The 71,128-nt window shown below is 48.8% G+C and overlaps 1 protein-coding gene across 1 annotated transcript; it reads left to right on the top strand.

The window, feature by feature from the left end:
* The first annotated feature begins 39,118 nt into the window (after nt 1-39,118).
* Nucleotides 39,119-65,600, top strand: WNT4 (Wnt family member 4). The gene is made up of 5 exons (XM_077837139.1): nt 39,119-39,195; nt 58,754-58,989; nt 63,616-63,747; nt 64,706-64,848; nt 65,133-65,600. The coding sequence occupies exons 1-5, from the start codon at nt 39,119-39,121 to the stop codon at nt 65,598-65,600; spliced, it is 1,056 nt and encodes a 351-aa protein (XP_077693265.1).
* Nucleotides 65,601-71,128: the final 5,528 nt, after the last annotated feature.

Here is a 71,128-nt window from a genome sequence, read left to right as displayed (position 1 = left end):
TTTTGAAACCCTACACAGAAAACCCTTTTCCTCACAGGACCCAGCCACCTCCTCCACCAGTACAGGTACTGGGCCACGAGGAATACATGGTTCATGAAATCCTGGACTCTACATGTAAACGTGGCAAGCTCTGGTATCTTATTGACTAGGAGGGGTGCGATGCTGAGGAGTTCATCTGGGAACCTGTACACACCCCTGCAATTGTACAAGCATTCCAGAGGAATCACCTCAAAAAGCCTAGTCCCACATCACTCTGAGGGCACCCCGTGCAGAGGAAATGATGTTAGGAACCACATGTTATGAACCCTCATCCACAGGGCTCTTGGGAGCCCGCGAGTTCCCACCTGCCACCCAGTGACCTGCTACAAGCTACCAGAATAGAAGCTGAACTTTGACAGAGGATGCCAGTCCTGGGGTCTGATTGGAGGAATGCTGTGGGGGTCTTAATTGGTCCCCAGCTTTTATTTAAACCAAACACAGGAACAGTAAGTTGTCCTTGCAACTGGGTACCCCTGCTTAGAGCTGCGTTCCGTATTATACCTGCTCCTACTGCCTGACTCCAATCTCCTGGTAACCTGACCCTGCCTGCTTCTTGACACCTGACTCTCAGTTTTGCCCTCTGGCCTGTCTCGGACTCAGACTTCCTGGCATCTGACTCCTGCTCTAACCACTAGGGAAGACCACCCACATCCAGGTCGTGACAGTAGGGGAATGAATCTGCTCCAGCCCTTTTCCTGGTTCACCTTACTGCCAGTGCAAGCTGGCTCCAGCCTCTCCCCACCCTGCCCACCTGTGCAGATTGGGGAGCAGCAGCATGGGAGTGTCAGTTCTCCCTCTCTGAAGGGTTTGGGGAAGTGGACAGCCAGCCAGGCTGCTCACCAAGCCCTTTACATGTAGACGTGTTACTTTAAAGTACTCTAATAATCCCCACAAAACGTGTTGATTCCAAGTGTTATTTGGTCAACACAAGTAAGTGACGAGCATCTCTCATATCTCGTGTCTGGAAATAAAACCAATCATCGCTTTTCTTTGAGAGGAACAGTAGAAATGGGGCATCCATTTTTAACCCTTTCCCATCCACACTGTGATGGGGATCAGTGAGAACATATATTCCTGACCCTTTAAAAGCCCTGCTGTCCTGCATTAAGGGAAGAGTTTTTCTTTTACAGGAACTCAGTGTTACTAAATGGAATTAACCCATAGGGCAGGAGGAATTTCAAAGGGTCAGGACTACCATAGCCATACATTACCCAGACCCATCTGCCTTTAGTATGATAAGGAGTGGCCTTGGTTTAAGATGACGGCGTATTTCCTTGGTGAATTCGAAACTAGACAAGATTTCTGATTGGTCCGCATCCAAGCTTCCTGCTTTCAGATTCCCAGATTCCTGGTCAAGTCTCCAAGGTCTACGAAATAGACAACAAGGAGTTGTGCTATCTGGATCCTCCACACAGGCTCCAGTCACACCGATGGGCAAGCGTGTGTTGGAGGAGGTCAGAGGAAACATGCTGGGACTGGAGGCCTGAGGAAGAATTCTGCCTGTGTGGGCCCACATGGTAGCTCTGCCACCTTGCTCCCTGCTCTGTGTCCGCCAGTTGTTGTGAAGGAGGTGGGGTTCCAAGCAATAATCCTGCCCTCAGATTGCCCCTTCCCCTCCTTCTTTCAGACAGTTAGTGCTCAATGGCCATTACAATGGACAGTGCCCTCCAGTGTGGTTCTGGCTGCTGTAGAGAAGACGCACAGAGAATGCACAGAGCTTGGGGATAGAGGGACAGAGCTGAGGGAAGATAAGAAGCTGGGACTGTCCCTTCCCAGACTTTCAGATGCTGGGGTTCGTCTAATGTTTGTATTTTACAAATACAGGTGTCTTGTGCGTTTGTTTCTTTCAATGTCACTGACACACCCTCACTCTCTTCCTCAATACGCCACCTCCTTTTTGCCCTTCTGATAACCCTGCGCAGTGAGCGGCTGCTTCAGTGCAGAGACTAACAAGGATGCCAACTGTTCTTGCAAAGTTCTTGGAGTCACTTTAGAGCCCATCTGTGTCTGACTGGTTCATACTGTCCCTTCCAGTGTGCATTACTTCATACCTGTGCAGTGGGGTGAGAGCTGGAAAACTTACCAGGGTGCCCTTGAGGAAGACGAGGAGGGGGGATCTAACGTGCCGTTAACCCTGGAACTGTGACAGCGCCTAGATGCCTAACCCAGGCTTCACAGATCTCAGTATGTTCCTGTGATTTTCTAGGTACCTAACAGTTAGGTGTTGCAACACTCAGCGTCACGGCACCCATGTCCCTTTGTGAACCCAGGCCTGACGGACTGGAAAAATTCCTCCACTGTGAGATGTGCCCAAATAACTGCTGAATCAGAAGCTCACAGTAGTGAGACCAGCTCATGCTCTTAAAGGAAGTTCTGTGTGACACCTGTAGGAATATTTCATAACTTGACAAAATGGTGCCATAAATGTATCTTGGGTTTTGTGTGTGTAGGTAGAGTCACATTAACACTGTGTGGTTTGTGTTAATTTTGGGGGGTTCTGCATTGATTATATGTGGGGGTGGGGCTAGCATTAATTGTAAGGGTGAATTGTACGCTGACTGTATGAATTGTATGGGGCGTCTTCATGAATTAGATTTGGGGACAGCCTGAGCCAGAGACCAGCCCTCTCCTAAATCCTTCTCCAGGCAGCCTTGCAAAGGGACCTCCCTCACTTACAGCTGGGCCCCACCCCTGTACCAAGCAGCTTGTGAAGGGACCCCCCCTAGCTGCCAGCTGGGCCCCAAGTAGGCAGAATGTGGAACATCTGGGGTTTGCTGTACTTTGTGCCCTGAGCAATACATTATAATGGGTTTTTCAAGGACGTTTCCTCACTGTATGAGTTAAACAAAGCAGCCTTGCGAGCTATTACAGATTTCCATACCCCTGACACACGCAGAGCCCTGAAGCATCTCACCACACAATGCCTTGTAGCCTAGAGGAAGGTGCACCAAAATGGAGGGCCTGACTTCTAGTCCCAGCTTCTCCAATGACTGTTAATATTTCTGTGTCCTTTATTATGAGCCAAAGTCTCCCACTATTAAGTGGGGATAACTGTCATTCGCCCATTTCACAGCTAAGGTCATTGAGAGCTCACTGCAGGCAGAGCTCGGCCTGGAGCTCTGCTCTCTGAGGTAACAGCCATTTTACCAGAGAGCTGTCAGAAGGATTGTGCCAAATTAGGTGTCCATGTAATGCACAGTGACAATGTGGCTTTGTGTTACCCTCCTGCAGCCAGCCCATGTTCGGAGATTAAGGGACTCTGACACTGTTTCCCTGCTCAGAGACTGGCTTCCTGAGCTCCAGTGCTGGAGGCTCAGGCTTTTTCATCCAGAGGTCCCAGGTTCAGTCACCTCAGATGACCCAGCCAGGGACACTGTTGTACTTGGCTGTGCTGGCTTTAACCACTTGACCACAATTAGCTCCCAGAGCTGGGAAGAGAAACCCAGACTCCTGATGCCCAGTGTCCCACGGCCATTGCATAAGTACTTGTGTAATCCACTGGCACTGTGTGTGGTGCCTCCCTGAATGGGTTGCTTCACCAGCAGGACACCAACATGCTGCCCTCACGCGTCCCTGACCCCAAGGTTATCCCTGGAGCAGACATCTGTGCTGCGGAGCTGAAGATTTTGGTTGATGGTCCGTAGTGCTGGTGGTGTGAGGAATGACAAGAATACATCTATGGGTGAAGTTAGTGTGAGGACCCCGGAGCGAGTGTACCTTGCAAACCATTGTATTTAAAAATGAATGTGGCTGGTGTGTTAATATTTAGGTTACTGCTGCATTTTAGTATTTGGTTAATGGGCGCTGTCCCTTGAAGAACCCAGGGTGGCAGATGGAGGGCATGTTTGAGACAGAGCGCAGTGGGTGGGAGATGTTGCCTGTGGCCAGGGAGGGAGAAGTGGGCCTGTGACAGCACCAGAAAGGGTAGAGTTTGATTTCATAAGCATATCTTTGCAGAAAGCAGCCTCACTCTCAGAGGTATAACATTAGTGCTCCAGGGCACTGCTCATCAGCTACAGAGCCTCTCATCTGTAGGTCACACCTGTGAACCCTGCCCAGTTCAGCAAGGGTTAAAAGCTGTTCCCATCTACTGGATGTTTGGAGTAGCACAGCACCCTCTAGTGCTGCGGGGTCAGCACTGACTCAGGAAGAGAGCACCTCCTACTGAGTAAACCACAGGGCTCCCTACAGAATAGCACCTCCTAGTACCATGATGGGGGGTTGGGCTCAGCACTGACTGACAGGGCCCCTCACCTCGCTCCCTGCAGCACCTACACGTCTCATCTTTATACTTTCCCAAGGAGTTCAGGAGAGTGCGGAGGAACACAGCCCAAGTTAGAGCCGCAGGCCACGCAAAGTACACTGGTTTCAGAGTGGCAGCCGTGTTAGTCTGTATTTGCAAAAAGAACAGGAGGACTTGTGGCGCCTTAGAGACTAAAAAATGTATTTGAGCATAAGCTTTCGTGAGCTACAGCTCACTTCATAGGATGCATTTCAGTGGAAAATACAGTGCGGAAATTTATATACACAGAGAACATGAAACAATGGGTGTTACCATACACACTGTAACGAGAGTGATCAGGTAAGGTGAGCTATGACCAGCGGGGGGGCGGGGGGGCGGGGAAACCTTTTGTAGTGATAATCAAGGTGGGACATTTCCAGCAGTTGACAAGAATGTCTGAGTAACAGTGGGGGGTGGAGGGAGGGAATAAACATGGGGAAAGAGTTTACTTTGTGTAATGACACAACCACTCCCAGTCTCTATTCAAGCCTAAATTAATTGTATCCAGTTTGCAAATTAATTCCAATTCAGCAGTCTCTTGTTGGAGTCTGTTTTTGAAGTTTTTTTGTTGAAGAATTGCCACTTTTAGGTCTGTAATCGAGTGACCAAAGAGATTGAAGTGTTCTCCGACTGGTTTTTGAATGTTATAATTCTTGACATCTGATTTGTGTCCATTTATTTTTTTGCGTAGAGGCTGTCCAGTTTGCCCAATGTACATGGCAGAGGGGCATTGCTGGCACATGATGGCATATATGACATTGCTAGATGTGCAGGTGAACGAGCCTCTGATAGTGTGGCTGAAGTGATTAGGCCCTGTGATGGTGTCCCCTGAATAGATATGTGGGCACAGTTGGCAACGGGCTTTGTTGCAAGGATAGGTTCCTATGTTACTGGTTCTGTTGTGTGGTATGTGGTTGTTGGTGAGTATTTGCTTCAGGTTGGGGGGCTGTCTGTAGGCAAGGACTGGCCTGTCTCCCAAGATCTGTAAGAGTGTAAGATCTGTAAGGTCGTCCTTCAGGATAGGTTGTAGATCCTTGATGATGCGCTGGAGAGGTTTTAGTTGGGGGCTGAAGGTGATGGCTAGTGGCGTTCTGTTATTTTCTTTGTTGGGCCTGTCCTGTAGTAGGTGACTTCTGGGTCACCTCAGGGTCAAACTCAAAGGAGTTTGAGGTGCAAGTGGTGTTCTCGTCCATCCTCCCCGTGGAAGGAAAAGGCCGGGGTAGAGACCATCGAATTGTGGAAGTCAACGAATGGCTACGCAGGTGGTGTTGGAGAGAAGGCTTTGGATTCTTTGACCATGGGATGGTGTTCCAAGAAGGAGTGCTAGGCAGAGACGGGCTCCACCTAACGAAGAGAGGGAAGAGCATCTTCGCAAGCAGGCTGGCTCACCTAGTGAGGAGGGCTTTAAACTAGGTTCACTGGGGGAAGGAGACCAAAGCCCTGAGGTAAGTGGGGAAGTGGGATACTGGGAGGAAGCACGAGCAGGAGTGTGCAACAGGGCAGGGCTCCTGCCTCATACTGAGAAAGCGGGGCGATCAGCGGCTTATCTCAAGTGCCTATACAAAAATGCAAGGAGCCTGGGAAACAAGCAGGGAGAACTGGAAGTCCTGGCACAGTCAAGGAATTATGATGTGATTGGAATAACAGAGACTTGGTGCGATAACTCACATGACTGGAGTACTGTCATGGATGGATATAAACTGTTCAGGAAGGACAGGAAGGGCAGAAAAGGTGGGGGAGTTGCACTGTACATAAGAGAGCAGTATGACTGCTCAGAGCTCAAGTATGAAACTGCAGAAAAACCTGAGAGTCTCTGGATTAAGTTTAGAAGTGTGAGCAACAAGGGTGATGTCGTGGTGGGAGTCTACTATAGACCACCGGACCAGAGGGATGAGGTGGACGAGGCTTTCTTCCGGCAATTCGCAGAAGTTACTAGATCGCAGGCCCTGGTTCTCATGGGAGACTTCAATCGTCCTGATATCTGCTGGAAGAGCAATACAGCTGTGCACAGGCAATCCAGGAAGTTTTTGGAAAATGTAGGGGACAATTTCCTGGTGCAAGTGCTGGAGGAACCAACTAGGGGCAGAGCTCTTCTTGACCTGCTGCTCACAAACCGGGAAGAATTAGTAGGGGAAGAAAAGTGGATGGGAACCTGGGAGGCAGTGACCATGAAATGGTCGAGTTCAGGATCCTAACACAAGGAAGAAAGGAGAGCAGCAGAATACAGACCCTGGATTTCAGAAAAGCAGACTTTGACTCCCTCAGGGAACTGATAGGCAAGATCCCCTGGGAGAATAAAATGAGGGGGAAAGGAGTCCAGGAGAGCTGGTTGTATTTTAAAGAATCCTTATTGAGGTTACAGGGACAAACCATCCCGATGTGTAGAAAGAATAGTAAATATGGCAGGCGACCAGCTTGGCTTAACAGTGAAATCCTTGCTGCTCTTAAATACAAAAAAGAAGTTTACAAGAAGTGGAAGATTGGACAAATGACCAGGGATGAGTATAAAAATATTGCTCGGGCTTGCTGGAGTGAAATCAGGAAGGCCAAATCACACTTGGAGTTGCAGCTAGCAAGAGATGTTAAGAGTAACAAGAAGGGTTTCTTCAGGTATGTTAGCAACAAGAAGAAAGTCAAGGAAAGTGTGGGCCCCTTACTGAAGGAGGGAGGCAACCTAGTGACAGAGGATGTGGAAAAAGCTAATGAAATCAATGCTTTTTTTGCCTCTGTTTCCACGAATAAGGTCAGCTCCCAGACTACTGCACTGGGCAGCACAGCATGGGGAGAAGGTGACCAGCCCTCTGTGGAGAAAGAAGTGGTTTGGGACTATTTAGAAAAGCTGGACTGGCACAAGTCCATGGGGCCGGATGCATTGCATCCGAGAGTGCTAAAGGAGTTGCCGGATGTGATTGAAGAGCCATTAGCCATTATCTTTGAAAACTCATGGCGATCGGGGGAGGTCCCGGATGACTGGAAAAAAGCTAATGTAGTGCCCATCTTTAAAAAAGGGAAGAAGGAGGATCCGGGGAATTACAGGCAGTCATCCTCACCTCAGTCCCTGGAAAAATCATGGAGCAGGTCCTCAAAGAATCAATTCTGAAACACTTAGAGGAGGGGAAAGTGATCAGGAACAGTCAGCATGGATTCACCAAGGGCAAGTCATGCCTGACTAATCTAATTGCCTTCTATGACGAGATAACTGGGTCTGTGGATGAAGGGAAAGCATGTTCCTTGACTTTAGCAAAGCTTTTGACACAGTCTCCCACAGTATTCTTGCCAGCAAGTTAAAGAAGTATGGGCTGGATGAATGGACTATAAGGTGGATAGAAAGCTGGCAAGATTGTCGGGCTCAACGGGTAGTGATCAATGACTCCATCTCTAGTTGGCAGCCGGTGTGGAGTGCCCCAAGGGTCAGTCCTGGGGCCGGTTTTGTTCAATATCTTCGTAAATGATCTGGTGGATGGTGTGGATTGCACCATCAGCAAGTTTGCAGATGACACTAAACTGGGAGGAGTGGTAGATACGCTGGAGGATAGGGATAGGGTACAGAGGGACCTAGCCAAATTGGAGGATTGGGGCAAAAGACATCTGATGAGGTTCAACAAGGACAAGTGCAGAGTCCTGCACTTAGGACAGAAGAATCCCATGCACCACTACAGACTAGGGACCGAATGGCTCTGCAGCGGTTCTGCAGAAAAGGACCTAGGGGTTACAGTGGACGACAAGTTGGATATGAGTCAACAATGTGCCCTTGTTGCCAAGAAGGCCAATGGCATTTTGGGATGTATAAGTAGGGGCATTGCCAGCAGATCGAGGGACGTGATTGTTCCCCTCTATTCGACATTGGTGAGGCCTCATCTTGAGTACTGTGTCCAGTTTTGGGCCCCACACTACAAGAAGGATGTGGAAAAATTGGAAAGAGTCCAGCGGAGGGCAACAAAAATTATTAGGGGACTGGAACACATGACTTATGAGGAGAGGCTGAGGAAACTGGGGATGTTTAGTCTTCAGAAGAGAAGAATGAGGGGAGATTTGATAGCTGCTTTCAACTACCTGAAAGGGGGTTCCAAAGAGGATGGCTCTGGTCTGTTCTCAGTGGTAGCAGAGGACAGAACAAAGAGTAATGGTCTCAAGTTGCAGTGGGAGACATTTAGGTTGAATATTAGGAAAAACTTTTTCACTAGGAGGGTGGTGAAACATTGGAATGTGTTACCTAGGGAGGTGATGGAATCTCCTTCCCTGGAAGTTTTTAAGGTCAGGCTTGACAAAGCCCTGGCTGGGATGATTTAGTTGGGGATTGGTCCTGCTTTGAGCAGGGGCTTGGACTAGATGACCCTCTGAGGTCCATTCCCAACCCTGATATTCTATGATTCTATGATACTCTTCTGGCTCTGTCAATCTGTTTCTTCACTTCAGCAGGTGGGTATTGTAGTAAGAATGCTTGATAGAGATCTTGTAGGTGTTTGGCTCTGTCTGAGGGGTTGGAACAAATGCGGTTGTATCGTAGAGCTTGGCTGTAGACAATGGATCGTGTGGTGTCATCTGGATGAAAGCTGGAGGCATGTAGGTAGGAATAGCGGTCAGTAGGTTTCCGGTATAGGGTGGTGTTTATGTGACCATCGCTTATTCGCACCATAGTGTCCAGGAAGTGGATTTCTTGTGTGGACTGGTCCAGGCTGAGGTTGATGGTGGGATGGAAATTGTTGAAATCATGGTGGAATTCCTCAAGGGCTTCTTTTCCATGGGTCCAGATGATGAAGATGTCATCAATGTAGCGCAAGTAGAGTAGGGGCATTAGGGGATGAGAGCTGAGGAAGCGTTGTTCTAAGTCAGCCATAAAAATGTTGCCATACTGTGGGGCCCTGCGGGTACCCATAGCAGTGCCGCTGATTTGAAGGTATACATTGTCCCCAAATGTGAAATAGTTATGGGTAAGGACAAAGTCACAAAGTTCAGCCACCAGGTTAGCCGTGACATTATCGGGGATGCTGTTCCTGACGGCTTGTAGTCCATCTTTGTGTGGAATGTTTGTGTAGAGGGCTTCTACATCCATAGTGGCCAGGATGGTGTTTTCAGGAAGATCACCGATGGATTGTAGTTTCCTAAGGAAGTCAGTGGTGTCTCGAAGGTAGCTGGGAGTGCTGGTAGCGTAGAGCCTGAGGAGGGAATCTACATAGCCAGACAAGCCTGCTGTCAGGGTGCCAATGCCTGAGATAATGGGGCATCCAGGATTTACAGGTTTATGGAAACTACTCTACTTGCGCTACATTAATGACATCTTCATCATCTGGACCCATGGAAAAGAAGTTCCTCAGACATTCTTGTCAACTGCTGGAAATGGCCCACCTTGATTATCACTATGCATCCAATGAAGTGAGCTGTAGCTCACGAAAGCTTATGCTCAAATAAATTTGTTAGTCTCTAAGGTGCCACAAGTCCTCCTTTTCTTTTTGCAAAGTACAAAGTTATCCTCAGAAATATTCTGAATGAGGCCTAAAGCATTTTCTGAGATGCAACTGTACCACTTGCTTTATTTTACCCTGATAAGGCTGGATAAAATCCATATCCTTCCAATCCTTCACTCCCGCACTGTACAGCTGCCCTTAGAAAAGCTCCAGACAAGAGCAACAGTAAATGCAGATCCCAGCATTGCCACCCATCTCAGTGTTAATCCCAGCTTGAAGTATGACACATATCCAGACAGGAAGGAAAGTGATAAGGAACAAAGAATAACCCCTCTGATTCCCCACTGTCCCGTGGCATGTGCTCATTCAAAGTTGTGCAGTGGGAGTAGAAATTCTACCCTGAGTGCGAGTGAACAATTCTAGGTGGCTTAGCATTTCATACCCATGCTGCACTCACTTTCCCGTGTGCGAACGGCAAGATATGAGGCATGGGAAACCAGCCCCAAGGCACACATCACCTAGGTCGGGGGCAGAGGGAGTCACAGAATCACAGAATCATAGAATATCAGGCTTGGAAGGGACCTCAGGAGGTCATCTAGTCCAACCCCCTGCTCAAAGCAGGACCAATCCCCAACTAAATCGTCCCAGCCAGGGCTTTCTCAAGCCCGACCTTAAAAACCTCTAAGGAAGGAGATTCCACCACCTCCCTAGGTAACGCATTCCAGTGTTTCACCGCCCTCCTAGTGAAAAAGTTTTTCCTAATATCCAACCTAAACCTCCCCCACTGCAACTTGAGACCATTACTCCTTGTTCTGTCATCTGCTACCACTGAGAACAGTCTAGATCGATCGTTTTTGGAACCCCCTTTCAGGTAGTTGAAAGCAGCTATCAAATCCCCCCTCATTCTTCTCTTCCGCAGACTAAACAATCCCAGTTCCCTCAGCCTCTCCTCATAAGTCATGTGTTCCAGACCCCTAATCATTTTTGTTGCCCTCCGCTGGACACTTTCCAATTTTTCCACATCCTTCTTGTAGTGTGGGGCCCAAAACTGGACACAGTACTCCAGATGAGACCTCACCGATGTCGAATGGAAGGGAACGATCATGTCCCTCAATTTGCTGGCAATGCCCCTACTTATACATCCCAAAATGCCATTGGCCTTCTTGGCAACAAGGGCACACTGTTGACTCATATCCAGCTTCTCATCCACTGTAACCCCTAGGTCCTTTTCTGCAGAACTGCTGCCTAGCCATTCGGTCCCTAGTCTGTAGCGGTGCATAGGATTCTTCCATCCTAAGTGCAGGACTCTGCACTTGTCCTTGTTGAACCTCATCAGATTTCTTTTGGCCCAGTCCTCTAATTTGTCTAGGTTCCTCTGTATCCTATCCCTACCCTCCAGCATAACTACCACTCCTCCCAGTTTAGTGTCATCTGCAAACTTGCTGAGGGTGCAATCCACGCCATCCTCCAGATCATTAATAAAGATGTAGAAAAAACCGGCCACTGGACTGAACCCTGGGGTACTCCGCTTGATACCGGCTGCCAGCTAGACATGGAGCCATTGATCACTACCCATTGAGCCCAATGATCTAGCCAGCTTTCTGTCCACCTTATAGTCCATCCATCCAGCCCATACTACTTTAATTTGCTGGCAAGAATACTGTGGGAGACCGTATCAAAAGCTTTGCTAAAGCCAAGGAATAACACATCCACTGCTTTCCCCTCATCCACAGAGCCAGTTATCTCATCATAGAAGGCAATTAGATTAGACAGGCATGACTTGCCCTTGGTGAATCCATGCTGGCTGTTCCTGATCACTTTCCTCTCCTCTAAGTGCTTCAGAATTGATTCCTTGAGGACCTGCTCCATGATTTTTCCAGGGACTGAGGTGAGGCTGACTGGCCTGTAGTTCCCCGGATCCTCCTTCTTCCCCTTTTTAAAGATGGGCACTACATTAGCATTTTTCCAGTCGTCCAGGACTTTCCCCAATCGCCATGAGTTTTCAAAGATAATGGCCAATGGCTCTGCAATCACATCCGCCAACTCCATTAGCACTCTTGGATGCAGCGCATCCGGCCCCATGGACTTGTGCTCGTCCAGCTTTTCTATATAGTCCCGAACCACTTCTTTTTCCACAGAGGGCTGGTCACCTCCTCCCCATGCTGTGCTGCCCAGTGCAGTAGTCTGGGAGCTGACCTTGTTCATGAAGACAGAGGCAAAAAAAGCATTGAGTACATTAGCTTTTTCCACGGAGTCCCCACGGAGAAGCTGTAGCGTCAGGCTGGAGCACAGGGAGGACGTGTTCATCCATAGAGATACCCTGCACTCGGCCCACTGCTCAGGCTAGATGCTGGCATATGTGTCCAATTATGAGTGATCATGTCCTCCTCTAGTGGCTGGTCCTAGCAACTGTACAGCCTTCTGCCTGAATCAAGAGTTAAAGAAATTCTCCTTTTGCTTAAGTGATAGAGACTTGTGGGTTTGGGCTCTGAAGGTCTTGTTCAGTCCTGTTAGTGTGATAGAGGAGCTGTTATGCTGTCTCCCTAGTTTTGACCATTAGAATCCAGTCCTGCTATCTCCTAACTTCAACAGAGGCAGGATCCCCTGGCTAGCAAAGGTACTGGCCCTCAAAGTGGATTATGGCCATTCTGAGTTAATCCTTTGTTGCTGTGTCTGTGTAAGAAGTATGGGGCTGGAATGTTTTTTCCAAAAGGCCAAAAGTGCATTTTTCCCCACTTTCCCATAACTCAGAAATGGATGAAGGGATTTTCCAGAAGGTCACCATGTGGCCATGCCTGAGTTTGAGAAATATCAGCCCAAAAGGCAAAAGGTGACCTTTTTCTCAGAAAATTATGAACCTGAAAAACAGAGGGTTAAACTCAGAACAGAAACTGTTTTGCCATTTTAAGTAAAACAGTCACTACTGCCCATGCTATCTTATAACAGTTGCTAGGGGGACAAAACTTAGTTAACAGAGAATTATAATTGTAAATATTTATTAATAACTTGAGAAAACACCTTTAAATGTCTCTCACTCCACACCTCCATGTGTGCTCTCCATTTCCAGCTAGTTGACATGGTGAGCCCCAGATACCTTGCCGTTTCATCTGCAGATATTCACATCTGAATCCACACTCACTGTGATTTACTCATAAAGAGGCTACACCAACAGAGGGTACCTAGATATATGGGGCTGAAGGTGACCAAGGTGGGATAATAATGGGTTGAAATGGTTGTAAAATCTCCAGTGGCCAGCATGAGGGAAGTGTATTTGGAAGGTGGGATGGGAGGGTGGACTGGCACCTGGTTTCTGGTGGAGTAGTGGGTCAGTGGTGCCTGCCTTTAGTCCAATACAGTGCTGTTGGGTATGACATGATGCTTTTTCTCCACATGTACATACACTGCCTGTGTGTTCAGTGCAAGACATTAAAGCAACCTAGTATTTTGTATCACTATTAATTTATACTTTTTAAATGAAGGCTTGGTTGTTATATATTTTCTCCTTTTCGTATCATATGTATAGGGCAAAGTTAAGGTTGTTTGTGTGTTGCATTTTGGTTTAAATATTATGTTTCTCTCATATGAGTTGTATGATTTGGCTAAAGAGTGTGTGCTCTATAAGTTGCTGTGGGTTGCTTGCTTTGTGTGTGCTCAATGGGGCTTACCTGTTAATTTCCTAGATATTTAATGTTTGTTATGCTGGTTGTTTATCTTGAGCAACATAACTGTTACCCAGTGCAGTGTTTTTGTGCATGAATATATATTGGAGCAGAGTGCAATTTAATCACAGCAAGAATATGCAAAAGATTAGCAACCATCCAATCTTAATACCAAAACTTTGTTTCATACAGCAGACACATTATGAATCAGTGTGGCACAGTCACCCTGACATGACAGTATAAGGACATCCACCATTCAGATTCTGAAATAGCAGAATAGGAAGTTGCATGTGTGTTTGGGTTAATGAGCAAATGCAGAAAACAGGTGTACAACAGGGTGCAACAGACATTCTTAAAGAATCTGATGAGGTGTTGAACAGACTGGGATGGATTAAGGATATTAAACATCACACTGATATATATCTTAGTGTGGTACCCAAAATGTGTGCACTATGTAAAGTCCCATTAGCCCTGAGAGATAAAATATGAGCAGAACTTGATCAGATGATAAAATTAGCTGTTATTTAGCTAATTAAGACAGTAGTTGACTGAGTCAACAATATGGACACGATAATAAAACTACGCAAGTTAAAGATTTGCTGATATCCAAAAGATCTGAATAAGGCAAGTGCTAGCCCGAGAACAGTTGAGGAGGTTGCATTTGGCCCTTCAAACTTCAAGAGTATTTTCAAATTTGGATGCAAGCTGAGGTTGGGAAATGTTTTTTGTTCCTGTGGAAAATTTTGACAGAAATGAAAAAGATTTTGGTTGTGTTAAAATTTTTCTCCAAACATTTTCAAGTTTTCATCAAAAAACTGGAAACCCCCAAACCAAAAAAAAAATAAAAAAAATCTGTTTTTGGTAACCAAAACCTGAATAAAAAATGGACATTTCCACAAAAATATCCATATTGATTTTTTTTTAATAAAAAAATTGAGTGAAAATTTTTGAACAGCTCTAGTTTTGGCTGGTCTGATTCAATACAGGAAGAGCAACACTCTGCACCTACATCCCCTCCTTTACTAGCAACTTCCCTTTGTCATTGTCTCTGCACCTGACATGCACCAAGGCATCACATCCTGGATCTTTCAGAATGGGGATGGGACAGAAGTAACAGTTGGTGGTCTGTTAATTTAAGGCAAAAATGGTCAACAAAACAATGAGAGCCTGCATTTGATTCCGCAGCATAACAAAGAAAACAACCTTCCACTGAACAGGAATAAATGCCAGGTCAGGTATGGGTTGGGCTATGTATCATCCCAGAAGCGGCAGATGAAGTATATCGCTTTGTAACATGTTTTGGATTCTATCTCAGTGTATTATTGTTAGCATTAATAACAATGAGTCATTTTAGCAGTCACATTTGGGGCATGAAAGTTATGTTACAATTGTTTATATCTCATCAGTAATTTAACAGGGTTTCTCACTTGTGTTGCTATTCCCATTTCCTTCACAATGTTCCTTACCACTCCTGAGCCTTCTTCCATTTCATAGAGAAAAATCCTGATGAAAGTTGATTTAATGGCCCTGCCCTTGCTTTGGGACCTGGATATAACAGCCTCTTTCTAAATCTCTAAACACAGTGCTGGATGTGCATTAATCTACAATGCTCAGAATGCACAAGCAATAAAACATGAACTGTGTTGTGATTAAAATTAACTTGGGATCAGTGGCACCAGAATGAGACAATGAGCAGGAAGGGGATCACACTCCAGAATGAGACAGCTTGCTGTACTTCCTGGATTCATCTCAGATCCATAAAAACATCTCTTCTCACTACCTCATGCAGGATTCGTCTATCCAGTCTAGACTCGTTTGCTGTGTATGGCAATTGCAACTTACCACACTAGTACATAGATTCTTCTTTGTTTATTCACCTATTTTATTTGCCTGGTTCTTTTGAAGGCCCAGCCAATGCCAGGGCAGTCACCAAATCAGTGGATTGTTTAGAACTGAAAGCAGCCTGAAGAACTTGCCTTCCCCATAAGGAATTGGGAGCAGGCATGTACTAGACCTCAATTCTGCTACTCTGGCCTCCCTTCTTTTGCAAAATCCAGTTCCCACTGACACTGGTAGCAGGGGGAGCAGAGTGATGGAGATGAGATCCAAAATGGATTGGAACCTCTATTGAGCTAGGTAAGATTTGGCTAGTTGGCATCTGGGGCCGCAACTATGACTTCTAATCTGTAGGTTGATTTTCAGTGCTAGTGTGCCAGCGCTGATGATCCATCCTGAGGGGACTTGCCTCAAATCAGCCAGTTGTCCATTTATGTGCAGATGTAATTTCCATTCTCTTGAGATGGGCTGTCCCCAGCTCCAGGCACTTGGCAACAAGCACCCACAGGGATGCAGACAAGCCAAATGGCAGGAGCCCATATTGACAGTGATAAGTTCCTACCACCAAGCAAAGGATCTCCTTGTGTACAGCATGGCTATGTGGGCATACACATCCTGGAACCAAGAGCAATGAAGCAGTCATGAAGGTCAAGGGTGGGGATGGTATGGCCAGGACCACCGGCTGGAATTTCATCTGTTTGCTGAACTTGCTTGGACGTCCACAGTGGGATGAAGGCCCCTTTCCTCTGAAGAGTCAGGAAATACCACAAGTGGAACCCCTACTGCCTCCATTCTCAAGGTACTTCTATGGTTCCCAGCTAGAGGAAGGATGCTACATCTTCCCTCAGTAATTTCTAGTGCGAGGTATGAGGCACGGCTTGGAACTGGCTGTACAGCCTCATCTAAATGTTCCTGGGTCCATTGCTCTCAAGTGATTCCACTATGTGCTAGGAAACATAAGCTGCCAGATGGGAGTAAAACAGAGTACAGATCAGGAAGGTTTTATCTGGGGCTCTTCACTGGACCCCAGACTTGCTGCTTGTCTCCACATGCACCAGGAGCTAGCTACCTGTACCACTGAGCTAGAGGATACTGAAGAAATCCTCTTTGGGGAGAAATGTGGCTTTTCCTTGAGAGGCTCAGGTGGTCTGTGGTATGGCCTCTGGGCTGGTTTCTTCCAGGAGGGCCCTGACACTCGAAGAAGGATGTTTCCCTTCTGTGGGAGTGTACAGATGCAGAGAGCTGAAAGCGGCTGTAGAATCATGCCCATCACCAAGGGGAGGCAACAGAAAGTGTCACTGCCTCACAACTGCCCTGCAGCCCCCAGCACTCAGCAGCCATGGGAGTAAAAGTGCCGCTCTGTCTGTCTGTCCTGCTGCAGTTGCTCAGCTGCCCCCTGCTGGCCCCCTGCTGCCTGGACAGTGGGGAACAGAGAGGGAAATAGGAGCTCTGGCTGCTCCCCAGCTCTGAAAGCCCCAGAGTGAGCAGAATAGGTGCTTTCCTGGCCTTGCCCAATCCCTGGGGAGAGTTCATAGCACGGGATGGCTCCTTCCCCAACACAGGCACCCATGACAGCATGGGAGAGGGGCATGGTGGTGCTGCCAGTACTAAAGACCCCTCCCCCAGGGGTTCTTTGTAAGTTAATTGGGGGGCTGAGAATCAGTTGTCTGGGAGGGGAATTGGGTGGGAGAGGTGGGGGGAGGAACTGAGAAGTAGTTTTAACAAGGGTTTCCTTAAAATCATTCTGCCACTATTGGTGATACGAGTGCTGTTCCCTGGGTCATATGCTCTCCCCACACAGCCCCCCTCCATTCCAAACTCCTCCAGCCCCTCAAAAGTGCTTCAGCCAGGCACACTGAGAGCTTTCCCTGCCACCCACCCAGACCCCAGCTCGCAAATCTAGACAGAGAAAGGAGCCGATCCCCTTGGCAGGTATGAAAAATGTAAGGGGACTGTTGGCCCCTTACTGAAACTGAGTGAGGTTTGGTTGGCCCTCCCCCAGTACCAAAAGAAAGGGGAAGGGCCAATGAGAAATCAGGACCCTGAGACTGACCGTCCCCAGAGCCAATGGGAAGAGGCCAATGCTACAGGTCAGCCTGATAACAGGGCAGGCAGGCCAACGAGGGAGCCATGAGGCTGCGGGGGTTCCGTCCTCCATGTGAGCTGGAGCTGCCTGGGCCAGAGTGGGGCTGAGCTAACGAGAGAGCATGGGCCCGAGCTGAGCTGGGGAGCAGGGACGTGCCAGCCAGAGAGGCCAGAGAAGCAGCCCAGGGAGCTGGAGGCAGAGCAGCAGCCGTGCTGAGACAGAGCAGAGCTGGGGCAGGGCTGGAGCTGGAGCTGGAGCTGGAGCCATCCGGAGCCAGGTGCGGGGAGCAGCTGGGGAGAGTGAGGAGGGACCCTGGGCAGTGGGCCCAGTGCAGGGAGACACCCCCAGCCAAGACTCCATGCAGGCCAGACTGGGAGGGGGATCATAACCCCAACGGGGTGGGGGCAATGCTGGGAAGAAGGGTCCTGCCAGCTAAAGCCTGAGGGCATGTGGCCACCGCCAGAGCAAGTGTCCAACCCACAGTGTCCCTGCAGCACAGCCAGGGCCTGGGCAAGGGCCTGGGACATGTGAGGAACAGACTGAACTTCCCTTACATTCCAGAGATGGCTGTTTGTGATGTCCCCATGCCACAGAGCGGGGTGATATGTTTTCCTTTGACTTTTCCCATTTTTCTTTATTTTTTTTAATTGGTTGGTGTTTAATAAATTTTATTTGCTTTGAACTGTATGCAATTATCAGGGGTCAGAGAAGTGTCCAGAGTGGAGACAGCATCCCGGAGCGGGGACACCCTAGCCCTGTGTTAACTGACCACGACAAGATTGGGGGTCGAGTCCCTCAGAAATCCCGGGCCAACCCTTGTCGGGGTTACAAGGACTCTGCCACCCAGGAGAGTGGAAGGGGAGTCCTCAAGGTCAGGCAGGCCTCTGGATAAAGGGCGTGGGAGTGAGGACTAAGATCCTTTTGCTATCCAATTCCACCAGGTGTATAAGCCAGGAAAGTTCCCCACAATAGCGGGACCATTCCCCCGCTTACATATAACAAGGAGTTGATGAAAAGGTATGAAAAGTAATGAGTATCCTCTGCAAATTTACACCACTAAGGGCAGAGATTCAGCTTTCTGATAAATGACAAGTAAATCTGTTAATTGTGTTAGGAGTGATGCAAATTGCTCCTTTCTGAAATGGAAACTTGCAAGGTGGCTCGCTTTACTTCTAACAAAATCTCCCATGGGAGATAGTTTGGGTTTTCATCTTTGATTCAAATTCAGAAAGCATTGTCCTCCCTACCTGTTTGATTTATTTTTAATGCATCTGATATCAAAGCAGCTGATGGTTTTAAGCACAGCTTGGAGTCACATTGGTGCAGGCACATTCTGGTACAAACCTTTCTCTCCCCCATCTCTTCACCCCATAATACAGCCCACATCACTGACCTGTTTGGTCATCAGAGTAAACATTTAGGCCAGGATTTTCCCAAGTGGTCACTGACTTTGGGTGTCCAACTTGAGACACCATGATTTTCGGAGGATGGATGCTTAGCGATGCCTGGAAACCAGGACCCTCTGTGGTTTATCAAGTTGGGCACTGAAAATCATGAGTCATTTCTGAAAATCTTGGTCTCAGATTTTACAAGTGTAGAATGTAGGCGCTTACCGTTCATGCTCAGCAGGCTGGGCTGGATTTGGGAACAAGAAATGTCTCTGGGCAAGAGAATCAAAACTGACCAGAGTTCAGCCCTCCTAAAAATCCACTTGTCACAAGTCAACCCTCCTAACATTAACCAATACAACTTTTCCATTCTCCTTCCTTTCCACTTCTCCAGCTGCTGCTCCTGCTTAGCTCTGCCCCGCTCCAGGGAGAAAGTAAATTCTGTTGCTTGGCCTGTCCATTTATTCAAATCTCTATTATATAAGGGCCTTTGCAATCTGGTTTGTTTTGGATTATCACATGAGCACTCGTTTTGGGATTCAGGTGGGGAGACCTTATGTGATCATTTCCTGGTTTCTGAATATTTGAGATTGGGGTTTTGAAATCATATGTTTCAAAAGAGGATCAGGTTTCAGAGTAGCAGCCGTGTTAGTCTGTATCCGCAAAAAGAAAAGGAGTATTTGTGGCACCTTAAAAACTAACAAATTTATTTGACCAAAAGCTTTCGTGAGCTAACGAAAGTGATCAGTTCAGGTGAGCTATTATCAGCAGGAGAGAAAAAAAACCTTTTGTAGTGATAATCAAGATGGGCCATTTCCAGCAGTTGACAAGAATATGTGAGGAACAGTAGGGGGGAAAAATAAACATGGGGAAATAGTTTTACTTTGTGTAATGACACATCCACTCCCAGTCTTTATTCAAGCCTAATTTAATGGTGTCCAGTTTGCAAATTAATTCCAATTCTGCAGTCTCTCGTTGGACTCTGTTTTTGAAGTCTTTTTCTTGTAATATTGTGACTTTTAGGTCTGTAATCGAGTGACCAGAGAGATTGAAGTGTTCTCCGACTGGTTTTTGAATGTTATAATTCTTGACGTCTGATTTGTGTCCATTTATTCTTTTACGTAGAGACGATCCGGTTTGGCCAATGTCCATGGCAGAGGGGCATTGCTGGCACATGATAGCAAATATCACATTGGTAGATGTGCAGGTGAACGAGCCTCTGACACTGTGGCTGATGAGATTAGGCCCTATGATGGTGTCCCCTGAATAGATATGTGAACACAATTGGCAATGGGCTTTGTTGCAAGGATAGGTTCCTGGGTTAGTGTTTTTGTTGTTTGGTCTGTGGTTGCTGGTGAGTATTTGCTTCAGGTTGGGGGGCTGTCTGTAAGCAAGGACTGGCCTGTCTCCCAAGATCTGTGAGAGTGATGGGTCGTCCTTCAGGATAGGTTGTAGATCCTTGATGATGCGCTGGAGAGGTTTTAGTTGGGGGCTGAAGGTGATTGCTAGTGGCGTTTTGTTACTTTCTTTGTTGGGCCTGTCCTGTAGTAGGTGACTTCTGGGTACTCTTCTGGCTCTGTCAATCTGTTTCTTCACTTCAGCAGGTGGGTATTGTAGTTGTAAGAACACTTGATAGAGATCTTGTAGGTGTTTGTCTCTGTCTGAGGGGTTGGAGCAAATGCGGTTGTATTGTAGAGCTTGGCTGTAGACAATGGATCGTGTGGTGTGATCTGGATGAAAGCTGGAGGCATGTAGGTAAGTATAGCTGTCAGTAGGTTTCCGGTATAGGGCAGTGTTTATGTGACCATCCCTTATTAGTACTGTAGTGTCCAGGAAGTGGACCTCTTGTGTGGACTAGTCCAGGCTGAGGTTGATGGTGGGATGGAAATTGTTGAAATCATGGTGGAATTCCTCAAGGGCTTCTTTTCCATGGGTCCAGATGATGAAGATGTCATCAATGTAGCGCAAGTAGAGTAGGGGCATTAGGGGACGAGAGCTGAGGAAGCGTTGTTCTAAATCAGCCATAAAAATGTTGCCATACTGTGGGGCCCTGCGGGTACCCATAGCAGTGCCGCTGATTTGAAGGTATACATTGTCCCCAAATGTGAAATAGTTATGGGTGAGGACAAAGTCACAAAGTTCAACCACCAGGTTTGCCATGACATTATCGGGGATACTGTTCCTGACGGCTTGTCGTCCATCTTTGTGTGGAATGTTGGTGTAGAGGGCTTCTACATCCATAGGGGCTAGGATGGTGTTTTCAGGAAGATCACCGATGGATTGTACTTTCCTCAGGAAGTCAGTGGTGTCTCAAAGATAGCTGGGAGTGCTGGTAGCGTAGGGCCTGAGGAGGGAGTCTACATAGCCAGACAAGCCTGCTGTCAGGGTGCCAATGCCTGAGATGATGGGGCATCCAGGATTTCCAGGTTTATGGATCTTAGATAGCAGATAGAATACCCCTGGTCGGGGTTCTAGGGATGTGTCTGTGCAGATTTGCTCTTGTGCTTTTTCAGGGAGTTTCTTGAGCAGAATGTGTAGTTTCTTTTGGTAACCCTCAGTGGGATCAGAGGGTAATGGCTTATAGAATGTGGTGTTGGAGAGCTGCCTAGCGTTCTCTTGTTCATATTCCGACCTATTCATGATGATGACAGCATCTCCTTTGTCAGCCTTTTTGCACATCTACCAATGTGATCTATGCCATCATGTGCCAGCAATGCCCCTCTGCCATGTACATTGGCCAACTGGACAGTCTCTACGTAAAAGAATAAATGGATACAAATCAGATGTCAGGAATTATAACATTCAAAAACCAGTCGGAGAACACTTCAATCTCTCTGGTCACTTGATTACAGACCTAAAAGACACAATATTACAACAAAAAAACTTCAAAAACAGACTCCAACGAGAGACTGCAGAATTGGAATTAATTTGCAAACTAGACACCATTAAATTAGGCTTGAATAAAGACTGGGAGTGGATGTGTCACTACACAAAGTAAAACTATTTCCCCATGTTTATTTTTCCCCCCTACTGTTCCTCACACATTCTTGTCAACTGCTGGAAATGGCGCATCTTGATTATCACTACAAAAGGTTTTTTTTCCCTCCTGCTGGTAATAGTTCACCTTAACTGATCACTCTCATTATAGTGTGTATGATAACGCCCATTGTTTCATGTTCTCTGTATATATAAAATCGTCCTACTGTATTTTCCACTGCATGCAACCGATGAAGTGGGCTGTAGCCCACGAAAGCTTATGCTCAAATAAATGTGTTAGTCCCTAAGGTGCCACAAGTACTCCTGTTTTTTAAAAGAGGATCAGGAAGCAGAAGGCCCTGTCACCTGGGAGCCACCTGAATAAAGTGGGGGTCTTTTTTTGGGGGGGGTGCGGGGAGAAGCGGGTAAGTGAATTAATATCTTTGTTAGCTTAAGACCCTTCTACTTTGTCATGTCTGCCAGGCAGCTCAAATACATGTGTGTTTGATGGGTCAGCAGCCTATGATTCCTGTGAAGTGCCTGTCTTGTCATGTGTGTCTCTGGGCTTTGGTACATGCCTGTCAGATGATTCAGGTGCTTCTGGTGTTAGTGCATTTCTGTTATCCCAAGAGCATCATGTTTTCATGTATGCCTGGTTGAAATCAGGTCCTTGGCCACCTGGCCCTGGTGGAAGCTAGAGCATAGGTAGGCTACTCTAACATAGCAGTGGAGGATCAGATATAGTGCACCTCCTCTCTCCCTCCCACACCCACAATACCCCATACATGCCCCTTCCCTGCCCTTGCAATGGGGGCATGGGGCAGCTTACGTAGGCATGGGGAATTTGCTACTATCTCTGGCCACAAAGTGGCCTTCGCAGACAGGAAAAGACTGGTTGTATTTTTCCATTTACATTTGGTTGCTTCATCTCCCAGAGGCTTCAGAAATCTTCATTAGACAGATGCATAGATCTCTCCTTTGACAATGATTTCTTTCTGCAGCGGGTTTCTCAAGCTTCCCTATCAAGTGTATTTATTTAGCCAGGTACTAAACCCTAAGTACATCACAAGGTCCCTTCATTTTTGCTTGAATCTATTATTTCATTTTCCTGAAAACCCTGATTTGTACAAATATTTTAATAAAAGTCTAGAGCTTACTGATTTCTGTATGGCTTCTCTTCCTCTCAGAGAATAATTCCCCCAAATCCTCCAAGACACTAGAGAAAAATGCAATGGCTTCACTGTGTTATAAAAATATATGTTGTTCTCCTGCTGTGTCACTAGATCTCCTATTTGTCTTTGCCTCTGAATCTTTCTGTTCTCTTTTGACCACCATGTTTATGTACAAATGGTCGCCACACTTGATTTCTATCATCTCCTGTCTGGTTTCCGGTTCTGTTGTTTTAAGTGGTCATTTCTAAAAATTAAATGCAGACTTTCAACACTCAAACTCTGCAATGAAAAAAAAGATTCATGTTCTAATGTGAAAATAAAGTTAGAGGTAAAAAAATCTCTACTGTGACATTCATTGTCTGTGTGTTTATGAGGAAGCAACAGTTTGCATCTGGGATCAGACTGGTTAACATATCTCCATTTTGCTGATTTCTAATAGGTAGGTAAATGGTAGGAACTGTCTGATGCGTTACATGAACGTTTTCAGCCAGTTGTGAGCCAGAACTATTTTTATTGACTGTACGAGTATTCGCTGTATTTTTTGTTTGGCACAATTATGAGACCAGAGTCCTTTCTACAAGGAAAGAGCATGTCTCCCTGTCACCTTCCAAAGCTCGTACCTGCACGCTTCCTCCCAGCCGGAATTAGACGTTCCACTCAGACAGCATTGCAAGGCCTTTGTTCCAAGAAGGAGGAGTGCTAGGCAGAGACGGGCTCCACCTAACAAAGAGAGGAAAGAGCATCTTCGCAAGCAGGCTGGCTCACCTAGTGAGGAGGGCTTTAAACTAGGTTCACTGGGGGAAGGAGACCAAAGTCCTGAGGTAAGTGGGGAAGTGGGATACTGGGAGGAAGCACGAGCAGGAGTGTGCAAGAGGGCAGGGCTCCTGCCTCATACTGAGAAAGCGGGGCGATCAGCGGCTTATCTCAAGTGCCTATACAAAAATGCAAGGAGCCTGGGAAACAAGCAGGGAGAACTGGAAGTCCTGGCACAGTCAAGGAATTATGATGTGATTGGAATAACAGAGACTTGGTGGGATAACTCACATGACTGGAGTACTGTCATGGATGGATATAAACTGTTCAGGAAGGGCAGAAAAGGTGGGGGAGTTGAACTGTACATAAGAGAGCAGTATGACTGCTCAGAGCTCAAGTATGAAACTGCAGAAAAACCTGAGAGTCTCTGGATTAAGTTTAGAAGTGTGAGCAACAAGGGTGATGTCGTGGTGGGAGTCTACTATAGACCACCAGACCAGGGGGATGAGGTGGACGAGGCTTTCTTCCGGCAATTCGCAGAAGTTACTAGATCACAGGCCCTGGTTCTCATGGGGGACTTCAATCACCCTGATATCTGCTTGGAGAGCAATACAGTGGTGCACAGACAATCCAGGAAGTTTTTGGAAAGTGGAGGGGACAATTTCCTGGTGCAAGAGCTGGAGGAACCAACCAGGGGCAGAGCTCTTTTTGACCTGCTGCTCACAAACCAGGAAAAATTAGTAGGGGAAGCAAAAGTGGATGGGAACCTGAGAGGCAGTGACCATGAGATGGTCGAGTTCAGGATCCTGACACAGGGAAGAAAGTAGAGCAGCAGAATACGGACCCTGGACTTCAGAAAAGCAGACTTTGACTCCCTCAGGGAACTGATGGGCAGGATCTCCTGGGAGATTAACATGAGGGGGAAACGAGTCCAGGAGAGCTAGCTGTATTTTAAAGAATCCTTTTTTGAGGTTACGGGGACAAACCATCCCGATGTATCGAAAGAATAGTAAATATGGCAGGCGACCAGCTTGGCTTAACAGTGAAATCCTTGCTGATCTTAAACACAAAAAAGAAGCTTACAAGAAGTGAAAGATTGGACAAATGACCAGGGAAGAGTATAAAAATATTGCTCTGGCATGCAGGAGTGAAATCAGGAAGGCCAAATCACACCTGGAGTTACAGCTAGAAAGAGATGTTAAGAGTAACAAGAAGGGTTTCTTCAGGTATGTTAGCAACAAGAAGAAAGTCAAGGAAAGTGTGGGCCCCTTACTGAATGAGGGAGGCAACATAGTGACAGAGGATGTGGAAAAAGCTAATGTACTCAATGTTTTTTTTGCCTCTGTCTTCACGAACAAGGTCAGCTCCCAGACTGCTGCACTGGGCAGCACAGCATGGGGAGGAGGTGACCAGCCCTCTGTGGAGAAAGAAGTGGTTTGGGACTATTTAGAAAAGCTGGACGAGCACAAGTCCATGCGGCTGGATGCGCTGCATCCGAAAGTGCTAAAGGAGTTGGTGGATGTGATTGCAGAGCCATTGGCCATTATCTTTGAAAACTCATGGCGATCGGGGAAAGTCCCGGACGACTGGAAAAAGGCTAATGTATTGCCAATCTTTAAAAAAGGGAAGAAGGAGGATCCTGGGAACTACAGGCCAGTCAGCCTCACCTCAGTCCCTGGAAAAATCATGGAGCAGGTCCTCAAGGAATCAATTCTGAAGCACTTAGAGGAGAGGAAAGTGATCAGGAACAGTCAGCATGGATTCACCAAGGGCAAGTCATGCCTGACTAATCTAATTGCCTTCTATGACAAGATAACTGACTCTGTAGATGAGGGGAAAGCAGTGGACATGTTGTTCCTTGACTTCAGCAAAGCTTTTGACATGGTCTCCCACAGTAATCTTGCCAGCAAGTTAAAGAAGTATGGGCTGCATGAATGGACTATAAGGTGCATAGAAAGTTGGCTAGATTGTCGGGCTCAACAGGTAGTGATCAATGGCTCCATGTCTAGTTGGCAGCCGATATCAAGTGGAGTGCCCCAAGGGTCAGTCTTCGGGCCAGTTTTGTTCAATATCTTCATAAATGATCTGGAGGATGGTGTGGATTGCACCATCTGATGAGGTTCAACAAGGACAAGTGCAGAGTCCTGCACTTAGGACGGAAGAATCCCATGCACCACTACAGACTAGGGACCGAACAGCTCGGCAGCAGGTCTGCAGAAAAGGACCTAAGGGTTACAGTGGACGAGAAGCTGGATATGCGTCAACAGTGTGCCCTTGTTGCCAAGAAGGCCAATGGCATTTTGGGATGTATAAGTAGGGGCATTGCCAGCAGATCGAGGGACGTGATCGTTCCCCTCTATTCGACATTTGTGAGGCCTCATCTGGAGTACTGCGTCCAGTTTTGGGCCCCATACTACAAGAAGGATGTGGAAAAATTGGAAAGAGTCCAGCAGAGGGCAACAAAAATGATTAGGGGGCTGGAACACATGACTTATGAGGAGAGGCTGAGGGAACTGGGATTGTTTAGTCTGCAGAAGAGAAGAATGAGGGGGGATTTGATAGCTGCTTTCAACTACCTGAAAGGGGGTTCCAAAGAGGATGGATCTAGACTGTTCTCAATGGTAGCAGATGACAGAACAAGGAGTAATGGTCTCAAGTTGCAGTGGGGGAGGTTTAGGTTGGATATTAGGAAAAGCTTTTTCACTAGGAGGGTGGTGAAACACTAGAATGCGTTACCTAGGAAGGTGGTGGAATCTCCTCCCTTAGAAGTTTTTAAGGTCAGGCTTAAAAAGTCCTGGCTGGGATGATTTAATTGGGTATTGGTCCTGCTTTGAGCAGGGGGTTGGACTAGATGACCTCCTGAGGTCCCTTCCAACCCTGATATTCTATGATTCTATGAAAAGGCTGAAGAGAAGGCAGCTAGCACTTTGCTCCGAGGAGCCAGTTATCTAGTCTTCCTCAATGTCACTCCAAGAGGCCATGTACATTCAAAGGAATGACTCAGACACTTAGGAGAGTTGTCTATATCACCTGAAGAATAGCAACACTTAGCTCTCATACAGCAGTTTTTGCCTTCTTAGATCTCAGAGCACTTTGCAAAGGAAGGTCAGGATCATCCTCCCCTTTTAAAGATTGCAAACAGACACACAAGGGAAGTGATTTGTGCAATGTCACAGAGCTGCTCAGGATTAGAGCTTGGGATTCATGACTCTGAGAGCAATGCCTCATCTATGGCCCCACGCTGCCAATCCTGGCGGAAGCTAGGCACTTGGCCTCAGGGCCTTGGAGAAGACTTTCAGCATGAGTTATCAGTGGTTCTTGCTGGCTTAGTTTACAATATCTTCTTTACAGCTGTTAGTCAATTCCACAGTTTTCTTAAGACTTTCACCTTCCCCCCCTCCAGTCCTGGGGGTTGACATCCTGGGACAAACAGGTCACAGGGTTTCTTCTTGCAGGGGGCTATATTTATTGTGCTTCTCATGATTCAAAATGTCCTGAGTCAATGAGCCCTTTCTCCTGAGACAGGGCTCCATCCTGTGCTCAGTGCCATCAGGGCAGAACTTGCATTGACTGCAGGTGTAGTATCAAGCCTAAAGGGTCTGAACCTGCAAGGTGCTGAGTGCAGTCAATGGCAGTCGAAGGTGCTGATCACAGCTCAGGGGTCACTCAGTTTCCTGCTGGATTGGGCCCATGGCGAGCAAGTACATGCTGAAAACAGACAAAAGATTAAATTGTTTGAACAGAAAATAAACGGGCCTGATCCTGGGTGACATTCACAATGTGCAAAGACCTCCTCCCCTCCCTGTATTGGGGGGTGACTGCCGTATCTGAGACCATGAGCCTGGAGAATAGTCAGTCATCATAAATGTGTTCTATTGTGGACCCAGCCAGATGGATATTTTGCTATACCCATGGGCTGTGTGATAAATTTAAAGTGAGAGGGGTTGGTCCTCATATAGATGTTTCATTACAATTTATGACCAGTTGTTCAACATCTGAGTACGTTAGCTCAAAGACTTACTACACGTTTATTTAGTCCGGACAGTACCTTGGTGAGTCTTATAAGCCCACTATGATACCCCATCTTGGAGGTTGGAACCATGATTCAGTCAGAATCATAGAAGTCTCATCTTAATACAGTACCATTCAGAATAGACAATTCATTTTCATTTCTATGAATTGGAATAAGTTTGTCCAATATGCAGTTTGGCCATTTTCTCCTCCTTTGTACAAAGTTCACATAAGAGCTCTGATTGCTGAGAAGGGATCTTTAGTTCCTCCACAGTTAATGCTTGCAAATCTGTGGTACACACTGAAATTCTTTCATGCTAAGCCACCTGCTATCGGGTCAGAGGCAGTATCTGGAAAAAGAAGAGGTCTCAAAGCATCAGCAACATTACTTTTTCTTTTGATGTGGTTCCTAGTAAACTCACATGGTTGAATTTTCCATCTTAGGTGTTGGATTTTAGGTGATAGGTGGTAGCATGATAGATTAGCTAGGATTTAACCTTTGAATTAAGGGTTTATGATGAGTCATATAAACAAATGTACATCCCCAAATACACACATTAAAGTGTCGTATGACCTAGACAAAGCCAGTGGGCTTCCTGTTCAGTCTGTAAAATAGCCTCTTCACATTTATAGTAAATCACTGGAGTAGGCCACAGCTTTCCTGGAATCATCATTTTGCACTTGGAACACACATATGTCAATTGGGCTAACGTCACTTACAGCAAATATTGATTTCATTTGGTTTATAATGTTCCGGACACAGTTTATTTGTTAAAGCATTTTGAATCCTTGCAAAGCTGTTTCTGTATGTGAATTCCACTGTCATACAGCACCTTTGCTGACTGGTCATCAGAGTGGCTCTAAAATGTTTGGATAGTTTGAAATAAATTTCATAAGAAAACCACAGGTTTCTATAAAAGAGTGCAATTGTCCTGGCCTCAAGGCTTTAAGAACAGCTTCCCCTTTCTTTGGGACTGACTTAATACCATCTGCTGTGATGAAACCTTCTAATGTTTGTGTTTCATTCAGGTTAAAACAACATTTATTTCTACTGAGCTTCAATTCAATCCCCTTCCTTGAAATTTATCAAAAAGATCTCAACCTTCCCTCCAGCTGTTACTCACTGTCACAAAGATGACACCATCATCCATATAATAAACAACTCCAGGTAAACTACAGAGCATTGAATCCATAGCCATCTGATAAGCCTCAGGAGCACTGGGAAGTCCACAAGAAACATTAGAGTACCTGTAAGAGCTACAGCAAGTAATAAATGTCATCAGATTCCAGGAATCAAGCAATAATACTGCCTGTCAGAAACTTTTTCTTAGCATCAAGTTCATTGAAAACTTTTCAGCATTGTGAAGTGTGGAGAATATTATCACTTGTAGCTAGAAGATGATGTTCTCTAACTACAGCTTTATCTACTTCTCTTAGTCACCTTTTTGTGTGTGTGTGCCATCTATTTTATATTCATTCTGTCCTCTCCTGCTCTTCAATAATTCTGTCACCTAGCATGTTATCCACTTGCTGATTCACAGCTTCTGTCCTGGAGTGTGGAACACATCAATCATTGAGCTACTAATGCAACCTTGCCATCACCTGTGTCATTATCCTTGAATTTCTACAAAGTCTTTCAATAACAAATCCTATACCTGGACAGGCTTATCAAACTGTTCTCTGGGACCGAGAAGTCTGCTGCTTGCCAGGGGTTAAGATTCGCGATGTGACGGAGAGACTGCCGAGACTCATCAAGCCCTCGGATCGCTACCCCTTCCTGCTTCTCCACATGGGCACCAATGATACTACCAAGAATGACCTTGAGCGGATCACTGTGGACTACGTGGCTCTGGGAAGAAGGATAAAGGAGTTTGAGGCGCAAGTGGTGTTCTCGTCGATCCTCCCCGTGGAAGGAAAAGGCCGGGGTAGGAACCGTCGAATCGTGGAAGTCAATGAATGGCTACGCAGGTGGTGTCGGAGAGAAGGCTTTGGATTCTTTGACCATGGGATGGTGTTCCATGGAGGAGTGCTGGGCAGAGACGGGCTCCACCTTACGAAGAGAGGGAAGAGCATCTTTGCGAGCAGACTGGCTAACCTAGTGAGGAGGGCTTTAAACTAGGTTCACTGGGGGAAGGAGACCAAAGCCCTGAGGTAAGTGGGAAAGCGGGATACCGGGAGGAAGCGCAGGCAGGAACGACTGTGAGGGGAGGGCTCCTGCCTCATACTGAGAATGAGGGGCGATCAGCAGGTTATCTCAAGTGCTTACATACAAATGCACAAAGCCTTGGAAACAAGCAGGGAGAACTGGAGGTCCTGGTGATGTCAAGGAATTATGACGTGATTGGAATAACAGAGACTTGGTGGGATAACTCACATGACTGGAGTACTGTCATGGATGGTTATAAACTGTTCAGGAAGGACAGGCAGGGCAGAAAAGGTGGGGGAGTAGCACTGTATGTAAGAGAGCAGTATGACTGCTCAGAGCTCCGGTACGAAACTGCAGAAAAACCTGAGTGTCTCTGGATTAAGTTTAGAAGTGTGAGCAACAAGAGTGATGTAGTGGTGGGAGTCTGCTATAGACCACTGGACCAGGGGGATGAGGTGGATGAGGCTTTCTTCCGGCAACTCGCAGAAGCTACTAGATCGCACGCCCTGGTTCTCATGGGGGACTTTAATTTTCCTGACGTCTGCTGGGAGAGCACTACAGCGGTGCATAGACAATCCAGGAAGTTTTTGGAAAGCGTAGAGGACAATTTCCTGGTGCAAGTACTAGAGGAGCCAACTGGGGGGGGGGGGGAGCTTTTCTTGACCTACTGCTCACAAACCGGGAAGAATTAGTGGGGGAAGCAAAAGTGGATGGGAATCTGGGAGGCAGTGACCATGAGTTGGTTGAGTACAGGATCCTGACACAGGGAAGAAAGGTAAGCAGCAGGATACGGACCCTGGACTTCAGGAAAGCAGACTTCAACTCCCTCAGGGAATGGATGGGTAGGATCCCCTGGGGGACTAACATGAAGGGGAAAGGAGTCCAGGAGAGCTGGCTGTATTTCAAGGAATCCCTGTTCAGGTTACAGGGACAAACCATCCTGATGTGTCGAAAGAATAGTAAATATGGCAGGCGACCAGCTTGGCTTAACGGTGAAATCCTAGCGGATCTTAAACATAAAAAAGAATCTTACAAGAAGTGGAAGGTTGGACATATGACCAGGGAAGAGTATAAAAATATTGCTCGGGCATGCAGGAATGAAATCAGGAGGGCCAAATCACACCTGGAGCTGCAGCTAGGAAGAGATGTCAAGAGTAACAAGAAGGGTTTCTTCAGGTATGTTGGCAACAAGAAGAAAGCCAAGGAAAGTGTGGGCCCCTTACTGAATGAGGGAGGCAACCGAGGATGTGGAAAAAGCTAATGTACTCAATGCTTTTTTTGCCTCTGTCTTCACTAACAAGGTCAGCTCCCAGACTGCTGCACTGGGCATCACAGCATGGGGAGTAGATGGCCAGCCCTCTGTGGAGAAGGAGGTGGTTAGGGACTATTTAGAAAAGCTGGACGTGCACAAGTCCATGGGGCCGGACGCGTTGCATCCGAGAGTGCTAAAGGAATTGGCGGCTGTGATTGCAGAGCCATTGGCCATTATCTTTGAAAACTCGTGGCGAACGGGGGAAGTCCCAGATGACTGGAAAAAGGCTAATGTAGTGCCAATCTTTAAAAAAGGGAAGGAGGAGGATCCTGGGAACTACAGGCCAGTCAGCCTCACCTCAGTCCCCGGAAAAATCATGGAGCAGGTCCTTAAGGAATCAGTCCTGAAGCACTTACATGAGAGGAAAGTGATCAGGAACAGTCAGCATGGATTCATAAGGGAAGGTCATACCTGACTAATTTAATCGCCTTCTATGATGAGATTACTGGTTCTGTGGATGAAGGGAAAGCAGTGGATGTGTTGTTTCTTGACTTTAGCAAAGCTTTGGACACGGTCTCCCACAGTATACTTGTCAGCAAGTTAAAGAAGTATGGGCTGGATGAATGCACTATAAGGTGGGTAGATTGTCGGGCTCAACGGGTAGTGATCAATGGCTCCATGTCTAGTTGGCAGCCGGTGTCAAGTGGAGTGCCCCATGGGTTGGTCCTGGGGCCGGTTTTGTTCAATATCTTCATAAACGATCTGGAGGATGGTGTGGATTGCACTCTCAGCAAATTTGCGGACGATACTAAACTAGGAGGAGTGGTAGATATGCTGGAGGGCAGGGATATGATACAGAGGGACCTAGACAAATTGGAGGATTGGGCCAAAAGAAATCTGATGAGGTTCAATAAGGATAAGTGCAGAGTCCTGCACTTAGGGCGGAAGAACCCAATGCACTGCTACAGACTAGGGACCGAATGGCTAGGCAGCAGTTCTGCGGAAAAGGACCTAGGGGTGACAGTGGACGAGAAGCTGGATATGAGTCAACAGTGTGCCCTTGTTACCAAGAAGGCCAATGGCATTTTGGGATGTATAAGTAGGGGCATAGCGAGCCGATCGAGGGACGTGATCGTCCCCCTCTATTCGACATTGGTGAGGCCTCATCTGGAGTATTGTGTCCAGTTTTGGGCCCCACACTACAAGAAGCATGTGGATAAATTGGAGAGAGTCAACAAAAATGGTTAGGGGTTTGGAACACATGACTTATGAGGAGAGGCTGAGGGAACTGGGATTGTTTAGTCTGCAGAAGAGAAGAATGAGGGGGGATTTGAAAGCTGCTTTCAACTACCTGAGAGGTGGTTCCAGAGAGGATGGTTCTAGACTATTCTCAGTGGTAGAAGAGGACAGGACAAGGAGTAATGATCTCAAGTTGCAGTGGGGGAGGTTTAGGTTGGATATTAGGAAAAAAATTTTCACTAGGAGGGTGGTGAAACACTGGAATGCGTTACCTAGGGAGGTGGTAGAATCTCCTGCCTTAGAAGTTTTTAAGGTCAGACTTGACAAAGCCCTGGCTGGGATGATTTAATTGGGGATTGGTCCTGCTTTGAGCAGGGGGTTGGACTAGATGACCTCCTGAGGTCCCTTCCAACCCTGATATTCTATTATTCTATGATTTACCGTTTCATTTTCCCACTCCCTGTTGGAGAATTTATACATCAAATCTGGTTTTCTGACCTAAAAGGGCTTTGATTTTCCCTTCAGTAACATACATGTCATCTCTCACACTGATTCAGTAAAGCTTTATGTCAGTGGAGTGACTGGTGTGGGTACGGTTATTATTAATGATGTTTATTACATTAACACCTAGGTCAGTATCATGGTCTAGTGGCCTGAGCAGTGGACTAGCACTCCAAAAACCTATGTTCTAGTCCCAGCTCTGCTGCTGGATGATTGAGGGAAATCATATCACTCTCCTGTGCCTCAGTTTCCCCATTGCTGAAATGGGAATAACAATAATGACATCCTTTGTGATGTGCTTTAAGATCTGTGGATACAAAGCACTGTGAAAGGCCTGAGTATTATCATTTATTATACAGGGAAGCACAGAATGGGCTTTGTGCCGCACGGTCCATGTCCCAAAGCATTTACAGTCTAAATAATATAAAATTAAGCACAAGCTGAAATGCTTTGCTGAATCAGAGCGTATGTGGTTTCCAACTGATCTGCACTTCGAAATATCCCATACAATGAACTGGTATTGTCCAACTATAGACAAAACATTGTTTCTTACTGGATAATAATGTACCAATGTACAAACTGGGTTCTTTAAAGAGACAAAGCTATGAAAGATTCACTCCCCAGATCAATGACCATTTCCAGCTTTTGTCCGTTAACAGTTATAGTTTCTCATACTTTTGAGTTTGTTCACGCTCTCCTATTTCCTTCGGGAACGGCTTTCATTCAGAACTTCTGTGCCCAAGCTTTTCGCGATTCACTTTCTTTCGGCAATCTCTAATTTAGTGCCCCAGCAGCCCGGCTTTCTTCTAGCACAGACAGTTGGCATTACTAGCCTCCCATTTATCTTGTGGCTATGCAGACAGTCCACAATACCAACAAATGCTGTGATCATTTATCGTAGTAAAATCCATATGCTGCGCATATGCTGAAACATCTTTTTGATGGAAACAACTGGTAGCGAAACAGTGAGACTGCGCTCTGTAAAGGCTCATGGCTACAGGCACAGCACAGAGGAAGCTAGATTCGGCCCTACTAAGCCACATGGTCTCAGATGAGCCAGCTCTATGAGTTGTCCCCATAGACTGTGGGTTTTCCAACCCTCCTATGGGTCTACGGGGGAAATTCAACCTGTGATTTCACTATTAGAATGGCTGCCCTTCCCCATTCGCTTCTCCTGGAGACATATGTTAGTGGACAGACCCAGTCCTTCAACATGTGAAACAGGAGGAGCTCCTACCACCTACCTCCAGTTGGACAAAGGCCTCGGAGCAGGCGGAGGAGTGTGGATTGCAGTAGCAAGGCTGGTCACATAAGTCAGCAGGACCCAGTTGGGCGGGGGAGGGGAGGGATTAACAAAACTTTATTTAAAACATCATCAGATTCCTTGCCCAGAGCCCTTTACTGAGAAGAGAAGCCCTGCCTCGACTCTCTGGATGATTGGCAGTTTGTCTAGCCAACCTGCTCTCTTTCCCTCACTCCTAGTTCTATAAGGGCTTCGACCCATCACAAAGTACCACTGACTGTAGCAGGTGGAGGTTACAGACTCAGCAGGTGAGGCTGCTTCACTCTAAATCATACGAAGCAGCAGCACAACTGAAGAGTTTGGCCATTTGATCTTAAAACCAGCAGGGGAACACCTCGGATCTGATAGCATTACTGCTCCTCACCCCTCACCAATTGGGGAAGATGAGGAGGGTGAAGATTTGGTACTGACTTTCACCCACGACCTGGGAGAGTGAAGGGTGAAGATCCCAGATTTCCTCTCCTGCTGCTCAGGGGAGAAAGATGCTGCATTGTAGTTTCCAGGTCTGTTTCACCTTGCTCTACTTGGGAGCAGCAGCCTTACCCAGGCAGGGGGGAGAAACCAGGGCCAACCTGCCTCACTCAAGCCAGCAGGCCTCCCAGGCTAAGGTAAAGGGAGTAGGGGCAGAATGAAATGCTGCAGGAGGAAGACAAAGGGAAGAGGAGGCAGGAAGTGGTTGTAAGCAAGGATGAGATGGGGAGAGAGGGTCAGCATCCCATTGCTTGTTTCAGGCAAGCCATTGGCAGCCTCCCTGGAAGAGTCCAGCTGCCCCTTCTATTCTGCATAGAGGTTGGTTGTATTTAAGCTGGAAGGCAGAGCAGTGATACAGGGGGACTTGCTGTCTTTCTCAAACTTCTTTCTCAAACCACTGCTCGTTGCCAAACTGCAGTATCAGCGATGATGCAGGGAGTCTCAGGACTCAGCACAATGCCTCTGTCTAACTATTACATCAGCACTGTGATGGATAAAACCAGATTCAGAGTTCTACTCTGAGAATCCCTAAACTCTGGAGGTTTCCACTCCAAGTCTCTCCCCTCTACTTCCTCCGGCCTCTGCACTTCCTGACAAATGCAGGCAGTGGCCACAAGATGGCACTGTGCAACATGCTCAGGGAACCCACTGGTCTTCCTATGCAACACCCCTGGGTGTGAGGGGAGATCAGCCATTCCCTCCCAGGGCCCAGTTGGCATCCATGAAGCACAGTGGGCAGCTAAGGAAGAAGGAAAACAGCTGGGACTGCTAGGCCAGCTTCCGGTGGTGTGTACCCAGCCCTGCACCTCCTGTAGAGCCATTCGATTTTCCCTTACTATAGGGACTGTGCTTTTGATTTGGTTTGGTGGACCCCATGAATCCCACAGCCATTCATGTAGCTCCAACCTCTTCCTTCCCTTTAGCCTTTCAAATAGGTCTTCCCTTCACAATGACGCTACTCAAAGCTGAAAAGCAGTCACAAGCTGTAGTAACCCTATATTTCTTTAGTCTTGTCTTGAATGAAGAGACGGATTAAACATCCCTGATTGCACCAGGCAGGGAACTACATAGCTGGGGCACATGGCTACAAAATGTCCTGCTTCCCACTGACTCACATTTATTAGCAGAGAAAAGCAGATAAGCTGCTAGTTCAGATCCTTATAATCAGCAGGAATATAAAGATAGAAAGTGGCTAGGCAGAGTCAGGTACAGTCATTCAGGATCTTGAATATAAATCATCGAATCATTGAAGATTAGGGTTAGAAGAGACCTCAGGAGAATTTTGAACCTCTCTGAAAATCAACGAATTTTGAACTCAGATACTTGATTTGACAGGGAATTAATTCAAAGACTTTAAAATAGGAGTAATATGCTCTGACAAACATGTGCCTAGAAGGATGCGAGTTGCTGTATTTTGAATAAGTGCATCCTATTGCTCTACTGCAAGCAGGTGCTCCTGCAAATCAAGTTGGAAAGACAAAAGAGGGTGTTTTTCCCTCCAATAGCTCCACAGCAGCTTGGCAAGGTTTTCTCAATGGTAAAAAGAGGTTTCAGTAGTGGACCTAAGTAATGTGTTCTCTTTGAATGCTCTTGTCATGCCAGATGATATTGGCTGCTCTGGATCTTGGATTTCATGTTAAGCAGACACCTTACTTTGTGGCGCTCTATCATCCCTGCCACCACTTCCAATAATAGGCCACTTATATCTGTGTTGTATGTAAGTGAATGGGCAGGGGTCTCCTACAGGTGAGACCCAGTCAGACCAGGTTGTTGGGGATTCCTAGCTGGATTTTGAACCATTCACTTTCCCAGACAAGTTCAGACTCAGATTTAATTCTTGATACCTGGTTGACAGTCATCTTCCTTAATCTTCCTGGGAGCAGCACTCCCTGTACAAATGAGAGACAACTCAAAACCTAACAGAGCATTCTAACACAAGAATTTTAACCAGTTGTTGGACACAGTGATAATTCTACAGAAACACCCAGGTTATTGGTGGTACTGTGCAAACACCCAGCTTGTATAGTTCTTCCCTGCTGATAAAAACACCAGAGAGTTAGCTAATTTTTCCCAACTCCATTTGGTTGTGAATTTCTAAGCCTATTAAAATACTGAAGATGAAAACCAGACATTTGATTGGCGGCTGTAACTAGATGTGAATTGCCCGCAAATGTCCCAGGGGCTGCCATTAATTTATCCCCTTTACTTTAATGAGAATTAAAACTTTCTATACTCAGATATTCTAAGCACAAGTTCTACCTTCCTGTTCCCATAATCTTACACTACTCTCCCCCCACTTTCTTCCAGGATCTGCCTTTAACATTAGTTGAGAGGCAGTCTTGTTGTCATGCTACGCTTAAGATTTAGTCCCTGGATGCACCATAAACCCCTGTTATTGGAAGCTTAGAATCTAGCTATAAAACTGTCAAAAAGAGGAGAGTCTTATCCTTGAACAACTGTCAACTGTATTGCTAACAATCTTTAGCTAATGGAATTTGGCAATTTGCAAACCCTACAAAGGTAAAAAACACAAGTTGGGAGTTCTAGATGTAGTTTTGGAAAGTTCTGAAAACAGTGGGGTTAAACTGCTTTAAGGCCTCTTCATAACAGTCCTTGGAAACAAAAAGAGCATTATTAAAACTAAAAACCAAGCATTACAGTTTTTCACAGATAAATAAGAATTATTTTTACATCCTGAAATAGGGCTATTCTATGTCTTCCTTCCCTTAAGAATTCTCTGCACTTATTCTCCCTACATTCAAGATCTGTCCAAAGGCCATTCAAGACAGTGGAACGTCTCCCACTGATTTTCATAGAGGGTCTGAGAGCCCCCCAAAACCCAGAATATTCCCACATCTTCTTCACTTTCAGGGGTAAACAGATCCTAAACCCCTTGACACCAGAAATCATCAGAACAGCAGAACAAAGCGGTCATGATCTGGGGGTTGAAGGGGGGGGAGGAGAGAAGGTAATGGTACTTTCCAGGGTCCACCCACAACATATCTGCCCACTTGACACAAAAATGAGACACCCCTGTTGGTGGCTTGTGCGGGTGTTCAAAAGTGATGATATGGGATCTCTGGACTCCTTGATTTTAGCTCTCCCTCACTCAAGTTTGAATATACCACGGCTGAGCTCCTTGAGAGGCAGGGGGCAAGAGGGACAGAAAGAGAAAAATAAAGGGTCATATCTCCCAAGTTCACCCACTCAGGGTACCAAAGTGAACTGCCACCATAGAACATGTAGCTCTGGAAGCAACGGGGTCTAGTGGTTAAGAAACTGGATTGAGGGATTGTCTACACAAGGAAATTTACTGGCATTATTTCTGTGTAAACTCCCCCTGTGGGCACACTTATTCCAGAATAAGAGTGTGCATACAGGGGGTTATACTGGTATAGCTGTATAATTATGCTGGTAAATTTTCCCCACAGTCCTGGGAGTGAAAAGACCTGGGTTGTAATTTTGTCTCTGCCACTGACCTGCTGGGTGATCTTAGGCAAATCCTTTCATCTCTGTGCCCCAGTTTCCTCCCATCCTCTGTCTGTCTTGTCTATTGAGCTTGTTGTCTCCTTGGGGCAGTGTCTGTCCCTGATTGGGTGCATGCAGTGCCCAGCACAAAACAGTCCTGATTGCACTTATTGCCAATAGGTGCTACTGGAATCTAAATAATACTGCATAAGCTCCTCATGGTGTGATTGTCCATTTTCTCACCTGCTTTGAGCAGTGACAGAGCAGTGCAAGGGCGGCATGTGAAGGATCCTCACTGGTGTGTCAGTCAGCACCTACTGAAATGAACCGGGCAACTCAGAGCTGCTGTTTCAGGCTCTCTGCAAACTCAGGCAGACATCTTCCTTTCAGCTGCACTCAGCTCACATTTTCAACATTTGCAGCTAGCCAGTGACTTTGAAGGCAGCTGAAATTCGAGAGCAAGAAGCCAGCTTAGGAAAGGTCCCGGAACAAGGGATCAGGGCACACTGGCCCAGTCCGAACCCCGCCAAGAACCAAGGGGCGCTAACCCTCCTCCCAGCCTTCCCGCTGGCAGGGCTCTGGCTCTCTCACTCCTCGCAGGATGAGGACCGGGGCTCTGGCCTGAACCCCAAGAGGGGGGCTGGCCACAGCGGCGAGCTGTGGAGAGACCCGCCGAGGAGCAGGGCTGGGAGGAGGCAGAGCCGACGCGCCGGCCCAGGTCGCCCCGTCCGGCTGGCTGCGCCGCCCGCAGCACTTCTCCGGAGCCGTCCCTGTCCCGCCCTGGGGGTGTCCCCGGCCTGCGGACCCGCCCAGGTAGCCGCATCCTGGGGCCGCCCCCGCTCCTCCTCCCGCCCCCGGCCCGCCCCCCGCTCGCTCTCCCCGCGGCTCCATCCTGGGATCGGCCGGCCGAGCTGACAGTCTGGCTCAGCGGTAGCCGCGGGCGCATCAGCCGGGCAGCGCCCCAGCTCTGCACCGCACCTGCCCTGCCAGCTCCTGGGCGCCGAGGATCGGCTGCCCGGCGGGGCGCCCTGCCGCCCGGAGCAGGGGGTCGTCCCGCCGCCGCCGCCGCCAGGGCTCCTGGCTCGGGCAGGGCAGCTGCCCCGCCGGCTCCCTGCCCGGCTGCCCTCCAGGATGAGCCCGCAGTACTCCCTGCGCTCCCTGCTGCTCGTCATCCTCGCCGCCTTCTCGGCCAACGCCAGCAACTGGCTGTAAGTGCGGGGCCGGGGAGCGGGGCTGGGGGCGGACCCGCCGCGGAGCAGGTGCCTCCGGGGCCGGCGGCTCCCTGCCCGGCGCCCCCGCGCTGGGCTCTGCGGGGGCGCCGAGAGGCTCCGAGCCGGGACCCTGCCCGCCCCGGGAGCCGAGCCGGCCGCTGCGGGGCAGGGGGTGTCAGTGCGGGCGGCACTTGCTCCGAGCCCTGCGGAGCCGAGTCCGCCTGGGAGCTCGCTGCCTTCAAGGTGCGGCGCCGGAGCCTGCCTGGCCCCACGCTTGGGGGGCGGGGAGTCCCTCTAGCCCTTTTGTTCCCTCCCTAGGGCTGGGATCTCCCCTGCGCCAAGCCGGCCGCCCCTCGTCTTCCCCACGGAGAAAATCCGAGGGGGCAACCGACTAACCCGCCGGGAGCGGGGCTGGCCGGGCTCGAGAAGTGACCCCCAGTGGCTGCGCACGGTGCTTCCTTTCTCGTGCTCCAGGCTCAGCAGCGAGGCGCTAGCTCGGCAGCGGGGCTCTACCTGATCAGCAGCTGCAGGCGCTGACATTGGCCGCCCGCCGCACTCAGCCCCTTTGCTTGCTTATCTGTCCCAGTCCCAGCATGACCCTTGTCTCCTGCGGCCGCCTCAGGCAGCACGACTCGCAGCCCTCCTGGGACCCCCCTTCCCTCTGAGTGTGCTGGTGTCCTAACCAGTTAGAGAGCAGTAGGGGTGTAGCCTGGTTTACATGGAGAGCAGGGGGTGCAGGACGGTTTCTCCATGTGGGGAGGAAAGAACAAATGCCCCCAATGAAGTTGCCCTATATGTCCTCCCTGCTGTTGCTCTGAGGTCATGGCCTGCTTCCTGGGTTGCGGTGTGACTAACTGGGCTGAACTCCAGCACTTGTGTGCCCACAGAGGTGAGGCAGAGCTCTTCCTCTGAAGAATTATTATTTATTATTTAGGCTAGTTATACTATAACTTTATGGAAGCAGAAGCTACATCTGCATTTGTTCTTAAGTTACTAATCTGTGTAGCACCAAGGCCCTGAGGTCAGAGCTCAGGTCAAAATGCAGCCTGGGTTTTGCTGCGGTTCTGATAAGCGAGGGAATGGCCGGGGACAGGATTTGGTGAAGTGGGGAGAGAGAAAATGGCAAAGTTACAAATCTACAGCCCAATTTAGCAGAAGTCTTTTCTCTTCCCCACCCTCAGGGCCTGTCTGCGCTGATAGACACTGGATCTCTCCTGGCCCTAGTTAGAAGAGTAGGGGTTTGCTTCCCCTCCTCCTTGCATTCTCCACCTGGCTGGCACATGCTGCCCCAAAGCTCTGGAGATCAGTGGTGCTGTGGGGCTCTCTGGGATGAGGAGCTCTAGAAATGCGAATCCTGATGGTAGGATGTGGAGGAGCCCAGTTAGATTAGGAAGACCTGCAACAAACACTGAGATAACTTGTAAGGTAAACAAGGAGGGAAACTGCCACATGTTCTAGAAAATTCCACTAGAGCTTTGCCAAGTCTGAGGGAAGTGCTCCCTGAAACAGGCCCTTTGGGGGGCTCTGCTGGGGGTGGGGTGGGGGAGGGGCAGCATCTTTCTCCAAACTTTGAATTAACTATTGATTTGACTAATTAATTTCTTCTGGTGGGTGGGGAGGCTGCTGCTCCCAGCTTTTATCAGCCTGGGAGGCTGTGATTGAATTCTAATTAGAGCCCAGTTCAAGGGTTTAACAAATCTAGTCTCTGGAGCAAAGTGACTGTTGCACTGTCGATGGCTTGGGTCACAGCAGTAGCACAAGCCACCATGGCTACATTTACCACTTGTAGCATAACAATAAAGATGAAGGGCCAGTTTGCCTTTTCCTCTGCACCTGAATCTCCCATGGGCAGGAACAGGAGTGATGAGTGTTTCAGGAAAGGAGATTAATCTCCAGAGACATTAAATTTCAGCTACCACAATGAATACCCAGTCAGCCACAGCACGTCTATGCCCCCCATTCCACTCTGTAGTCCACAGGGGCCAATGCTTTATCCCTTGTTTAAGCCAGTGGTGGCTGAGTGGTGTTTAGAGGATGCTGCTCAGCCCAAGGAGACCAAGGTGCTGACCAGTCTGTGCCTGGAGTGGCCACTGTCATCCTTCAAATGGATGGAAGAGAAGGGTGCTATAAAGGAGCCTGTTTGGGTCACACGGGATAAATTGTCCCATGCTCTATTACTGAGCTCCCCCTATTTTCCCTTGTCAGATGGAAAGAGTTTTGTGGCATGGGTCTCTTGCAAATGCTGGGTGGATTAGAGCAGACCACAAGGCGGCACTGCCTCACGTTTGGTGAAGACATGTCATGGATCTCTGGTGGTGGTTTCTGCAGTGGACAGGACTGAAAGGGGAAGTACTGGCTGAGGATAGTGGCCCTACCAGGAACTTTGCAGAGGTGCTGGCACAGATGCTTGCCAGGCTAGCTTTTGGGAAAAGGGGAAAATTCTGTAGGTGGAATCATCTTAATATTTGGGGATTTTTACAGGGACTCTGAGCTCTCCAGCACTTCCAGGCTTCTCCCTGCACTCTGTTTTGATGCAGTACCAACAGAAACTGCTGAGCTAGGTTTCCCACACCCACCCAGCCATTTGGCCCATACACACAAGGTTACCAAAAATTGAAGGAGCCAGGGAATGTGTGGCTGTTTATCTGCCAGTGGGTGGGATTTGTGTGTAAGAGGAAGGTTGTCATTGTGTTGTAAAAGTAGATGTGTGTAAGAGGACAGCAGCGTGGAGATGCAGTGGTGGGAGTGGAGGCTGCTTTCCCCAGGGCTTTCTTCTGGACAAAGAGGGTTTGGCTCACAGGAATAGCGGGCAGGAGAAGTTGTGTTGTAACCAATGAAAATGGCCTTCAGCGAAACCACCCAGGGGAGTAAGACTCCCCCCCTCCACCCCCATAAGGGTTGGCTGTACTGAGAGGGATTTCTACTGGCTGGGTGGGATTATGCATTAACTTGTGTATTTGTATTACAGCAAGGCTGAGAAATGCCTTATTATGATATGTAGTCCTGGTACCTAGGTCTCTATACACTGCGTGACTGGAGCTGAGCGTATTGCAGCCCACTTGGTTCATGTTTGAGAAAACCGAGCATAGGCGGCTTTAGCTGCCAGCGACTGGGGGCTTGTGTGCAACAGCTTGTACTTTCTAGGTTATAGTGGATCTTTCTAAGAGGATGGACATGTGGGGATGAAGCTCTGTGGGAGTGGAGGGCTCATTCCAAGCACTTACTTCCAGGCACCAATTCCTGCCAACAGTGTGGAGGGAAAGCAGAGATTCATTTCACTGCTTTTGGAAGAAAAGAATGGAGTCTGGCATAACAAATGTAGCTAGTCCAATAAAAAGACAATCTACAACTTGGTGTTTTTATTCTTTGCCTATTGGACTCAGGCAAGGCCCACTCTTGACATCAAAAGAAAGGGCTGCCCTCAGGCAGTAAACAGGGAAAGAAGGACCTGGGAGCTATCAGATAGTCTGAGAATGAGTATACCCTGCATGTTTCCTACATACCATGTGTATTCTGTGCAGAGCTCTGTAGTGCTCTGCTTTATCGTAGGGTTGTGTCTTGCTTTACGCCTGTGTATACTACATATATGTGTATGTACAGCACACATGGCCCATGTCCATTGCATTCAGCCTGGGCAGGCAGTGTGTGGCTCTTTTGGGTATGTGTGTTACCTTTATGCCCAGATGTGTAGTGTTTGTGTGCATGTTTCTTCAGGCTTGTGTGTATGTTCCGTGGCACAGCTCTGTAGAGAGTTTGATTTTTCCAGAAACCTGCTGGATTAGTGATTAAGCTCAGTGAGCATTTCACAAGACAAGAGTTTTTTTTCTAAAGCTTCTTTTAACCTGTTGGAACTCGCATTCCCCAAACGCTTCAGAGACAGACAGCTTGTAACAGTTGAATTGGACATTTTCACAAACTCCTTGCTTTGCATGGAAGAGCTCTAAGGAGGTAGCTGCGGAAAGGCTGTTTAGATTGGTTTGTGTGCCAGTGTTTATGCGTTTTATAATCTGTAAAGGAGAAGCATCTTGGGATCTTCTGGAATGGCTGACCTGTAGTCCCTCAGAGGGATCATTCTGCTACAGAGGCTTTCAGAGTTGGAAGGGAGCTTGAAAAATCTGATCGTTGAACAAACCAAGATATCTGGCTAGAAAGTAAACCTCAGGCATATTTTGTCAGTCTCTGGATTTTGGGAGTTGCTGCTGGGTTTGCTGCATGTCCTGGAAATCTCTGTCCTTAAGCCATTTCCAGATTTGGAACTAGAAACTTTCTCCTTTTTGATAACACCTGTAGCCTTGCTTTTCCTCCGACAGTTCCAGGCTCAGTAGAAGCCTCATACTAAACCACTATACTGAAGTGAAAGGTCAGTTCCCAGTAGATCTGAGCCCCAGAGTGAGGGTATGTGCCAGGGGAAGAAAACATCTCCTTTTGGCCTCTGCGTGCCTCTCACAGTTGGCCAAACATTATCTCCAGGAGTGCTTAATTTGTGCAAGGGATGAGCCCTGGCACCTCACGGCTTGGCAGTTCATAGCCCCGGCACCTCTAGGCTTCCTGCATCAGTTAATGAAAGTAAAAAAGGTTGCTTGAGCCCTGGCACCTCTTTCATTACAAATTAAGCTCTGATCTCCAGAAGAGCGCAGAAGCTTGTTGCATGCATAGGCATTTCACTCCTGGATAGTCCATGGCTTGTGTTACTTTCCAACACATTGCATTGCAAGTGTTACTGTGACTGGCGTATAGGACTGAATTAAATTTTTGATTCATTGTGGTTTTGCGCTAAAATATTCCAAACCCTGCACCCTGTGCATGCACTCCAAAACATGGCTTGTACGTGCCAGGGCATTTTCTAGGTGGTGCAAATGGGATGCATGTGGCATTTTTCCAAATGGGCGCTGACCCAAGCACTCAGCAGTGTACTAGCTGAGCACCTCTCCGAAGTGGGAGAGGATGGTCAGAGTTCTGACTCTATGTGCGCGAATGAAATCATCACAGAACAACTTTGTTGGCAAGTTCCAATCTAACTGGGTAACCATAGCCAGTAAACTAACAGGCACTACAAAGCCTGGTTTCTCCTAACTCGGTATTTGACGCTATTGGCTTTTAAGATGTGACTGGTTGTTTGGATTATTAGGACGACTTTCTTGAAGCTCTAGAAAAAAGATCCCTTGTGTGTGGAGAATCCTGGGCATCCACTCATCGTGAAACCATTAGCGACTGCCTTCATTTTCATGCCGTTATCTGGCTAAAACTGTGTTGGTCTCTGGGAGCTTTGCAGGAGGCTCTCCATGTGAGGTAAATATTCTGAGATGCGGTTAAGCTGCTGTATAGCAGGGTGTGCCGCCAGCAGCTCTTTAGCCCCTGTAAATAGGGGGTAGAGATGTGGCAGTAACATTTCCCTCTGGGCTGAGATTTGGCTTAAAGTGCCAGGAGCACAGTTGTTGGGGTTTTTTGTTTGTTTTGAGGGGGAGGAAGTGGGGAGGTGTTTAAACTTTAAGAAAGTGGATTTGACTGTTCAATGAATACCTAAAAATCTGTGACTTACAAAGTGAGGCTGGCTGGAAAGCTGGTCTCTGTGGTCTCATTCTGTTTGCGTTATAGGGCCAGAGAGGAAGGAATAATGCTTAGCATTTCTACAGCCCCTTTCATCCGGAGATCTCCCAGTGCTTTGCAAACACAGGACGTGATTCTCCTGTGCCTGGCTCCTCATCTCATGGACACCTTTGTAAAGTTGGTGTTGTGAGTGCAGAATTCTAATTTGGTAGCGCTTACTCTGATGGTGCTGGTGCAAATGGCTATCCATGGTGCAGGGTGATGGGGAACTGGGCCCTGTGTTGATAATTCTCTGTCTGGTTGGCTCTGCTTTTACAACTACCTTGATGTGGATGACTGAGTACTCTTCAGCTAGCAATTTCCCAGCTTTCTTCATAGCAGCAAGAGGCCCTGATTCTCAGGTCTGGCTAAAATCCACTCATGGATTTTACCTTTACATCATCCTTGTGGCTCTAGATTTTCAGCCCAGCTGTGGCCTGGTCCAGTCCCTGGTATAGAGCAGCCCTAAGGTGTACTAACTGATGTCTGGCTGCCGAGAGCCCCAAGATGCTGGCTGATCTGCGCAAGTGGGAGTGTCTGGAACATAGAGGCATTCTTGCCATATCCCCTTTCCCCTGGCCACTCTCCCTGTTCCAGACCTTACATAGTGGACGCTCCCAGGTAGCCAGCCTATGGCAGCACAAAACAGACAGACCAACACTGCAAGTTAGACCCACAGTTTCTTTGCATACTGAACATCTTGTGAGCACTGTCCTGGAGGCAGAATGAATGGCTGACTAGGAGTATTCCGGGAGAGGAGAGATTTGAGGACCCAGATTTGGGAACAAATTTGGTGAGTGGGGTGGGGCAGCACCCTTGTGCTGCCCCAGGGTTCCTTTGGAGACCCACCATCAATGCTTTGTCACTTCATATTTTGCCCTCTAATCCTGAGGGAGGCATTGCAGCAAGCTCTCCCCAGAGTCTTATGCAGGTGGGGACACCCTTCCATGGAGGGCAAGAGGAGGAAGAGCTAAAAGCTACAACTTATTCTGTAGGACATTTATATTTCAAAATAGATTAAAAAATCTTGCAACAGTTTATGACAAGCCCAGCCAGCTTTAGTTCCCCCCTCACCCCCCCCCCCCCCAAAAAAAAACAACAAGCGAGTGGCTTAAAGGTTTGTATCTTGGTGGCAGAAAAAACATTTTGAAATCTCCCAGACTTTGGAATTAGCTGGGATGGGCAAGGCCCTGATCTCGGGCTCCTTTTAAAAGCTAGTAATGCCATCAATAATCAGGTCCTAGCTGGCCGGGAATCTCCAGGACTAAGTTTGTCAGGACACAGGAGGTAAATTGATCAGTAATATTCAGATAGCTAGTGATGGTGAGCATTCTTATTTGGGGCTTTTTGAGCAGGTGGTCCCTGGTGGCTAGTGGCATGCCGGAACCACCCTGAAGCTGGGTGTGAAGGAGGGTATCTGAGAAATGAAACTGGAATAGAAAGTGCTGCCTCCCAGGCTGAGAAGGGGAAGGTTCCTGTGAGCTCCAAGGCCAAAACAATGGTAAGGAAAATGGACTTCTGTCTGCCTCGTTCCTGGAACTGCCTGTGATGCTGGTTTCTGAGCCTATAATGGACCCTGCAGTTATCTGAGCCTGCGATGGACTATTACAGTTGCTGCTATTCGTGTCACTCAGCTATAGGAGTGTCACGTGTGCTGGAACAATTTTTATAGTGCGGGTGCTGGAAGCCATTGAACCAAACTGTAAACCCTGTATATGAAGGATTCAAGCCAGGGAGTGATGCAGGGCCCCTCCCTCTCCCTCCCCCCCCCCCCCCCCCCAATTCCTGCATCTCTGGTTCATTGTCATCCCCTTCACTAACTTGTCTTGGATGGCATACGTGGAAGCAGTCTATTGACTTTCTTAAAAGTGATAAAAGTGCCAGACAAACTCAAGAATCTGTTTCTGGCATGTTTTCGTATGTTTTCACCAAGGCAGGTTCACTGACTTTCATGGTATTTTGTGGATATTTTTAAGCCTTGGATCCTGGAGTCATGTGAATTCAAGAGAATCTCAGCTTTCACTTAAAAAGTTTCTAGTCCTCTTGGTTTCAGAGAGAAGCTTGAAAACATGACTCAAGTGGTCCCTAAAGACTCAATCCAGAAGGCAAATAAAGCCCCCCAAATATGCTAGTTTTTATAAAAATCTGATGACCCAGGGGGCCCTGACTCAGGATTTTTAGACACTCGGGTTGGCAATATTTACGGCTGTAAGAAAATTGTGGGCAGTGGTTTTGTGGTGGCAATTGCAACTTTTAGCAGACACAGCAACTTCTTAGAGTTGCTGCAGATTTCAGAACGGCTAGCACTTGGATGCTGCAGCCAGCAGAGGAGCAGTTCCTCTTCACGTGTTGAGGAAGACACAATGAAGAGTTAATATTGTGAGTTTTTGCATTTATATTCAGTTAAGCCAGTTCATGAACTCTTGTAAGTTCTGTGCAAGTTAGTGCTGCCCCTGGGGTCTTGTCGGCCTGCCAGTGTGCACATTGGGGTAATGGCATTGTAAAGTTGGACTCTCTTGCAATGTTTCCTGATTTGAAGGTTGAGCAACAAGATCGAGTCAGTGCCAATGGCACTTTTCTCCTTTAGAATAATAGCAATTGGACCATATTCAGCACTGCATGACAAGCTTGTGACAGTGACAGCATTTCTCAGACTCTGTGACTGTTGTGGCAAAGAAACCTTGGCACAGAGCAGTGTGTGTGGCAGGAAACGTCTGTGTGCCAGCATGCAGCAATAGGTTTGCAAGGTGTGCAGCATGCAGCCGTGCAGGTGTGCCATAGCACAGAGCGGTGTTTCCCAGAGTTGTGCCTCCCGCAGTGGGTCTGGGGAAGGTTCTAGGTGGGTCGTGGGCCTGCACGAGGGTGAGTTTGTCCTGCACTCACCCTACAGCAGTGGCTCCTATCCCATGGGGCTGGGCCTGGCTCCCTGCTCCAGGCGTTGTGACAGGTTTGGTCTGGCTGATCCCCTGTTGTGATGGGGAGTGGGACGGTTAGCAAGGCCAAACTTGAGGAGTGGTGCTGTGACTGGCATGCGAGGGCAGGTGACGAGTGTGAAGCCTAGTGTGGCAGAAGCTTGTAATCGTGTGGAAATGTCACACTGAGAGCCTGACTTGGTCACTTTTAACTAGAGGTGGAAATTGGGAGCTGAAAAGCAAAGCCAAGAGAAGAACAAATGCGTGGCCGATGTGACAGGAAGATCAAGATATAGACACATCCTGGTCTAATGCCCAAAACAGAATTATTCAAAGAATCAATTCAGGGACAACGCTTTCCATTAAAAAACAGTTACAGAAAACAGTGTCTGACTAGCGGGAGATGGCAAAGGGCCTCTCTAGGTAGGACGCATAGTGAGATGTTGCCACAGAGCCATGAATGACAAATGGCCATGGGTGAAAGCTCCCAGACTTAGGCAGGTGTTTGATGTATTGGATCCAGCTCCGACAGATCCCTGGGTTTTGTACTCCCAGCTCTGGCCGCACACGCAGCTGATTGTGCTAATCAGGGGTTGCTGAATTGTGTTAGTGCATGACGTGGTGTGTCTGTGCAGCAGCACAGAGGTATTGCAGCATGCCCCGTATTGTGCAATGTACTTACTGCTACAGCACTGCAGAGTTTGTGAGTGGGCTGACGGACGCTGGCGGTGTGCGGCATCACTGGCTGGGCAGTGACAGTAGTGCAGTGTGTGGCAGTGCAGAAGCACATGAATGTCCTAAGGAGTGAGCACAATACAAATGTGACTCTTCAGCTGTTCACAAGGACTTTCTCCTCTGCCCTCTCTCCACTGTCCGCTCAAGGCCTATCAGGAAACCACAGGAAGTGGATTCCCTTCTCCATGTCCTGTAATTCACTCCTGAAAGAGTCATGGGGGGTGGGGGATTGCTCCAGCCCCTTCTCCCTGGGTGGGAATGAGAGAATCCTCAAATTGCCCCTCTTCCTTCCAGGTGCATCCAGTCAGGACCTTTCTCTCCTGGCAGCAATGCTGTGAGGTCCTTTCCCCTTCCTGGGGAGCCTCCCCTTTCTCCCAGGAAACCGCTCTGCTTGTGGCAGGTCCTGGGGAAGAGGGGTAAACCCCTGTGTCCTAGAAGAACTGGATGCCAATGTGGGGAGATATCTCTGTCTGTGGAGGAGAGAGCTCCTTCTGCTCTGTGCAGATGCTGGGGTGGGAGCTAAGGTTAACTTCCCCCCTTGCCAGCTCCGACAGCCTCTGGGGCTGCTCCAGTCACGCTCCTTTGATTCTAGAGGCCAAAGTCTCGGTCTCTCCCCTGCATTCCATGAGGCATCATCCCTGAGGCACAAACACCTCCCTGCTCCCCAGTGCTGCTGCTGCTTCTCCCCACAGCGACCATCTGCTACCTAGCCCTCAGGCTCCAGCGTCCCGTCCGACTCGTCTCAGTTACAGCAAGAGCTTAAAGAAGCTCCATCTATCGAGTTTAGCCAAGAGAAGGGTCAGAGGTGACCTGAGCAAGCTGTAGGTACATTGGGAGAAGATTTCTGATGGCAAAAGCCTCTTGAATCTAGCAAACAAAGGCAGAACAAGAACCAGTGGCTGGAAGCTGAAGCTAGATGCATTCAGACTGGCGATAGGGGCAGATCTTTAACTGGGAGGGTAATTAACCATTGGAACAGCTTAGCCGGCAATGAGGTAGAGTCTCCATCGCTTTAAGTCAAGATGGGACATCACTGTTTCAAATATCAAATTGAGCTAGAGCAGAAGTTCTGGGCTTGATGCAGGAATTGCTAAGTGAGAAATTCTCTGGCGTGCGCTATACAGGAGGCCAGACTAGATGATCATAATGGCTCCTTATGCCTTAAAAGTTGTGACTTGCCCTTTTTAAACTCACACAAATCAATGTAAGACAGACTGCTTGAAACGATCACTTTCAGAGGGCCTCAACCTTTTATAGCAGTGTAACTGTGTCTCATCATGTGCTGTAGTCCAGGAGGATGAGAGTGGTTGTGTGGATGAGATTATGTTAGGCAGAAGGGGCCATAGTCAGTGTAACACAGGCCATTGTCTAAACAGAGGGCAGCTTTTGTGCTATGGCCAGAGTGAAAACCAGCCTGGTGCAGGTTGTTGTGTGCGAGGTCACATGGGAGATTAGAAAAGGCACCTTTCTCCAGCATTTTGCAGAGTGGGGTGGATGGAAATAGGGCAGTGACTAAAGAAGGTGTCTTAGTCAAGGAGAGCAGAACAATTCAACCAAAACCAATCCTAGGCCCCATCTAATCCCAGCCAGTGCTTTCCATTGTACACTTACTAGTGTTTTGCCCAGTCTTTTAAAAAGTTCTAGCCGCCTGGTCTGCTTCCCCTGCCCTAGGCGAACTGTTCCACAGCCTAACGAAGCTCACTGTTGGGGTGTCTTTCAAACTGAGGTTTCTGTTTAATTCTAAACCAAATTATACATTCTTTATTTAACTCTTAATCGTTCCTCGATCCATCCACCCTTCTGCTAATTTCCGTGACTCTTTGGAGCGCCCTCCAGTGTGTTGTAATGTTTCTGGAAATAAGGTCTGGTGGCGCTAGAATCACAGAGATGGCCCCGTGCTCATTCACTACAATAGTCACAGAACAAGAACATCAGAGGCACCAACACACCCAGAATAGATATGTTTAAAAATCCAAATGGCTTCTTCTCTGCAAGACACTTGATATGTCTTCCCTGATCTCTGCCTTTATTGAACATCTCAATTACTCAGATTCTCAGTAGTGGGAAATGCAGAGGTTTATCTCCCCTAATTTCTGTTTTATCTGCCAACCTGAATGGCTTTCTCTGTCTTGTTCTTGCTCCTGGAAACTCTCCCCTGAAGTTGCTATTATCCTTGGGTATATTTTAAATAAAAACAAGATTAATTTTTAAAAGAGCCCTGGGGTTAGGAGGGATCTTGCAGCATTGCAGACAAAACAATTGCAGAGGAGATGAGTCGCAGACGTTTTTAAATTGTGAGATTTGGCCTAGTCTAAACACAAAGTTGTACCAATTTAACTAAGGTGTGTCTTTATACTGCCTTAGTTAAACCAGTGCAACTTTTGTGTAGAAGAGACCTTTTTGGTTTTTAAACAGGGAACTACAGTTGTGGACAAATTCCTGAGACATAAAGGCTAAAGGAAAGAAGAGTAACAGGTATACACTGCAAGCGACAGTGTCACTAAAAGAAAGCCAGCCCACTACAAATGAACCATGGGATTAATTGGTTCCTTTGCTATGTTCTAGACCCAATATGAGAAAGGAAGGAAAATACCTATCTAAAGTAGGATCTAATGCCTTCTCTGTGGTGCCTTGCTGTTTACTTATTGTGCTGAGGGACTTTGTAGAGGAATAATTCCAATGGAAACAGTCAATATGTAGGTGGGGAGAACTTTAAGGAAAGTTTGAGAGACTCTGGTTCTGATTCTGGGCCATCTTCTAGCCCTGGAAGGACTTCCAGGTGGTTACTTGGGGAAATAGTTTGAAGCAGAAGTGACTTAAAGAGTCCCTTACTTTGGGAATCAAATGATGCTTGGGTTATGCGTTTTCTTCTTCATGGTCCACAAAGGTCCAGCACCTGTACTCAGGTGGGTCAGTTTACCCAGGGGAATTTGACTTTCTGATCTTCATAGGATCTATTTGCTAATTGGATCCCTAGACACATCTTACTGAAAAGGAAATTCATAGATTCCAAGGCCAGAAGGGACAATTATGATCCCCTAGCTTGGCCTCTGTATAACACAAGCCAGAGAACTGCCCCAAAATAATTCCTAGAGCAGGTCTTTTAGAATGCGATCCAATCTTGATTTCAAAATTGTAGGTAATGGAGAATCTATGACAAACCTTAATAAATTGTGACAATGGTTAATTATTCTCACAGTTAAAAATTTACACCTTATTTCTAGTCTGAATTTGTCTAGCTTCAACTTCCAGCCATTGGATTGTATTACATTATTTGTCTGTTAGACTGAAGAACAATTATGAAATATTTGTTCCCCATATTGGGTACTTACAGACGGTAATAAAGTCATGCCTTAATCTTCTCTTTGTTAAACTCAGTAGATGGAGTTCTTTGAGTCGATCACTGTAATGCAGGTTTTCTAATCATTTAATCATTCTCATGGCTCTTCTCTGAACCCTCTCCAATTTATAAACATCCTTCTTGAATTGGGGGCACAAGAACCGGACACAGTATTCCAGCAGCAGTCTCACCAGTACCAAATCCAGAGGTAAAATAATCTCTAACTACTCAAGATTCCCCTGTTTATGCATCCCTGAATCCCACTGGCTGCAGCGTCGCACTGGGAGCTCAGGTTCAGCTAACTATCCACCATGACCCCCAAATCTTTATCCGAGTCATCCTCTGTCAGGATAGGGTCCCCCATCCTGTAAGTATGGCCTGCATTCTTTGTTCCTAGATGTATACATTTACATTTTGCGTATTACAATGCATATTGTTCGCTTGCACCTAGTTTACCAAATGGCCCAGATCATTCTGAATCAGTGACCTGGCATCTTCATTATTTACCAGTTCCCCAGTTTTTGTGTCATCTGCAAACTTTATCATTGACAGTTTTATGTTTTCTTAAGACATTGATACAAATATGAAATAGCATAGGGCCAAGAACTGATCCCTGTGGGACCCCACTGGAAACACACCCACTCAGTGACAATTCTACATATACAATTATATACTGAGACCTGTCAGTTATCCAGTTTTTATTCCATTTAATGTGTGATATCTTAATTTCATATTCTATTTTTTTTTTTAAATCAAAATGTCGTGAAGTGTAAGTATATTACATCACCTTTATCAATCAAACTTGTAATCTCATCAAAAAAAGAGATTGCTAGTTTGGCAGGTTCTATTAATTACATTACCCTCCTTTAATTCTTTATTAGTCAAGTCCCATATCAGCCACTCCACTCTCTTGTCTGGGACCAATGTCAGGCCGACAGGCCTATAACTACCCAGGTCCTTCCATCTCGACTGAGTTTTAGTTGTGGGTTTGCTGTCTGGCATTGCCCAGTGGGACTGGCCTTGTACGTAGAGGGGTTCTCTGAAGACTTCAGTAGTTTGCCTCAATTTGTCACATGTTGAAGGGATGAGGCAGCCATTGGTCAGCGTGCTGGCTCTTGCCCTCTGAAAATATGCTTCTCGTTCCTGGCCCAGCAGTCTCCAGTACAATTGCATGCCAGGTTTAGGAGCCCAGGGTCTTGAAACTAACCCTATAGACTTGAGAATTGGCAGGCCAATGCAACTGAAGTTGAGCTGGAAGACGGCAGGAGAAGGTACAATGGTCTACAGCAAAGGAAGGGAAATTCTGTGGTGTTTTGCAGACAGCTATTGGCAGTAAAAGCAATTGTGTGGTGGAACAGACTGCAAGGCAGGCTGTCTAGTCATGAGCACTGCAGCAGAGCATGTTAGATATGGTACTGGTGGGAATGAGGGGTGGAAAGTGGTCCTACAGAATGCAGGCATTGGAGTAATTTGCTCCTGCAGCCTTAGCTTGTGCATGTGCAAAAGAGAAACGACTGTCTAATGCCAAAATAAAAAATGCTACAACAGTGTCCCTTTTAAGGGCCAGATGGAATGGTGGAGCCCAAAGTTTCCATGGTCACAGTGAGGAGAAGCTGGTGAGATGATTATGCCTCAGCCCAGGGCCTAAGGCAGCTTGGTCCCCACCTCAAAATGGTTTAGAAATGCTCCGTAGCCTCCACTGGGACGAGGGCTGATGCGCCACAAAATGTAGGCATGAAACCTGGAGCTCTGTGACCATGGGAATGTGTGGTGGGAACAGCCCCGGAGATGGCGGATGGGGGACTGCCCTCTTCTCCTAGAGACAGGGAGGAAGAGGGGATATTTACCTGCTTCCCCTCCTAACCTGTGCCTGCCAAGGATCAGGAGGAGAGCAATGTGAGATGCACCTATTTTTCTTCTTCCACCTCAGGGGAGAGAGGAGCCTGTGCCAGGGCCAACATCTCTCATTCAGCTTTGTCTATATGGAGCCACAGAAGTTTCCCGATGCTTGTGGGTGCTGACTGCACCCGTGCCTGACGCATGCCATGCTTTGCTGGCCATGTAACTTCTCCTCCCACTGACTGTGGTAATCGCCCATCAGCAGTCACCGGTCTCTGCAGTTCCTCTCTAGTAGGGCGATGCAAAATGGCCCTTTGGCCTCGCTGCCGGCCTCCAGAAAGCAGCACTCAGCCTGCTCCCAACTCTCGTCTCGCCGCTCCCCGATCCGTGGCTGGCCAGGCAGCTGAAGCCTGGCTTTTTCTGTAATGGCAATACCCAGAATGCTTTGTATGCAAAAGACAGGACAGGAGTGGAGTGGGATGGAATACAAGGAGACCACCCCCGGATGCTAAAAGGCAGAGTAGGGCTGCTCTCCGGTACCTGAGCACAGAGGGAGAAGGGGAGTGAGAGCTGGAGGGTATCCCTGAATTTACGTTGGAGAGGGAGGCTGGAGAGCTTGTCAGGCTGGAGTCAAAGCAGGGGAGGCTAGAAAGATCAGAGCGGCCTGCAGAGATGGACATGAGCTGAGTAGGCAAAGGCATCCCCAGTTCAACCAACTTAGCTTGCATAACCCACCCCATCTCGTGGCTGTGATGCGATGGCAACTTTCCTGGTGCCCCAGAACATTACTCTGTCATGACCCCCCAGATCCCAGCCCTGACAGGAAACAAGTGTTTCCGGAAACTTCTTACTGAAATGTATGTGTTTGGTTTAGTTCTCAAGAGGGGAGGCTGTTTCCCCTGGGAAGAGGCCCCTAAGCTATCTGGAAAAGTGACTGGGCTGTACACATCCACAACTGAAGCCATGGTTACTTGCCATAGGCCCACGTAACTTGTGGCTGCTGGGGTTGTGCGGTGTGATTCAGGACACCGGTTTGAAGTTATAGAAAGAAGTGCTCTGTTGTCTCCTGTCGGCAGACCTTCTCCTTGGCTTCCAAGAGGCCCCCTAGTGGACTGTCTGTGGTAGTAGCTCAAAGCACCACATTTCACGACTCCCCTCCTTCCAAAAAGAGCAAGATGTTTTTGTCATGTTTATCTCTTCAGTTTCTCTGGCTGGTTTCTTGGGGACTGTCTTGCACTTTGGCAAGGATTTTTTGTTGCATCAATGACCTGGCTGGACTCCTTCAGCAACAGATCTGGTGCTATAGCAAGGTCTCCTGAAAGAGCTATGGGAGGAGATGCGTTTGGAAACCAGGTTCTGTGTAACAGTAGGTGAGGCCACCCTTAATAGATCAGGCCCATGTTACGTTGGCAGTCTGTGCTGTCACCAGCAGCGGGGGTGCATGCTTGTGTCTGTGTGCTGTGCATGGAGCAGTGCTGAACAGCATTGTGGGGTGGGTGCATAGACATGGTGAGTGGGGATGGAGGCATGTGGCTAGCCCCCATGGGTGAGCGTTCTGGATAGCTTCACCCAGCCTGTGTGTCTTGTGTATCAAGTTAACAGCTCCTCTCTCAGTGATGGATGCAGTTCTCTGAAACATCTTTTGTCTTCGTTTTATCTTCTTAAACAGTAATAAGTATTTGTTTGGGAAGCGTCTTATCTGGAGCATCTGCTTGGAAAGGTTTGAAAGAGCCCTGTCACGCTTCTCTTCCTACGCTGCTTTGAATTTCTGACTCCCCATCGCCTGGAGAATTCTGCCAAGCTAGAAAGAACATTGGGTCTCTGAAGTAATTTTCTCCTCTCCCATTTGCCAAATAGAGTTTCCCCATATTCTGAACAGAGCTGACGCTAACATGGCTGCCTCCAGCAGCTGCTTCACCTGTGGCATCACTTCCTCTTGCCAGCTTGTTTGTGTTCAGACTAGTTGCGGAATCATCAGTGATGCTGGCTGCACAGCTGTGGGAAGTGTTAATTAGGGGGGTTTCTCTGAGCACTAGGAGGTGCCCCAAATACTGCATTTGTGGGCATGGTCCAAGAACAGGGAAAAGGAGAACATTCTCCGGAGTGGGTTAGGAGCCAGGAGTTCTGTACCTCACTCTGTGGCCCTGGTCTGTACTTTTTGTGGCACTCCCCAAGGAGATAGCAAATACTCTTTCAGAGAGGAGAAAGCCAAGGCACAGACATACTGCATGGAGTTGGTGCTGCAGTTAGAACCCAATTTTCCTAACTCCTACTTCCATGACTAATCCACCAATCTGCAAGGTCATTGTGCAAGTCTCTTAACTCTTCTGTGCCTTTACGTCCATATCTGTAAAACAGGGATAATAGTTACTGAACTCAGGGGAAGGTGGGGGTTTCAAGGTAGGTTAATGTCTCTTCAGAAGCAAAGTAGTGATGTATTATCTGCCCCTGGCATCTTGGAGGAGTAGAGAGCAGCACTGCATGGGAACAGCAGACATCCTTCCCAGTATCCTAGCCTGCCACAGATATCTGAGGACCCTGGCTTGATGGAAGGAGGTGAGGCTCTGAGAGAAAGATGTCAAAGTTAGTCTCTAAGGTGCCACAAGTCCTCGTTTTCTTTAAGCCAATAATATACATTAAGGAGTCACTGAGCTGCTTTTACATAAGCAAGTAATTGTCTTAAAAGAATGTAAATTCTTGGACAAATAGATTTAACTGGGGTTAAGGTTGTAAAAGAGTTTCATTCTGAAAATATGGCAGCAAGACACTCCATGTTTGTCTGTGTCTCATTAGCTCCCTATCAAATGTGCTCAATTTACAAGTGAAAATTGCATGCTTTTTCTGACTGCCAGCACTCCCCTGAGACCTGAGAGTCAAGCTGGGTTCTCTGTCTTGCACATAATTAGTAATAGGGATTCCACAGGCCAGATTCTGCCTTCAGTGACACCTGTGCAGCCCAGACACCAGAGGTGATTTTGTACAAGTATAACCGATTGGAATGTAGTGAACAACTCTCTTGATGCACAGGAGAGAACAGAATCCAGCTCCCTCCTGCTGAGCTGGCTCCGCAGAGCTAACACACTGAAAACGTATGTACTGCTGAAGTCAGCAGATTTGACACTTGAAACCCAAGGGGAGCAAACTGTGCAATAAGGAATCACTCCTGTGTAGTCCCCTCTCAGAACAGAGCTTCACTTTGTAAGGGAAGGATCCTTAACAGAATGTTGTAAGACGCAAATTCCTGAAAATCAGGAAATTCAAAAACAAGATTCGACTTTCAAAAACAAATTGACCTGAGGTGCTTCAAACAATCTTAACTGCCCTTGCTGCTTCATAGTGTAGCTAAATGTAACTTTGAATTTTTCTGGCTGTCAGCTATTTCAGGGGTGATTTTCTGTCTGTCTGTCCAAGCACTGAATGGTGGTAAGGATTCCCCCTGGGTTTATTGATACATATTTAGTCCTAACTCCAGTTTCAGTGAGTAACTTGTCTGGAACTCTGCCCTAAGCTGTAGGAGCTCCCTACCCCTAAAGGCAGCACACTGCCATCACCAGCACGTCAGCGGGAGCCAGCGGCTGCAGAGAGGAGAGTGCTGACATTAGCCTTGAGCTGTGTGAGGGCAGAGTTTGCCGGGGGTCCCTGGCTGAGTCTGCTCTGGGAGGCACATGGGTGCAGAGGGTCTGCAATTATCCAGGATCCGGTAGGAATAACGTACCAATGTCCCGAGCTATTCAGAAATAGTGACGGGGGGGATCAAAATGCCCAGGCAAGAGGTGGGGCTTTGGGAAGAAGGTAAAACAATGGCTCTCCAAGAGACCTAATGAACCTCCCCTCTCTGGACTGAGCTGGGGTGGGATCGCCAGCCCCTCCCTTCAAGAGCAGGTGCTCACAGTTCTCTCCTGTGCGTGGGGGAGCCCAGGAAGGGGCAGTGGGGTAACCCTCTGGAAGCCCATGCAGTCTTGTGGGGGAGTGATTCCAGTAACTGCCAGGAACCCAGGAAGTGGAGTGGGCCTGGAGAGTGGCAAGGGGATAAATCGCTGGAAGTCCAGGTAGTGGGGGGGGGGTTACACCCCCACGTGCACCTCTTCCCCAGAACGCTGTCACTAAGCCAACCCCAGGCTGGCGCAGCAGCCTCCGCATGTCCTCAGTCCCGGAGAGCAGTGTGCAAGGCAGCAGGAGAGTGCAGCCTGGGGTGCACAGGGAAGCAAAGGCAGCGTTTTTCAGGTTGGTGAGTCCTTGAGGCCATGTTTGCAAGCGGGGACCTGAAAGGTGCCGGTCACAAATGGTTTTGCCCACGACAAGCTCCTGACTCCAGCTTCCCCCCTTCAAGCCCCACAGAATTCCGAGTGGTGAAAGACCCAGCAGTCTCCCCCCACCACCCACCAGGGCTGGATCCCCACGCGAAGGTGGCTGGGGAAGCTAAAAGCAGGACTAAGAAGGGAAGTGGTTTGAGGGAGATGTTTGTCGTGAGTAGAACACAGCCAGCGCTGAGGGAGCAGTGTGGCAGCTGTAGCTGGCAGCCGAGCTGCTGCCCTGCTTGCTTTGGCTGACTTGCGAGACCTCTGGCTTTTCCTAGTAGCACTTGGATATGCTGGTACTCGGGAGACTTGACAGGGCATATTCAGAACATGCCGAGAACACCCCCTCCATGCTAGGCGGACAGAGCAGAGCTGTTGAGCAGCCTCTGCTGAGAGACGGAGTGAGTGTGGTCCATGCTGTAGCTGGGCAAGGGGCCGCACTCTCCCCCAGTGTTGCTGTCAGGGCCCTTGCTCTGTTTCGAGGCAGAAAGGCCGTTCTGCAGAACTGTCAGAGCCAGCCTGACGATGCAGAGGGACCCAGTCAGGCACTAGCCTCCAGCTCCAGTGAGGAAAGAAGGAGAGGAGAGCAGACGGTGTCTTTATCCAGGCTACTGGAAGGGGCCACGCGGGTAGAGATCTCACCAGCCCTGGAGGTTGTCAGTGCAATGGCAAGGGGTCTTCCCAGCCTCAGGACTGCAGGTGTCCGTGCCCAAGGCTGTCCCTGATTTCCCCTCCCAGGCAGCTGTATGGATATGAAAAGGCAGCATTTCCCAGGGAGAGGCTGGGACAGTTCTTTCTCCTGCCCAACAAACCTTTCTAACAGATGTTGCTGGGTGTGCTGACAGGTACCTGGCAAAGTTGTCCTCAGTGGGGAGTATTTCCGAGGAAGAGACCTGTGAGAAGCTGAAAGGGTTAATCCAGCGCCAAGTGCAGATGTGCAAGAGGAACTTGGAGGTGATGGACTCAGTGCGCCGGGGAGCCCAGCTGGCCATCGAGGAGTGCCAGTACCAATTCCGAAACCGTCGCTGGAACTGCTCCACACTGGACACCCTGCCGGTCTTTGGCAAGGTCGTGACACAAGGTGAGCGAACTGTCCAGAGGCATGTGCTCATCTGGGAAAGGGAGTGAACTTAACTGAGGCATGAGCTTCCAGGTGGGAGATAACGAGCATCGAGCTGGGGCTGTAGCAGTGTTGCAGACCGAGGCAGAGCTTTGGGGAAATGGCTGCATCTTGTAGACCCATGCAGCGTGTGCACACTAGCACTCCAGTGTGGAGTCTGGTTTATTTGGCAGCATCAGAGCTACCATGTGGTGGAGGGCAGGAGATGGCCTGATGCTATCCTTTCGCTTCAGCCATAAATGCCACCTTTCCCTGCCACGCACCTGTTTTATAGAATAGCAGTGTGTTACTCTCCCAAAAGACAGGCACATGAGTGAGAACAGCTTTGTTTTGCTGGGTGTTGGCAGCGAGCAGTTGGGGGTTGGATACGGCAAGTAGCCATCACTGGGGACTACCAAGGCATGCAGCCATGGGATTCTGGCACAGTCACTGTTTGCAGCTCCGGGACTGGCTCAGCTGGCTGCGGAGAGCCACGGGAAGCTGGCAAGGATGTAGAGAGAGTGGCAGTAATGCACGTGGTACCTCCTGGTCCTGGGACTCCCATACATGCTGTATGGGAGGGTTCGTTGGGGCTGCTTTTAAGCTTGTCCAGTTCCTTAGCTGCTGTCTGCATTTCCATGGTGGACCCAATTTCCTTGCTCATGCTGCAGAGCCCTGCTTTGTATGTACCTGGGCACAGTGGCGTAGGCTGGGCGTGGGCTCTCGGCCTGAACTCTGTGTTGCAGGGTGTTTGAGTTGGAACTAGCCCTATAAAGCTACTTGAGTAGCTCTGCAGCTTCATTTGCCTCACCAAGAAGCGTCCCCTTGCAAGGGTTCAGCAGCAGCAGCAGGATGCTTTATTTATTTGGTCTCTTCTCTGGTCAGTGAACAAGCCGTAAGCTAGGGCTGGAGCGTTTTTGTTACTCCTGAGTGAAGCAGACTGTGGGTGAGACCTTGGGATGATGCCCTCTGCTGCCCAAAATCAGTAAAACACTCCTCGCTCTCTTCAGCGTAGCATACTGCTGTGCCAGCTCTGGTTCTCCTCCTTCCAGCTACAGTGTCTCCTGTTCTTATAGAGACTCCAGCACCATTCATCTTCACGAAGTGATCTCTGGCGTGGACCACCCCCGCCTCCTACATGCTAACCGTCTGCGAGCGTTGTGCTAACTTCATGACAACGCTGTGACCAAACAGAGCGAGCCCTGTTCATGTTGTAAAGCAAGGAGGGGGGCAGGACGTAATAGCTGGGGGCAAGTGGGGCAGAGCTCGGTGTCAGGACTCCTAGTGCTCCTCAGCTCTACAAATACATCGAATAGTGTGGAGGCGCGTCAGTATTGAGATGCATTGGCAGAGCTGCAGGGTGGCCAGGACCATAAGCGCAGACTTCTATTTCCCCTGCAGGTGCTCCACCCCCGTTCCGCCCCCACTCTGCCCCTTCCCCCAAGGTCCCGCTTTCACTCCACCTCTTTCCAATCCTTTCTCCATCCCCTCACCAGGCGCCCTGCCCTTGATCCGCCCCCTCCTCCATGACCCCACCTTCGCTCCACCTCTTCCCGTCCCCTCCCTGAGGCCCCTGCCTGCTCACTTCTCTCCACCCTCCCCCAAGCCCCTCCCCAAGCTGCCAAACAGTTGTTTGGCAGCACTCCCAATTATCTGTGGCTGATGGGTGTTGAGCACCCATTCATTTTTTTTTCCATGGGTGCTCAAGCCCCAGACACCCACAGGGTCGGCGCCTCTGACCGCAGGAGGGTACAGGGCAGAGCAGATGCGCTTTGGCAGAGCTCGGGAGGAGTGGTGAGTTTTCTCCATGGCTGGCTGCATGAGGCCTGTTTCCAGAGCCGAGTTGTTCTTTCCTGAAGGCAGCACTAGTTTCTATGGCAGAGGGAGCTGCAGTGACTTCCCCCTTGTTCAGATCTCCCTCTCTCCTGGCAAACTAGTGACCAGAGGCATCTCCACTCTGACCCCCTTTCCTCTGTCTAATTGCTCTGTGGGTTAGATTAGCTCCTGGGTGTCCCGACTCCTGCTGTTCCCTCTTCTCTGAAGCTCTGGGCACTCTCTGCTCTGACATACCAGGACCTGCAGGCCCCAGCCTCCCCCAGTCCAGCCTCAGCTCCTTATTTAACTTTCCTTCCCTCAGCATGGGGGTGAAGATTTGTGCTTGTGAAGGTTCAGGACTGGAAATACCAGAAATACCAGAAACTGAAGTCGTCTCTTTTTAGGCAGCCACAGCACAAACCGACCAACATGATCCTACTATTAACCTCGATTAACTTGGAGGTGATTCAGTCCCACGCTGGCTGGGTCCTCACCAGCCACTGCCGCCCAGGCCAGATTACAGCCTTGGCCACCAGAGTCTGAGCTGCGACCACCAAAGTTGCTCCCCTTTGTCTGACCAGTCAGTTGTGAGCAAGGGCCCGAGAGGTGAAGGGCAGATCTCTGTTCACAATGGTATTCTCCAGCCGCCATTGGAGTGACCCTGGGGCCTTTTGCCCTGAGCTTCCAAGTAGCACAGCCTGGACTTTAAATGCTGATCCCTTCAGTCAGCACATGTTCTGAGACAGAAGGGCCTGTTATGTCCCAGCTGCCTTGGCTTCAGAGCATGGCAGGAGCCAGGGAATTGGGTGTTGCATGATTTAATTGGTGACCACTAAACCCACAATCCTCACACACATGCAGAGAGATGCTATCCGTGAGAGAGAGAGAGAGACACAGACCTGGGCACACCCCTTATATGCACCTTTGCAAAGCTCCCTCTTCTTTTGCAGCTTTGCTGTAGCTCTGCTTTCACACAGGCCAGTCTTTGCTGGCACAGCCAGCTGGCCAGCCGAAACCTGGCCATGTGTCCTGCATGTTTGCTTTCTCCCCCATAGAGGTTTGAAGTTCTCAAACAACTGCTTCCTCAATGTGTAGTAACCACTCTGGTAACCGTAAAAAGCAGCATGAAAGGGGCTCTGTCTCCAGCTGACGGAGGGATAGGGTTCTGAGAGTGGGGCAGGGTTCTAGAGCAGAGCAATGTGAGAAGGATTTTGTAGGTGGGTTGTGGGGATGGGGTGTGCAGGCTATTCTACTTAGAGCTGTTAAGGCAGAGGGAAGCTTCTTAGGCTCCAGGGGCAGCTCGATGTGGGATTCAGTCTGGAAGGAAATGGTTTGGGTGTGAGGGCTCTAGGTGAGGATGGAGGTTGGATTCTGGTTGAGATGCAGTCAGTGCAGGGGTGGGTGGAAGGTAGGCAGTGGTGGGCCTGATGTTCTAGGCCTGTCTGGGGGCTTGGCTAGACCTTGCAAAGCTAGAGCATCCTCAGGGTTGATCTGACTTGCCCATGGGCTTGCATATGTCATGTTAGCTGGACCATAGCAGTGCTTCAAAAAGCCCTTGGCTGGGATGATTTAGTTGGTGTTTGTCCTGCTTTGAGCAGGGATTTGGACTAGATGACCTCCTGAGATCTCTTCCAACCCTAATCTTCTATGATTCAACTCAGCTCCCAGAACTTCCTTTCCAGCATGGGCTGGAAGGGGATTTTAGCAGAGCTATTCTGGCAAGGAGCCCCACTATGGCACTTTTTCATTCTATAGGGGAAGACATCCACTGCCTGACTATTATTTATTTGTACTGTCATAGCAGCTAAGTGTCTCAATCATGGACCAAGACTCCTTGTGCTAGACACTGTATGAAGGCCCCTTTTGCACTGCTCCTTAGTTCAGTGGAGAACTGGGCCCTGGAGGTTCTGTGAGACTGTTTAGGGTGTGAGTCTGCTTGGGGCTGCTCTCGAAGGGCTGCTGGGGACAGGTTGGTGGGGTTGTTCTGTTTGATCTCCTCTGGGAGACTGGGTACAAAGGGCTGGGGAGAGTTTTCACCATTTTAATGGTATTCCTCTTCGCTTTGATTCTCACAGTCAACTTAAGCTGGTTTAATTGTTTGCTTCAACTGCCTGGGCCCCAAACAACAGGTTCCAAATTATTAGTAATAAAAATTAGTTGTAGTATGAAGTTGAATTTATTGGGACTGCATCAGGGTCTCCAGCTATAGGGTTTTCTGTGCAGGGCTTTGGCTGCAGGCATCTGTGAGCAGGAATGATCTGTGCTGGGTTGCTGTGTGAGGGGCTCTGGGGAGGTTCTCTGCCCTAGACTTGGGGTGAGAGAGGAGAGGTCTGCATACAACGGCTGGGGGGGGGGGCGGGGGACTCAGAATCCATGGCTTTCAGTGCTCTGTTCTGCATGGTGTATGTATTGGGTATGTGCAGAGATTTCTGCCCATAGGTTCAGGGTATAGGCATGCAACATATATGGCCTTGTGTGACAGGGGATCTGTAGGTAGGTTCTAGGTACAAGTATTCTGGATGGGGCATGTGATGATAGGAGGTTCTGAGTGCCAGGCTTTTGGATTGGGAGGAGCTGATTGCCAGGATCTCTGTCTGGTAGGTAGCATGCAGGGCTCCTCTGTGCCACCCAACTGCATGTGGCAGGGGAGGGTCTGGATCAGGCAGTGGCGTCAGTCTGACAGAGACATGCATGAGTGTGTGGGCATGGACACCTCTGATTGGAAGGGGAGCTGCCCTCTACTGTGCGTGTGAATTTGCAAACGATTCCCCACTGCAACTTTTGTCATTCCAGGGACACGGGAAGCAGCTTTTGTGTATGCCATCTCCTCCGCGGGGGTGGCCTTCGCAGTGACGCGAGCCTGCAGCAGTGGAGAGCTGGAGAAGTGTGGCTGTGATCGGACTGTGCATGGTGTCAGTCCACAGGGTAAGTCCTTACAGGAGTACGATATGGGCAAGTAAGAGTGGAGGTGCCAGACGGTCACTAGAGGCCTTCTCTAGGCTAAGCACAGGATTGCACAAGATCCACTGGGCCCTTGCCCGCCAGCTAGAGAAGAGAGAGGAAGAATAAGGACAAAGGAACAAAAAGGATCCCTGCCCCAATCACTCCGTGCATGTCCCTTTCGGAGGGGACGGGTGGGCAGGTCACCCATTTGTCTGGCTGTTCGGGCACACAAAGGCTCCTAGGCAGCTTCCACATTTTGAAATTCGCTCTGTCTGGGTACAGCATGGTGCCCCCTGGGAGAATCCCTACATACTGCTGAACACACTCCCAAGCCCTGCAGGTGCCTTTAGTCTGAGTGACTCCTCTGCCCTGCAGGGCAATCACAGTACATATGCTCACCGCTGTGCTAGTGTTCTGTGTGAGTCTACACGGAGTCACCACAGAGCCATCAGAGTCCAGGGACCAGTGGGACTTAGGGGAAGGTACAGCCCAGCAGGCAGCATGGCAGGCCAGCCGCACAGGAGATAAAAATCCGATATTAGCTTCATGCCGCAGGTTACGGCTTCACAGTTCGCCTCTGAGAAATATTTTTCCTTTGTTTCCAAAGAGCTCCAGCAATTTTGGGGTGTGTGTTGCTTATTTCCTTTCTCTAGAAGGTCCTAGATGGCAGAGTCCTAGTTCTGGAGCTGCTCTTTGCCATAGCAGCTCTGGCACATGAAGTCCTTTCACTAGACACTGGAGGCAGCTGTCCAGTGTGAACTCAAAGGAAACAGACCTTTGGAGGGAGAAACAGGAAGTGGCCAGCTCCTCTGTAGCTAGACTGTGGGGATTGGAGAGGGAGAGGACAGGCCAAAGAGCCAACTGATTGTCCTGTCCTCCAGCTCTGCCTCACCCTCATTTCTGCTGCAAATCACCCTTTCCAATCCCTGCTGTGCTTTAGGCTTCCAGTGGTCTGGCTGTTCTGATAACATCGCCTACGGAGTGGCCTTCTCACAGTCGTTCGTTGATGTCCGGGAGAGAAGCAAAGGCGCCTCCTCCAGCAGGGCGCTCATGAATCTCCATAATAATGAGGCTGGAAGGAAGGTAATAGCTCTTCAGAACACCAGGGCAGCTGCCAGACTTGAGCCGGTGGCCACTGCCCAAGCTCCATTCCCCTTCATCTGATAGTACTAATGGCTCCAGCACTTCATTGCTCACTGTCATGTCTCTTCACCTCAAGCAGGCACCTCCATTCACTGTTGCGCTAGGTCACACTTACATCACACTTCCTGGTCTTACTGCCATACTGCCTGGTGTGTACTAATGGGTCTCGGTGAGTGTGCCTCCTGCAGGCAGCTGATAGCTCTCTTCTTTGTGTGCTCTTTCAGGCTATCCTGAACAACATGCGGGTAGAGTGCAAATGCCATGGTGTGTCAGGCTCGTGCGAGGTGAAGACCTGTTGGAAAGCAATGCCTCCCTTCCGCAAAGTGGGCAACATGTTAAAGGAGAAATTTGATGGGGCCACAGAAGTTGAGCAGAGAAAGATCGGCTCCACCAAAGTCCTGGTGCCAAAAAACTCCCAGTTCAAACCACACACAGATGAGGACCTGGTCTACCTGGACTCCAGCCCTGACTTCTGTGACCATGACCTAAAGAATGGGGTCCTGGGGACCAGCGGCCGGCAGTGCAACAAGACTTCCAAAGCTATCGATGGCTGTGAGCTTATGTGCTGCGGGAGGGGCTTTCACACGGACGAAGTGGAGGTGGTGGAAAGGTGCAGTTGCAAGTTCCACTGGTGCTGCTTTGTCAAGTGTAAACAGTGCCACCGAGTGGCAGAAATGCACACGTGCCGGTGATGCCGGGATGGGCGCTCCCATCAGTCCCCTCTGGAGCTGACCCTTCCTCTCCCCTGCTGGTTGCACCGGGACTGGAGAAGGGGATCCAGACACCTCAAGGAGAGGGTTGTGTAAAGAGACACCGAGTGCAGGAGAAAGATATTTAAAGGTCCAAAAGTGATGGTTGTATTTTCGCTTGCTTTATTTATTGCCGAAGCCAGAACCCTCCTGAACTGCATGTGCTGGAAGGGTCGCACATGCGCTCAATGCTGCTGCTGGGCTGGGGCCAGGCAAGGGACCTTTGTGGTGCTTGTCCCCAAGTACCTGCCTCCGTCAGACGAACTCCCACTGACTGACCAAAGGAGCGTTTCGGTCCGCGTAGATTTTAAACTGAAACGAAACTTAGCGTTAGGCACTTTTATATTGGTCTTTTATATTACAGCTACTTCAGCCTAAAAACAAACCGCAGGCCTGGCCTGAGGCTCCTGGAGTCTTTGTTCTCATATTGGCTTGTTCTGTACCACATGCCAGTAGAAGAGAGAGGACAGAGCCGGCGGAGCATCCCAAGCTGCCCTGGGTGTTGTGCTAGAACCAGGAACTCTGCTGCTGAGCTGCTGGGACCAGCGGATTCCGCAGATCGGAGATCTTTGTGCAGAAGTTAAAATGTGGGGAAGGACAAAACTAGTGGTATGGTTCCTGTTGGTGTTTCTTCCTGTTGTTCTGTGGTAGGGTTCTCCCTTTGGGTCTAAGCCACTGGAAGGGGTGAGGGGTGCTGTCCACCACAGAAGCAGGAGTCTGGAGAACAGAGACCCAACTGCACAGAAACTACTTCATCTACGGTGGAATCTGCTTCACCAACAGCCCCCCTGGTGCCAATATCCAGTCTTGCTGTTCAGCTCCAACCGCCCTGGGAGGCTGACGGCCTGTCATCTCTTCCCATTCCCAGCTGATGCCTGTTGTGGTAGCAGCCTCTTACTTAGAAATAAAAGAAAAAATAATCGTGCTGATGAGTAAGTCCATGAGTGCTTCCCAGGCCCCCCCACCCTCCCCATAGCCTTCACCCACAGCAAAGCCCTGAGCCTGACCTCTCCAACACTATTGCAAGCTTCAGTCCAGGCCTTGCATGTTTCCTGCCACCGCTCCCCCACCCAGTCCACTGCAATCGTGGTGCCTCCTGGGCTCCTGACCTCAGATGTAAGAGCTCCTCTGGCTGCCAGGCCAACCCACGGCCTCCACCCCACATGTACCTGGGGCTGCCTAGAGTAATGGTCCCTTTCATCTTACAGCCTTTGCCTCACTATGGACTCCTGCCCAGCCTGCTAACCACCCTGGGATCCTCTCTCCACACCCCTTCCCAGCAAAGCTCTGTCCTGAGCCCAGCCACATCCACCCCTCTCCACGCCCTCTGCTTCACACAGGGCTCTGCTCCTCCTCCACAGCCTTGAAACCACAGAGGGCTCCTAGCACCACCCCCATCCATTACCCCACAGAGATCAGGCCTGACCCCAGCAGGTCCGGCCCCTCCCCCCAACCTTTGCCACGGGGCCCTGGCCTGACCCCAGTTGGCCTCCCCTCTGCTGTTCCTTCCAGGGCAGTTTCCCCCACACCTCTGAGATCCACGCCCTCCCTCCCCCCAGACATCTGATCCTGAAGCCCATGTGTATCTCCTGGGGTCCCTAGGCACTGCAGCAGAGAAACTGCAGCCTGGACTAATTGTCTGCAAAGCGACCTTGATGCCTCCCAGGTTCTGGGTGCTGCAGGAGCAGCCAGGACCCAGCTAGGCTGGAGCAGCTCCAGGGCTGCTGTGCTGCCAGCCTAGCTGGAGGCAGGCTGCTGCTGCTACACTCTCATACCCTCAGTAAACACTGAGGGCCATGCTGGGGGAAGGATATGGCCCAGCTATGCTGGGGCTATTCTCTGGGGGCTGTTTCTATCCCTTTCCAACATCAGAGCAGCATAATGGAGTCTTATAGGGGTCAGAATCTGTCCCAGCCTTTTAACAGGAAGTCACTTGATTTCTTCAGTTTTTCCAGTTGCTGCATCTGAATCAGCCCCGGTCCCAGTGTGCAGGGTCCCAGAGACCTGGCCTCCTCCTTCACTTTCCACGTCTCTGCTCCCCAAGGGGCCCATTCTCCCTGGCCTCTCTGATGAGGACTCTGTGGAAAGAGGAATCTGGATGTGGCCAGAACCATATCCATTCTCAGCCTTTGGCTCGTAGGAGGGTGGAGTGAGTTCCAAGGAGGGGGAAACATTGCTGGAGTACTACATGCATATTGGCCTTTGCCTACTGCTGTTGTCCGGCCCTAAACACAGGCGCTGCAGAGGGGATGAGGGGCACTGGGCTATCCTTACTGGCAACCATTTGCTTTATAAACATAATGAAATGAACACTCTGAACACACCAGGAGGCTCAGTTTTTCTTAAGGCAGAGACCTAAATGCTGCTCCTCCCCCCAGCCTTCACCTTGCAGCCACGCTGGCTAATGCACTGTTCAGCTACGTGCTCTCTCCTTCCGCCCAAGACTAGGGTAGTACAGAGCCCTTGCTGCTGCTCGACAGTGTGAAATATTTGGAGAATTAATAAGCTGTGGGGCACTGAGGGGAGGTGGCACATGAAACAATTTCCTTCTGCATATCACTAGGTGAGAGGGAGACAGTGGAAAACGCAGATTAATCCCCAAAATCACGCCTCCAGGTGAGGGAGAAATCTGCTGTTGGTAGAGACCAAAGCAGGATTCTGACACTTGCTAACAGTTCCTCTCCTGCTAGCTGAATGGAAAACTCTGTGTGCTGATGGTGCCAACCCTCCATCTCAATGGAGTGTGGCCAGACAGACTGCCGTTCCCGATCCAGAAAAGCCCAGACTCTTCTGCTTGCCCTTGATCCAGTCTCTTTAAGACAGACAGAGGGTTAAGAGCTGAATCCATGCAGACCTTAGGCCTATATTTTCCCCTCTTCTTCCCCTTAAACAAGAGAAGAGGGGAAAGGTTAGAGGGACACGCAGACATACATGAAATCCCGTCTGTGCTATGGCAGTGATGGGATGGGGGAGCGGCTGTGGTCGTTGGAAGGACTCCAGACACGGTCCGGCTGGAACTTTTCTGACAACTGACTCGGCGCAGCAGCAGATGCTCCTCCAGAGGCTGAACTGTGTGCCCAGAATGGGCCCCTGCTCACTCTGCACGCTACACTTCCGCTTTCTGTGCAGTATAGGACAAGAAAGGATCCCGTGGAGTGAAGCCGCGCAGTGGCGCAGAAGATCACTTCTCCCTTCAGCCAACTCCACTGTAACCTCTTGGTATGTCTTGTAATAGCAAATTGCTTCAGTGCTGTGCGGAAGGGCTAAGCAGCAGACTGCAGCTCCACTGCCACCCCCTCTCCAGTAAGTGCAGGCCTCCTAAAGGCAAAGAGGAAACTTCACCTGGTGGACTCAAGCCCCTTCTAACCTGGAATGCACACCTCTTGCACCAGTTCATTCACTCTGATCTAAACAGGAGCAAACCTGCTCTGTCCTGCACTGTGGGAGTGATTTCTGTTCTGCACCACTTTGGTTTACATATGTTATGATATTAAATCACCTTTTGCAGGTATCTGGGTTTTAACTCCCATGTTAAGCTGCTGCCTCAATTCTCTGGGCTCCAGTGTGTTAAGACTGTGAGCTCTCAAGTGCCTTGAAGATTCTTTATACTATTTCCCAGCTAATGCAGCGGGGGCCGCTGACCTCAGGACGTTGGCCAAGTTTTCTGCTCGTTGTCCAGCTAGGCCGAGGGCCAAAGCTGAACAAGTCAATCCAGATCAGTGTGGAGAGAATCTCTCTCTGCACAGGGTTTTTTCAAACTGCGATGAAAGCTGATCCCTGGAAATGTCACCCCCGATGTCCCCTGGCTCCGCAGCTCTCTGGCGCTTCTCACAATTGTACGTTTCATCACCAGCACAGCAAAGTTCCCTTTTTCTGATTTTTCTGATTTACTTTGTCTATTAAATTATGATTTTGTGCTAAATTAGCATAGGGTGTTTTCCCCCCTAGTAATGGAGCTGCACTGTGCTATGTAAAACCAGTGCTCTCTGCAAACAGCCCTTCCTGGCTGTTCTGATATGCTAGGACTCCTGCATTTAGAAAGGGAAGAACTGGTGTGAGTGAGGTCTCAGTGCCTATCTCCTTGAAATGTCTGGGAAGAGGGGCCTTCAGCTGTCACTTGATGAGCATCACCTGGGAGGCCGTGCCTGCGTCTTACCACATTCATATTCTGGAGGTCTGGGAGGATCCTGATTTTCAGGCAGTGGCGGTCTCCTCTTGGTACTCCCATCACAAATGTTCGGTCTGGGTCTCTCATCAGTGCTAACTTGGTTACTGCGATCCCAAGTACATTCACATCCTTCCTGTTGCCAGAGGCACCCCCACACACAAGTACTTTACAAAGGCAGGTGGGTATTATCCCTGCTTTACAGGGGGAGAAACTGAGGCACAGGGAGACAGTGACTTACGCAGAGAGTCATTGCTGCACATGGGAACAGAACCCAGTTATCCTGACTGTTAATCTCCTGTGTTAACCACTAGACAGGCTGCTTGCTCAAGAGGGGCATGTAACTTAAATCTTGGTAACTCTGCACTGTCATGTTGTCAAGAGTGTGGGGATAACCATCAGTTTAAAACAGTCCAACATCCTCAGCCTGCAGACAGGGGTCACAGCTGATGCTTTGCAGATTCTCTGCCCTACTCCCCACCCTTTGTGCTACACAGGCTGGCAAGGGAACCAGAAAAGAGATTCCCTGGGTGTGGAAGAGTCCCCAGCTGGGAGGACAGAGACTGTGTATTTAGCTCTGACATCATCTTGGGGTATGGAGGTGGGGTGGAGGTGGCTGGAGCGTGCAGTGCTCTAGCCGTCTCCACCTGATGCAGTCTCTGGCTCCTCTTGTTTGTGCCGGGGCAGAGATCCAGGGGCCAGAGCTAGTTGCTCATTCTTGACTTCTCCTTTTCTCTTCCCCTGGGGTGCCCTGGAGGGCTGTTGGGGAGGGAAGCCATCCTGTGCTAGGGGCTTCCCTACACTCACCAGAGTTGGCCAAGCTCTGATCCGGCTCTCCCTGAAGCTCCTAGGGCCTGGCAGTGAAGCAGGCAAGGGAGCAGCCAGAGCTGTGCTCCTCCCTCCCCTGCGATGCAGGTGGTGGTCGGGGGCAGTGCTGAGCAGTTGTAGCAGGGAAGGGGCAGCAGCTGTTCTGCGCACTCCTGGGCTGCAGGGGTGTTGTTTTGGAGGTGGCACCCCCAGTTTCTTCCTACATCAACAGGGCTGATTCCCAAGTGGCTCAGGGCTTTGCTGTCAGTTCAGAATCAAATGCATATAATCTCTTTAGCACGGTTGTCCCATGGGCCATGAGTTGGAACCCCCGGGTTTGAAGTGAGCACTAAGGCCAGAATTTTCAAAAGGGCTCAGTACTTGCAATCGGGTCCAGATTTTTAAAGGCGCATTGAGTGCTGAGGGCTTGAAAATGCCTTCTTTCTGTGGGCCCCTGGCGTCTGACATCTCCCAGGGTAACAATCTTCCCAGCTCCCCC

This window comes from Eretmochelys imbricata, chromosome 18 (genome assembly GCF_965152235.1).
Source record: "Eretmochelys imbricata isolate rEreImb1 chromosome 18, rEreImb1.hap1, whole genome shotgun sequence".
NCBI classification, from domain to species: domain Eukaryota; kingdom Metazoa; phylum Chordata; order Testudines; family Cheloniidae; genus Eretmochelys; species Eretmochelys imbricata.
This window is presented reverse-complemented; position numbering and strand designations above follow the sequence as displayed.

What these genes read in the sequence shown, in the direction of transcription:
- WNT4 (XM_077837139.1), top strand. Translation starts at nt 39,119, where the DNA reads ATGAGCCCGCAGTACTCCCTGCGCTCCCTGCTGCTCGTCATCCTCGCC. An exon ending in TGGCAAGGTCGTGACACAAG is followed by an intron (nt 58,990 to 63,615) that starts GTGAGCGAACTG and finishes TTGTCATTCCAG; the next exon opens with GGACACGGGAAGCAGCTTTT. An exon ending in GCATGGTGTCAGTCCACAGG is followed by an intron (nt 63,748 to 64,705) that starts GTAAGTCCTTAC and finishes GCTGTGCTTTAG; the next exon opens with GCTTCCAGTGGTCTGGCTGT.